Consider the following 72,089-nt stretch of genomic DNA (forward strand, 5'->3'; position numbering starts at 1 on the left):
GTATGGACAACCAATTAAGTTCTTTCAAACTTACTTGTGTTTTATTATGAATTGCAAGTAAAAAGGGCAATTCAAATATTCAAGGAGGGACTAAGTGAAAATTTTTCGTTCCCAGGACTTACTTCTCAGTTGTAATATGCATACAGTGTGGCGACCTAGTGGCTGAGCCTTAAGGTCAAAGTTGAATTGTAATTAAGTATTGTCACAAAATATTATTTCCATGACTAATTAAATATGTTTTATAGCTTAAATTAAGGGTATATATAATTGTATTAAATTCATTGGCGAAGTAAATTAGCTAACGGTTTTATAAATAATATTTTTCATAAGCTATTTTGATATGTGGAAAGTATTAATGGATGTTTAGTTCAATTCATACATGAAGTGTAGCACCCTGTAGTCTAGCTCTGATGATTGGGTTGGGTATAGGGTGCAACACCCCTAACTCGTATCCTTTGCCAGAATAGGGTTACAGGACATTACCGAAGTTTACATTTCAAAACTATCAAAAATTTTAAAACATGTAATTCACAACATGAATCATAGCAAAGTGAATCAATAACATACATATTGTCCCTTATACGAGCCCTCGAGGCCCTAAAAACACATTAGAAACGAATCGAGACTAAATCAGAAACATATGGAATTTTTATGAAAAAGATGAAAATTTTCAAACTGCAGGGGTCACATGGCCGTGTGGACATTCAAAGTAAGGCATATGGCTATGTCCCAACTCGTGTTTGTGCCTATGTAACTCTCTGACTTGGCTCACACTACCAAGCCACCTGCCCCTGTGCCAATCCGTGTACCCTTAAAAATGGTCTCACACGCCCGTGTCCTAGGCCATGTAACTGCATGACTTGCAACCCTTTGTAAGCTATAGGGGACAGACGGTCGTGTCACATGGCCGTGTGTCACACACGGTTGAGACACATGCCCGTGTCTCTAGCCGTGTGGATGAAAAATAGGTCATTTCCAAGCCATTTTTGTCACCCAAGCAAGCACACACCTACAACCAATTTACCATATATGAAAAAGCATTTCAAATTGTACCAAACCATGCAACAACAAGTTATCCAAATAAATATTTAATCATACAACCAATATGCCCAAAAGGCACCTCAATTACAAAACTTTAACATGTATTAAACAAGTGCATAGTAAGCCAAAATTCACAACCAACATGTAGCAAAGTTTATACCAAAACTTACCACTTAATTCACATATCAAAATTACATTCATTATACTAAATTTACCATTTCATATCTGTCAACAAAAACATTAGCACAAATAGTCTCATATGTCAATTACATTCCCTATACCAAATTGACCACATTCAAGCATATTAAAGAACATATCATAATATGCATTTATATTAACCATTCTAAGCTCTCATCATTCAAGCACCATATACCAAAATATCAACCCTTATAAGGTCACATAAACTTGCCAATATAACAACGAATCCATCACTCAAAACACCATAATTACAAGCTAAAACATAATGGCTATATTAACAACCAAAACACCTATACATGTGCATATTTAACCAATTATCACTTAACTTGTTTTCATGGCAAAACATAACATAACTGATACATAACAACCATACCAATTTTGGTCATTTCAAAACATACTCCAATTTGACCATATTAACCATAACTAACAAGTTATCAATAGTACCTTAAGTACCTCAAATCCAAAACAACATTTCATTCCATAATCATCAACCAAAATGACATATATATAAAACTCATCAATTACACATTATACATAGTCCACTTATACATGCCATTATAACCGTGACCAAAGCATAGAAATCTATCGATAAAATCGATGGATAGTGTTTGGATCTTCGACTAGCTTCCAACCTGATCGAGCTTCCGATAACCTAAAAATTAAAGAAAAAACAACTGTGTAAGAAATGAATGCTTAGTAAGCTCGTATAAACTTTATTCATATCAATCCATTTCAAATATGAAATTTATACATCAAGAATAATCCTATACCAATACCGTAAGAGTCATGAAATCATTTTCAACAACTCACAAAGTGAATAAATCCACAACATCACATATAGATATCATCCCTAGCATAGTAGGATTTTATAAATCTCAAACCCTTTCAAATATTTTCATTTGCATTTCATTAGTTTCCATTGCATTCACTTTCTTTAGCTTAAATAACAATATCAATTCAACTCATCTTTCCCCTTTTTATCATTTTACACTTTAAGTATGAACTTACTATTTCATTACCTTTCCACACCTGTTTCATATGCATAACACACAAGACATAAGCATTTCATCAACCATAGCCACAAGCTAATGCATTTAAACATACCTCTTTTGGAATTAACCACATGATAAACCATTTCATAAGAAATTACATATTTTAAACCTTACTATTCTTTCATGAACACAAGCATATTTCCATTTGGGCACTTACCATTTCAATGCATAACTAATAGGTAAACATAATACAATCCAACCAATAGCTTGGCACATGCCTAAGCATCAAACAACCTCACATGTTAGGATACTTGAACATATTTCACATGAATTCAACATGGATAACCATTATACTTGAATATGATTCAATTGGATATAACATCCTTCATAACATAACATGTTTACCATGTATCTCATCATTTCAATATATTTCATGTATACTTGTATTTGCTCATATTGAAGATTTACAGTTTCCTTTCCAATTCAAGCCCATTGAACCGAATAGAATATCGTTGGATACCTAGCATAGCTCACACAAAGTGTGCTAACTCATATAATTGTAATCTGTCAATTCATGAACAAATATGCTCACACGAGCTGTGGATAAGTGTGCTCACACGGCTGTGGGTCAAAACATAGCTACACGATGCTGCTCACAGGAGCTGTGGAGTATCCGCAACAAATGCTGGACCTTAGCCATCGGTAGGAGATTCAAGACTAGCACCTGAATCATGTAAACCCTAATGACATGTCATTCGTATCCTAAGAATTCCTAAGGTTCAAACGGGGCTTGCTAGTCGTCGTACGTCGTTGAATTTCTATCGTATCATGACATAATAAATTGCACAATAACATATATATATCAATTCATGTACAATAGAATAACACATTAAATAGTTATTTTAACTCACATTTAACTGTTTATAGTTCATACGAACTTACCTGACTAAATTGTATAAATGTCAACGTACAAGGGCATTTTAGTAAGTTTCTATTCCCCTTAATTTTCCAACCGATCTTTATCTAAATTAATTATTTACTTCAACATATTAATTTAGACAGTATAAAATGTATTTTATGCAATTTAGTCATTTTTTATATTTTTACAAAATTACCCTACAGTTTAACTTTTATTCAATTTAGTCATTGCGCCTAAAACATGCAAATTAACCCTTTTTTTCAAATTTAAGCTTAGTCAAATGTTCGTGGAACCCAAAATAGCCCAATTTCGTAATTATTTTACATTAAATCCTTGTACTTTTATCATTTTAATAATTTAGTCCCTAATCAAAAAATTCATCAAAAATCACTTAATAAAATATTTTTAAATAACAACTAATATCTCAAATTCATCATTTAACATCTAAAACACCAAGGTTCATGAATGGAAACATTTAAAATCTTTAACAGTTTCAAAATCGAAGGTACAAGCTAGCTGGACCTAGTTGCAACGATATAAAAAACATAAAAAATATTAAAAATAGGGCCAAAATCACTTACCATGCTAGCCTCAAAGCTTGCCGAAAATTAAAGGTATAAAAATGGCTTCCTTCTTTTAACCATTCGTTGAAGAAGACAATGTAAAAGATGAATAAGCATTTTAGTTTTATTTATTTTAATTAATTATCAAATTACCATTTTACCCTTAGTTAATAAATAAATAAAACACGAAAGTCATGTCCATATTTATCCACTAACCTCTTGAATGGTCTAATTACCATTTAAGTCCCTTTTCCTTTATTCATTTAACCATTTAACCACTCAAATCTTGTACTTAGCGGTTAAGTGTCGCACATGAAGCTCTATTCCGAAATCATTCAAGGGGAGTGTTGATAGAGCTACTCTGACGATGGGTTCATTCTCCCTCTGTATCTGCTAGAGTAAGGTTTTCATCTTCCATAAATATCCTTATTTTGTGCAGTGCTGAATGATTATGGAATTGCATCAGGGCAACTTGCAGGCCTCTCATGGTAGACATTGGTAGCTTACTTCAGAGATTACAGCATTCGAGAGAAGCCACCCCTTATTGCTGTTTTCTAGTAGACATATTAGCTGAAAATCATAACCTAAAGGGCCTCAGCTGGAATGGTTCATTTTAGTTCCCACATGGGTCGTGAGCCCAATGTCAAGAATTGGGCTTCCAATCTCCACCTAAACCATCATAAATACATCCAGGTAAGGAGAAATCTCGAAGGTGATTTCGAATTCTCCCCAAGTGATCCATCCCCCGAGAAACCACTTGTCTTTAATGACAAGTATTTGATTCTAAAATTGCCACGGAGCAATATAAATGGTTGAAATTGTGTCATACACTGGAGCTAGAGAAGCTTCTAGTAGTTAGGAACTTATTTCGATATTATTTAGAAGGGAAAAATCCTAATGGCTGTCAGGCAACTGACTTGATATTTGGAACGGATCCTAAAAGAGTACTAGAATGACGAAAATGTGCAAGTGTACACAATCGTTATCAAGCAATAAAGTGACAAGTTATTGTCGAGTTATCATACCCACATGGACTGTGAAACAAAAATATTTATAAAATGTAAATCAAACACTTTGGTGATGAGAAAAATATTTTGGTTTGAAGAAGTGATGTAAAAACTAAAAATTAACTAAGTAATATAAATAAAAAGTAAAAATTCCAAAGCACGATTTCAAAAAGAGGAGTTTTAATCAATATGACATAATTGTGTTAGCTCGATTACATTCCTTAACTAAGAATTACAAAACCTATGTTCATGTTGTTACGAATATTTTCACGGTAACTTGGTAATTTGTTAATTATCGCAAATACATACTAAATTAGTCAATCTCTTGAAAAATTTTCAATGCCAATTCAAACGATTAATCAATCATCATAAGCACATATAAGATCAAGTGAGGTAGCAATATATTTCTATATTGAAACAATTTAATCACAATAATCTTACAAGTTATGCAAGGATAATGTACCATTTAATACCGTCACTAATTTAACCTTCAACTACCTTAGAAGATTAAACATGCATCAATTAAATATTGTGTCAATTAATTATAATTTCAATACAATTAATAATTAATCCATTCGTTACCTTACATTTTATAATGCAAGTATAACATCAAGATGATTTTTTGAATTGAACAACTTACCAAGGCCTATAATAGCACAAACATGATTTTAATAATTCAAGTGGACATAATACAGCCAATCTAAATGAATTAATTTAAGCCATTTTAATTTGAACAAGAACAACAAAAAAAATTATTCATATTCATGATCACAACATAAAGAAGAAAATTAAAAAGAAGGGAACTAGGAAGCAAATCTAGTATTTCTCTGAAGCCAGACTAGTGCGGTCCTCTTCTTCTCTGCTTGTTTTGTTGAACCAAGGCCTCTATGAATAATTGAATGATGCTATTCCAATGTTGAAGAAGGCTATTTTTCAAGAGGGAAATCGAAAAGGGAAATGGGAAAATAAGAAAGGGAATGGAAGAGAGAAAGTGAGTGAAATAGAGAGAGATGTGTAGGAATGAATGGTGTCTTGACTGAGGTAGCAAAGGTGGCTATTTATAGGTGTGAATTGCTACTGAAAATAGAAAATAATTAGTAGCCATACACTCTTCCTTGGTTGGCCATACAACAAGCTAGTTTGAATGTTTCAAACTTTGCTAAATTTAGCTTGGGACAAATCTTCAAAGGCAGAAAAAGTGGAGGGATTTGAATGGAGTTTAAGGAAACTTTGAGGGATATTTTGCAAGAATAAAAATTAGAAAAATTCATGTGATTGAGTTAGCTTGTTGGACGGTTGGGCTGCCAATTTGCTTGTTGGATCAGTCTTTAATGCTTAGCACACTAGGCCACTTTCTCCTTCAAGCTTTATATTAATTTTTAACCAAATTAACTTTGGATAAAAATGTAATATAAATTACATAAAATAATCATAATCTGGACCGTCCTTGGTTGGAAAAATATTCAGCTTTGCTCTTAGTTCACTTGATGCAAAAATTTATCCTACGGTTTGTCGCGTGTAAATAACTAATGCAATTGTGTAAGTGTACACATCGTTCAAGTAATAAAGTGATAAGTAAGTATCGTTTCCACAGGGATCGAAAATTGATAAGAAATTTAGTAAGTTATTATAATCCTATTGACTATACTGAATAACATGAAATACTCTCAAGTTGAATAAGATGTTTGTATAATGAATTAATGAAATAAAATGCTAAAAACAAAGAATTGATATTGCAAGTAAAATGCTATGGCAAATTACAGAGAAAAGCAAGAGTATTTTTGTTATTGAATGAATCGGGCTAGAATTGTTCGGGTGAAATGTTCATATCAAAATACTGCCATGGAAAAATATTGTCTAATCAACTGCTCAGAGAGTCACTACTGTAATCTGCCTCTTTCGATAGCTAGTGATGGTACTAGAAAGAACATATGTGTTCTCCCTACTTATTGGTTAATTTGTCCCCATTTAGTTATCTTTAGCACATATTTTAACATTTTCAGTTAAGTAAATTTCATTTTATAACTTAGTGGATTTTAGTCTCTTTATCCTTAATTTTTGTCATGTTTTGGTACCGATGTCATTGCACGAGTATTGCCAGATTGCACCCAGAATTGTCGCCGCACCTGACAGTTACCCGAATAAGAAAAAAATGTGTGAGCTGTCTAGTTTGGTACAACCAACTTGTACGTACAGAGGCAGCATGATTATGATGAAAGGACACCTGTGCTATTTGGAAGAATATAAAAATATTCATGTGAAAAGGGAAAAAATAGACTTTTTGGGGGGTATTATCTTCTTCAACCTATTCAACCTATCTTTTGAAGCTTTTTGGCTATGGCAACTTAAGTCTCCTACGGGTAAACTGATGTGAAAGGGACGCAGATCAGCTCTTGACGAGGAGCCCTGAGTGTGACACAAGAGGGAATGGAGAGATTCAAGTTGAGATTGTCTACGAATAGTATTGTCCACTTGTTTCTTTTATAATTAAAGGTATAAAAATGGCTTCCTTCCCTTTTCTCTCTAGCCTTTAAGGATTTTTACTTAGTCTCCCAAGTGGAGGTAGAGTCAGTGAGCTTTTGGTTCTGGCAGAAAGTGGCCTCATGTAGTAGGCAGAACTAGATAAGTGTTTGTTCTACCGAATAAATGGTCTTATCAAATTCTACCCATTTACACTAGTGTTCATTATAGACTTCCTAGAGCGCCCAGCCAAGAAGTGGCTTATGAACACTAGAGGCGGAGGAAAAAGGGTAGAAAACAATTAGTGGCTGACAGATTTTACCCTAGAGGACAACCCAAATAAAAAAGGCAAGAAAACAGGGAGAGAAAGAGACGAAAATTTTTCTAAGCTTGGACAGAGGTCTCATGGCGGCAAGAATGGCAAGTTGAGCTGACCGTGAACTTCGGTGAAGACGAGGAAGAGGATGTTGATTTGGAGGGAGTGGAGTTTTGAAACCCAGATTTCTTCCTCTACATGTTATTCCAATTCGTCTATTCTAAACTAATATTTTAGGATATTGATGATGCAAAAACAACTTGAATTTGTGTAGCCCAACGATGAGCTAACTTAATACGACTCAGTTTGCTTTGGATGATGTTTTAACTTCAATTAATATTTATGGACTAATATGGTTCATATAACTTCTTTACCCAATGGTTGTTTTTGTTTAAATGCTTATGAGAGTGTTGATGAATGCTCAATAAGTCTTAAGGTAGCTTGACACCTACGGGATTAGGTTACTTGGACCGTAGTTGGGTAATATGAGCCTTTCCTTATACGATTTAGAGGGGTTGAGCTTCATTAGTAGTTTCTAATCCCGAGCCTATAAACATATAGTGCCCTAGGGGTGAGTAACCTTAGGTCTTAGATAAACAATATTCGTACCTAATGAATAGTAAGTTTGCCATAGTTTTGCCACGGAATTGTTCATGAGTTAGAACAGATCCCTTAGTAATCCCAGCCTTCACGACCAATATTCCAACCTTGCTAAAGTCCTTCGTACTCTTGTTTGATTTGTTGCAATGGTAATCTCTGCTAGTATACTGTACGAGTATGCCCAAAGATCAATCATGACATGGTTGTAATAACATACTTGATTTACCATGTTTATTAATATAAGGCGTTGCCATTATTATTTTAGTTTCTTTTCTGTGTGTATAAATAAACTGTTTTATAATAATGTCCTGAGAATAATATGATTATTCTTAAAAGATCATTACTCAAGTATTTTTGTTGACTAGGACAACAATAATGCATTAAGACTAACATGTAGTTGATTGATGATAAAGAGTTGTCATTGATATGGAGTGTCAAAATCAATGCATGAATATGTGTGTTAGAGAACAACATATTGGATTCACCTGCTATGAGTATGTTTCTTAGATTATTATGTAATTGTCACAATAGTATTCATAGTGATTAATATGTATATGATCCTCAGACTTGAGATCATCATTATCCTAACATCATGAGTTGTAAATTTTGATACAGTCAAACGTACTCCGTAACTGGTTGATCTATAAAGGCTGATGTTGTATATACCACAACCTATGTAGAGGGATATGGTTGATCAATATAGGATAAGTCCCTCCTATATAATGGGGGTAATATCTTAGGTCACTTGATTGAGTGAGACTGGAAATGCATGACCATGATCAAATAAGATGATATGAGATGTCATACTTATTTATATATCGTAGTCTACTCAAGATATCAAGGAACATGGGATGGACTTTGTAAGTGTGACTATACCATGACTTGTGTCCATTCCAGTGATAAAGGACTTAAGGATTAATGCATGAAAGGTTAATCACAAAAAGGTTATGTCGAATCATGACTTCTTGTAACTTAGGTAGCAATGATGCATTGCTAGATGCCAGTCATTGTTTGTAACATTAGAATCGTTCTAGTATTACTACTAACGTTACAAGAACCTACAGGGTCACACACTATGGTTGAAATGAACAGAATAAAACATATTTGGTATTGTGTTTGGTTGTCACATGAATTAAATTAATTATAGAATTAATTTAATTGGGCAATCAAATATCGAACATATTATATGTACAAGGATGTTGTACACATAATCAGAACATAATTCTATTAATATATGAATTTGGTTCGTATATAAATTTAAATAAATATAGTTTACCGAAATGCTTGTTATAATTAATGTAATTATAATTTTTGGTGAAAAAATTATTATATTTATTTATTTTTAATTATGATTCTTATGTTCGGATAAAAATATTATGAATTATGATTCATTATATATATACCAATTATAAAATGGTGATATATAAAGGGTTTTCAAAAACCCTAAAAAAAAAAACCTGAAAACTTTGCTTGTGAGGTCTTGCAGCTGTCAAGCAAAGAATTCTCCAAAAAAAAACAGCTTTGGAGATATTTTCCATTCATTGTCAAACTGGGTGGATTACGTATAGGTCAGAATCATAAAAGGTTGCGGCTTGGTTCTATAGTAGATCAGGATTCTTGTTGCCGAGGCATCGCTGTCTACTCAGATTGAAGTTTCGGTAATTTCAAAACCATTATTTCACCCTGATTCGTTCCTCATACATGGATCCATGGGTTAAATCACTGAAATTATTATTTTTATTATTTTTTGCTACGCCATGGGGGTACCGGTGATCCTACAGTGGTATTAGAGCCATTTGTGTGATACAAACTTGGCTTTAAATACTTGGGTGATGCAATTGTATAAGTTGCATGCTTTAATTTTTATTACGTTTTCGACTATTTAAATCGGCCAAGCATAACCAGATAACTGTTCCTTTTGATAATTGATTAAATGTTAATAATGGGTTGTGGCCTATTTGGTTTTATTCCATTACTGTTAACTGTTAACAAATCTGTAATGATACGACGGTGGTATTTACAATTTCCAGTAAGAGTTAACTGGTTAATGGACCAAGGGTTGTTCCAGTATGAAACTTCAAGGATTAAAATCCTGAAAACATGATTTTGTTGATAAAAGTTATCAAATCGTGAGGTTTCATTTGGTAGGGTGCGCGGTTCGTCATGGGCTCACTGCACTTTGGTTCATCTTTATGGGGCTTCGGCTATTACCCTAGTTCCGCCTGCTTCCTTTGGCTGCCTTAGATCCCAATCTTCTTACAGTATGTTTTATAATAAAAAAAACTTGGTGGGCCATAAAAGGTTAAAAGGATATTTTATAATTCACCTTAGCAAAACATTGAATTATGTATGCTATTTTTGACATGCACGGTGTTTGAAATGCATAGTTATAGCTTGATGAACCATTTGATAAAAGGTTGTAATTTTTATAAATACGACCTGTTTGTCGTGCCTTACTACTATTCTCTTGTATTTCTCTTCTCATCTTACTCCCTCGTATGTAAAACGAGTTTCTGCATATTGTAATTTGCAAGAGTTGCTGTGGGCTAGACGAGAAGGAAGATGGGCCAACTAGTGTGGACCGATAGCTTCTGAAATGGCTTACACCTTTAGGTTTCCTTTGGTTCTCCCATTGTCTTGGATTGAACCACCTTAGTTTATGGGCTATAACTATTGCATTTATTTATTGCTTTATTTATTCATGTATGAGATGCTATGGATGTCTAAAGCATGCCAATTTTATATATATTAAAATTTGATAATAATAAGCCCCATTAATTGATGAGATCAATTAAAAGACTAAAAGGACTAAAGTAGACCATAATTGGTGAGATGCAACAACCTTAATAAAATCCCTCTATGAAAATATAAAGTCAACATAGCATTCCAATTTTTCCCTCGTTAAGGCCTCAATCAATACTGTGTAGGTTCTGCCAAAGCGAAGTACTAGTATTTATCTTGGTTAAACGCGAAGAATAAAAAAGTGATATTCGCTGGTTAAAAATTGGTTAATGACTTAACTAGGTTACTCTAATAGGATTAGAAACCTAGAGGCAAGTAATTTGTATAAATCATAAGATGATTAGAACAAGAGTTCTTCACCACATATGATGTAATTAGAAAGTGTTGCTTACCTAAATAACATAATCTTGAGAGTAAGCCAAAGCTTACTTAAGAGGAGGTGAAATATGGATCCTTAACCCGCTAGAAATTAATATACGAGGGTTGTTAATTTTGAAATAAAATAGTGGGAACATCTTTTAATAAAGTCCTATTAATGATTGATATAAAATTTGTAAATTTACTCAGACACCTATTTTATAGTTATAGATATATTATGGTTGCAAACACTAATACATTCTCATTGCGATCAGTCCTTGAGAAGGACAAATTGAATGGTTTGAACTTCCTTGACTGGTTCCGTAACCTGAGGATTGTCTTCAAACAAGAACGAAAATTATATGTCATTGAACAACCACTTCCTAATGAACCACCCGCTAATGCCTCGAGGGATGATAGAGATGTTTACAGGAAGCATCTCGATGACATGGTAGACGTTAGATGTCTTATGCTTGCCACAATGAAACCTGAGCTTCAGAAGCAACATGAGGACATGGTTGCTTATGATATGATCAAGCACCTGAAAGAACTTTATTAGGGGCAAGCACGGCATGAGAGGTTCAATACCTCTAAGGCCCTATTCCAATGTAAACTGCCTGAAGGAAGCACAGTAGGACCTCATGTCCTTAAGATGATTGGCTATAATGAAAGCATGTCTAAGCTTGGGTTTCCATTGAGCCAAGAGTTGGCCACTGATGTTATTCTGCAATCGTTGCAGGATAGCTATAGCCAGTTTGTCCTCAATTTTAATATGAATAAAATTGACTAGACTCTGCCACAGTTGCTCAGTATGTTACGAACTGCTGAAGGCAACATGAAAAAGGTTGGACCTAAGCCCATACTGATGGTCCGTAACAACAAGGCAAGGAAAAGGCCAAAGTTCAGACAAAGCCCAAGGGAAAAGGTATGCCCAAGCATGGAAAAGGAAAGGCTGCACTGAAACCTAAAGGTGGGGTGTCTAAGGAAGGAAACTGCTTTCATTAAGGTGTGACTGCACATTGGAAGCAGAACTGCCCTATCTATCTTGAGGAAGTCAAGAAGGCCAAAACAAGCGGAACATCTACTTCAGGTATTTATGTTATTGATATTAATTTATCAACTACTACTTCTTGGGTATTAGATACTAGTTGTGGTTCTCATATTTGTACTTCTGTACAAAGACTGCAAAGGAGTAGGACTTTGGCTAGAGGAGATGTGGACCTGCGAGTTGGAAATGGAGCAAAAGTTGTTGCATTAGCTGTGGGAACATGTAATTTATCTTTGCCTAGTGGAATTGATTTATGTTTAGAGGATTGTTATTTTGTGCCCAGTTTGACTAAAATCATTATTTCAATTTCTTGTTTAGACAAAATTGGTTTTGAGATAATTATTAAAAATAATTGTTGTTCCTTTTATCTCAATAATGTTTTCTATGGTTTAACACAATTGATTAATGGCCTCTATATTTTAGATCAAATGAATCCCATTTACAACATAAATACTAAAAGATCTAAAATAAATTACTCAAATCAAAGTTATCTATGGCATTGTCATGTGGGCCACATAACTGAGAAACGCATATCCAAACTCCATAAAGATGGTCTCTTGGATTCATTTGTTTTTGAACAATTTGAAGTATGTGAATCTTGCTTATTGGGAAAAATGACTAAATCTCGTTTTACTGGTAAAAATGAACAAGCTAGTGATTTATTGGGCCTAATACATTTTGATGTATGTGGACCAATAAATACACAGGCTAGAGGTGGATTTCACTACTTCATTATTTTCACTGATGATTTCAGTAGATATGGGTATGTTTATCTCATGCGCCATAAGTCTGAGTCCCTTAAAAAGTTCAAGGAATTCAAAAATGAAGTACAAAATCAACTAGGCAAAACTATCAAGACACTTCGATCTGATCGAGGTGGAGAGTATTTAAGCCTAGAGTTTGATGATCTTTTGAAGGAATGTGGGATTGTCTCACAACTTACTCCTCCTGGTACTCCTCAATGGAATGGAGTTTCTGGGAGAAGAAATCAAACTTTGTTAGACATGGTTCAATCCATAATGAGTCATGATGATCTACTGACTTCATTTTAGGGACATGCACTTGAGACAACTGCTATAGAAACACAACCACCGCGCAGATCATTAAGAGAATGCCATGCACTTGAGAGATAATGGATTTCTCATTACAACGCATGGTGACATTCTTCTTATAGATCAAGATGAGCCTAGGACTTATCAAGAAGCGGTGACGAGCCCAAACTCTGAGAAATGGCTTGAGGCCATGAGATCTAAGATGGATTCTATGTATAAAAACAAGGTATGGACTTTGATTGACCCACCCGAAGGGGTTAAACCTATACGGTGCAAGTGGGTTTCAAAAAGAAAACCGACATGGATTGTAATGTACAAACATACAAGGGGCGATTAGTCGCTAAAGGTTTTTGCCAAATTTATGATGTTGGCTATGATGAAACCTTTTCCCCTGTAGCTATGTTTAAATCCATCAGGATCTTGCTCACTATAGCTGCATTTCATGACTATGAAATTTGGCAGATGGACGTCAAAATAGCTTTTCTTAACGAGAAACTTGAAGAGGATGTGTATATGACACAACCTGAAGGTTTTATCAATCCAAAGGATGCTAGAAAGATATGTAAGCTACAAAGATTCATTTATGGATTAAAGCAAGCTTCTCGAAGTTGGAATCTTTGTTTTAGCGATGCAATCAAAGAGTTTAGTTTTATCAAAAATGAAGCTGAGCCATGTGTTTACAAGAAAGTTAGTGGGAGCACTATGACATTCTTGGTATTGTATGTGGATGACATACTTATCATGGGAAATGACATACCTACCTTGCAGTCTATTAAGACTTGGTTAGGAAGTTGTTTTTCTATGAAGGAATTGGGTGAAGCCATTTACATCTTAGGAGTCAAGATCTATAGAGATAGATCAAGACGACTACTAGGTCTAAGCCAAAGTACATACATAGATAAAGTACTAAAAAGGTTCAGTATGGAAGAATCTAATAGAGAATTCCTACCTATGAGACATGGTATTTCACTCTCGAAGGAAATGTGTCCTTCAACTCCACAAGAGAGAGAACGCATGAGTAAAATTCCATATGCTTCCGCTGTTATGTACCCATCCAGATGTCTCATATTCCTTAAGTATGACGAGTAGGTACCAAGTAGATCCCGGTGAAGGTCACTGGACCACAGTCAAGAATATCCTTAAGTACTTAAGAAGAACTAAGGATACGTTCCTAATATATGGAGGTGAGGAAGAGTTAAGTGTAAAAGGTTACACTGATGCCAGCTTCCAAACTGACAAGGACGATTCTCGATAAAATCAGGTTTTGTGTTTTGCCTTAATGGTGGTACTGTGAGCTAGAAGAGTTCAAAGTAAAGTACAATAGTCGATTCTACAATAGAGGCCGAGTATATTGCAACCAGTGAGGTAGCAAAGGAAGCGTTTTGGAACAAGAATTTCATTATTGAACTAAGGGTTGTGCCTAGCATATTAGATGCTATAGAACTCTGATGTGATAATAATGGAACCATTGCACAAGCTAAAGAACCCAGATCTCACCAGCGATCCAAACATATACTTAGGCGCTACCATCTTATTCGAGAGATTCTCAATCAAGGGGATGTAGCGATATGCAGAGTACCTGCAGATGATAACATTGCTGATCCCCTGACCAAGCCTCTGACACAGCAGAAGCATGATCGTCACACTAAGTCGCTTGGTATTATATATATGAGTGATTGGTCTTAGTGCTAGTGGGAGATTGTAAGAGTATGCCCAAAGATCAATCATGAGATGGTTGTAATAACATATTTGATTTACCATGTTTATTAATATAAGGCATTGCTATTATTATATCAGTTTCTTTTTGTGTGTATAAATAAACTATTTTATAATAATGTCCTGAGAATAATATGATTATTCTTAAAAGATCCTTAGTCAAGTATTATTGTTAACTAGGACAATAATAATGCATTAAGACTAACATGTAGTTGATTGATGATAAAGAGTTGCCATTGATATGGAGTGCAAAAATCAATGGATGAATATATGTGTTAGAGAACAACATATTAGACTAACCCACTATGAGTATGTTTCTTGGATTATTATGTAATTGTCACAACATTACTCATACTTATTAATATGTATATGATCCTTAGACTTGAGATCATCATTATCCCAACATCGTGAGTTATATATTTTGATACAGTCAAACGTACATCGTAACTGGTTGTTTTATAAAGGCCGATGTTGTATATACCACAACCTATGTAGAGGGATATGGTTAATCAATATAAGATAAGTCCCTCCCACATAATGGGAGTATTATCTTAGACCACTTGATTGAGTGAGACTAGAAATGCATGGCCATGCTCAAATAAGTTGATATGAGATGTCATACTTATTTATATATCATAGTCTACTCAAGATATCAAGGAACATGGGATGGACTATGCAAGTGTGACTATTCCATGACTTGTGTCTATTCCAGTGATAAAGGACTTAAGGATTAATGCATGAAAGGTTAATCGCAAAAAGATTTTGTCGAATCATGACTTCTTGTAACTTAGGTAGCAATGATGCATTGCTAGATGCCAGTCATTGTTTGTAACATTAAAATCGTTCTAGTATTACTGCTAACATTACAAGAACCTACAAGGTCACACACTATGGTTGAAATGAACAGAATAAAACATAGTTGGTATTGTGTTTGGGTGTCACATGAATTAAATTAATTATAGAATTAATTTAATTGGGAAATCAAATATCGAACATATTATATGCACAAGGATGTTGTACACATAATGAGAACATAGTTCTATTAATATATGAATTTGATTAGTATATAAATTTAAACAAATATAGTTTACCAAATCCTTGTTATAATTAATGTAATTATAATTTTTGGTTAAAAACTTTAATATATTTATTTATTTCTAATTATGATTATTATGTTCGATAAAAATTTTATGAATTATGATTCATTATATATATACCAATTATAAAAGAGTGATATATAGAGTTTTCAAAAACCCTAAAAAAAAAGAAAACCTGAAAACTTTGCCTGTGAGGTATAGCAGCCGTCAAGCAAAGAATTCTCTAAAAAAATAGTTTTGGAGATTTCTTCCATTCATTGTCAAACTGGGTGGATTACGTACAGGTTAGAATCATAAAAGGTTGCGGCTTGGTTTGCCGAGGAGTTGCTGTCTACTCAGATTGAAGTTTTGATAATTTCGAAACCATTATTTCACCCCAATTCGTTCCTCGCACATGGATCCATGGGTTGGATCACCAGAATTAATTTTTTATTAATTTTTGCTGCGGCATAGGGGTACTGGCGATCCTACATATGCTCCATTACTCTCACTTCTAATGCGTTAATCCCATTTTAATTTCACTAAACATCATTTGATACATTTATCTTTTCTATTCAACTGTGATAACTTTGACAAAGAGCACTCATCCAATCCTCGTGGGAACGACACTCACTCATCACTTTATTACTTGATTCGACGTGTACACTTGCACAATTCGCACATCATATTCACATGCGACAAGTTTTTTGTGACATTGCTGGGCATTGGAAATTGGTAATTTTAGTTTTTGTTATTGCAATTTTATAGTTTTAGTTCCTAATTTGTTTGTTTTGTGATCTCGACAAGTCTGTTACTAACCATATGCGTAGAGGCATTCTTGTTGAAGAACTCTATCCCTTAGATCCAGAAATTGAAAGGACCTTGCTAGGAAGGAGAAGAGAACAAAGAGCAAGGAATCAAGATAGTAACAATCCACCTGCTTGAATGAAAAACTTAATGTGAGAGCTCCGAATGTTAATCCTCCTATTGCTCAAATGTATGATGATCGGGATGGGCCAATTTGAGAGCATGTAGTGCCTATCATAGAGAACTTTAATCCTGGAATAGTCAGGCAACAAATTCAAGCTCCTCGTTTTAAATTGAAACCTATAATGTTTCAGATACTTCAATCAATTGGTCAGTTTGGTGGTTTGCCAACTAACGATCCCAGATTGTACTTGAGACATTTCTTGGAGGTTTGTGATTCTTTCAGCTAGTAGGGTATCCTTGAAGAAGCCTTAAAACTCAAATTGCTTCCCTATCCATTAAGAGATCGTGCTAGAACATGGCTCAACACTTTACCATCTGGAACAGTAGAATCATGGAATGATCTCTGTCATATATTTCTACTGTGATATAACCCACAAAATATGAATTCCAAACTAAGAAATGATATAACATCCTCCAAGAAACTAGAGGATGAAACACTGTATGAAGCATGGGAAAGGTTCAAAGACTTGCTTAGGAAAGTCCTATGCATGGATTTCAACATTGGACCCAAATAGAGATGTTCTACAATGGCTTAAATGCACTGACACGAATGGTGGTTGATGCTTCAACTAATGGAACTTTGTTAGATAATTCTTACAATGAAGCCTATAAGATTTTGGAGGGAAATGCCAATAATGATTAACAATACCCCACAACAAGAGTTGGAACTAGTAGGAGAGTGGCTGCATCATTGGAACTTGATACTACTACCTCACTTACTACTCAGGTACCTTCTTTAGCCAACATGATAAAGACCATGCAGAAGCCTAGTGATGTGAAAGAGTTGAAAACAACAATGGTATCTTGTGTTTATTGTGGTGAGGATCACGTGTTTGAAGAGTGTCCCTCAAACCCAACATCTATCTACTATATGGGCAACTGTAATAAGAACAACAATCCTTATTCCAAAATGTATAACCCTGGTTGGAAACAACACCCAAATTTTGGACGGAACAATCAATGAGTTGGAAATTGTAACACGGCTATTAGACCAAATACCATAAATGTTCCACCTGGTTTCAATCAGTATATACTACCTCAAGAGTGAGTTCAACAAGGACAATTATCATCTCCTTCCCCATCTATTGAGTCTCTACTAAATGAGTATATGTCCAGGAAAGATGATGTGATTTAGAGCAAAGAATCATCATTACGAGCTTTAGATAATCAAGTAGGAAAGATAGCTAATGCTTTGAACTCAAGAACACAAGGAACTTTGCCTAGTGATACCGAGAATGCAAGACCACATGGGAAAAAAATTGTAAAGCAATCACTCTTAGAAGTGGCACACAACTAGATAGAGTTTTCAAGAATGTTGTTCCTGAATTAGTGAATATAGAAAAAATTACAAGAAAAACACTTCAACAACCCAAGAAGAGCACCACAACTGAGAAAACTGGACCAATATATGCTGAAGCAAACTTAGATAACACTGCTGAACATAATGCCCAAGCAAAATCATCATTACAACCTAAAGTTTGCCCACCTGCCAATTTTCCTAACATTTTCAAAATCACAAACAAGACCAACATTTTCGGCAATTCTTGGATGTCCTTAAGCAACTTCATATCAATATACCTTTGGTCGAAGCCTTGGAGCAAATGCCTAACTATGTCAAGTTTATGAAAGACATACTTCCAAAGAAAAGATAATTGGGAGAATTTGAAATAGTCTCACTCAATAAATGGTGCACTACATGTTGACAAATAAATTGCCTCCAAAGGTGAAGGACCCAAGAAGCTTCACAATACCTTGCTCAATTGGAAACCAATATGTTGGGAAGGCCTTGAGTGATTTAGGAGCGAGCATAAATCTTATGCCGATGTCTGTGTTCAAAAAGGTGGGAATTGGTGAAGTAAGACCTACCACTATAACCTTACAATTGGTAGATCGATCATATGCACACCTAGAAGGTAAAATCAAGGATTTCCTGGTAAGGTTAGATAAACTCATTTTTCCTGATGATTTCATTGTGTTAGACGTAAAGCTAACAAAGATGTGCCTATTGTTTTGGGTAAAACTTTCCTTGCAACAGGTAGGACTGTGATTGATGTTCAAAAGGGATAATTAACTATGAGGGTGAACAATAAACATATCATTTTTAATGTTTTCAAGGCTATAAAATGTGTTGATTATATCAAAGAGTGCCATGTTGTCAGTTTGTTAGATTCTTTTGTGGAAGTGGAATTTGAGAAAGAATACCATGAAAAAGAGCATAGTGAATCAGATTCAGTTGATATTGATGATGAAGAGCCATTAGGAGACCACAACGAGTTGCTAGAACCCAAACTAATTGTTGATAGACTTGTAAAGAGGTTTGACACATTAGATTTATCTGCTCAAACTTTCAGCCTTTCTAAATTGTCCATAGAAGAACCACCTACCTTAGCATTAAAACGTCTACCTTCACAGTTAAAGTACGCATATTTAGGAAAGGATAACATGTAACGCCCCAAAAATCTAAGTCTTTAATTTTTGCATGTTTTGACACAAATTGCTTGTTTGCTTTAATGGCTAAGTGATTTGAGTGTGTATGGGAGTGTTTGAGAAGCCTGGGTTCAAGTCTTTGCCTTGGCAGAATTTTTAGTTTTTCTTTTAAACAAATTTGGGCATAGACATATAGGCCTTATAAATATTAGTGTGGGTTTTATGTCACAAAAAGAGCTTGTGGTCAAGTGGCAAGGTGGCATGTTGTCTAACTAAGAGGTCTGAGGTTCAAGTCCTGGGTTGTCCAGTAGAATATTTATTTTGCTGCTTGAGCTATGTAGGTAGTGAAGTTGGATTGAAACACAGCTAAGGGGAGTTTGAATGAAGTTTGAATAGAGTTGTTGGGGGAGTTTCGAGAGAAATTGGTGGAGTGATTCAAGGAGGGATAAGGGGAGAGATTTTAGGAGAAAATCAATGAGTTGTTTGTGAGGAGAGTTGTGCTGTTTTGGGAAAACTCTAGCTATAGGTTTCGGTTGGGGGTTTTCTTGTGCCGAATTTGGTTAGTAGGTACTGAGGTAATCAGTTTTTGAAGTTGTTTTCTTTCTGTCAGATTTGGGTTCGGTCAGTTTCGCGTTCTTGTCTTTTTGCTTTTGGGTGCCAATTTTTGCTAAGACTTTGTGTTTCTCTTGGGTGTCTTTGATATCTTTTTCTACTCATCTCTTTTTCTTTTTCTGTGGTGGCCGAATAATTGTGGTTGCCCTTTGTCAAATACACTTTCCTCTTCCCTCTTCTCTTGTTGCTGAATTTCCCTTCTCTTTTCTCCTCATCTATTCTCTGTGGGCCGAATCTCTTTCTCTTCCCCTTTTCTTCCTTGAGCGAATAACCTTTTCTTTTTGTCTTTGATTTCTACTTCCTATTATTTTCTTTTTGATCGAGAGCTATCCCCCTTTATTATCTGTGGTTCAACTGTATATACTCTTCTCTGTCGATTCGAACTCCTCGAGGATTGAGAGAGTATCAAGTATTATCAAGTCGTTGAAACCATTCTCTCTTCTCCCGATCTAAGGCAGGTATGTGGGCTAGCATTCTAGGGGTAGTCCGAATACTAGCTGTATTTCTGTAAGTTTTCATGAAGTGGATTTAAACCACATGATTAAACAATCTTGTCTAATAAATTCGTTTGCAATGCAGATATCCGTCAAGAAGATTCTAGTCAACCTTCGTCAGTGGTATAGGTGGGCTAAGCCACTTTTGACAGGCAAGGCAAATATTAATTTAGTTTTGGTTAAGATGTAAAGAAGGAGTTTAACACTATTTTTTAGCGACTAATGGAGAACTTGTATGAATGTAGATTTTGGGTGCTCGTGGATCTTAGTGCGTTTTCACAATCAGGTGTGTAATCGTCCCACTGCAACCGTAGATCGGTGAAAAGCCAAAATGCCGTAGATACGACTTTTGAGACCACACGGGCGTACGATCGCTTGAGTGGTAAGCCCAACTTGCGATTCATGGGTAAAATGACAAAAATACCCCCGAAGGGTAAAATGACCAAAATACCCCCGAAGGGTAAAATGATAGAAATATCCTTGAAGGGTAAAATGATTGAAATACCCTAGAGGGTAAAATGACTAAAATACCCCTAAAGGGTAAAATGACCGAAATTCCCTTGGAGGTTTAAATGACCGAAATACCCCCGAAGGGTAAAATTACTAAAATACCTTTAAAGGATAAAATGATTGAAATTACCTCGGAGGGTAAAATGACTGAAATACCCCTGAAAGGTAAAATGACTAAAATACCCCCATAAGGTAAAATGACTGTTATACCCTTAGGAGATCAAATGATCGTTATAACCTTATGATATGTATGGATGATTTGTTTTATGATATAAATATGACTATTACTGAGTATGACGTTCTGCATTCACGTATGATTTATGACATGACATATTGCATGGGGTTGGAATACTGATATGGGGAAAGTATACTGTACTGGTGGCTTTGCCACATATACTATTACTGGCAGCTTCATTGCGATTCTATTAGTGGCAGCTTTGCTACAATGGTGTGTTGGTGGTACGGAGTGGTGTGTTGACTGGATTGGGATGGGTTACTTTTTTGCAGTGTTACTGTATTGGGCTAAGACCTGCACTGTTACTATTTTGGGCTAAGGCCCACACTATACTGTTACTGTATAGGGCTCAGGCCCAGATTGATACTGCATGATTACTGATTGACTATTAGGGGATTACATGCTGAGTTTCGTAAACTCACCCTTTCCTTTTAACTGTACAGGTAATCCTCAGCCTTAGGCGATTCAGTGCTGCGAGATAATTAGAGGTGGCCACACGACTGCTACAGTTCACGCTTGCTTTTATTTTAATTTAAATTATAAGTTGGGTTTTGTTTTAGTAATAAGGCCTTTGAGTTGGTTTAAATTTTTAATTGGGCTTTTACTTACATATTTTAAATTGGTAGATAGGAGAAGAGGACTTTTTAAAATAATTACTAATATCAAAGAAACGAGTTTTAAACAATAGAATTTAACAAGCTTTCGCGATTTTAAACCAACTTATTAAAACAATATCAGATAACAAGACAAATGTTTTGTCTAGTTGTTAAATAAATAATAAAGGGGTTTATCTTAAGCTTAGAAACAAACTTTTACCAACGAGTTAAATTTTTGAAAGACACTTCAATGTGACATGTCATATTCGACCATAACGTCTAGGCCAGGTTTGGGGTGTTACATAACACGCTACCTGTGGTTGTGTCTAATGAGCTGACTGATGAGCAAGAGGTTAAGTTGTTAGTTGTTCTTAAGAAATTCAAAAAGACATTAGGTGGGACAATCACAGATATTAAATGAATCATCCCCACACTTTACATGCATACAACTCTGTTGGAAGACTACCATGGCAATTCTATTGAGTAGTAAAGGATGTTGAACCCCATTATGAAAAAGGTGGTAAAGAAGGAGATAATCAAATGGTTGGATGTTGGCATTATCTACACAATCTCTGACAGACCTTCGTTGAGTCAAGTCCAATGTGTACGAAGAAGAGAGGTGTCACCCTGGTTAGTAACGACAATAATGAGCTTATACCTACACAAACTGTCTCGAGATGGCGAGTCTACATGGACTATCACAAGCTCCACAAAGCCATAAGGAAGGATCATTTTCCATTGCCCTTCATTGATGAAATGTTAAATCGATTAGTTGGAAAGGACCTCTACTATTTATTAGATGGAAACTCTGGTACTATCAGATTGCATTTGCCTAGAGGATCAATAAAAGACAACATTCACATGTCCGTATGGTACATTTGCCTTTAGAAGAATGCCCTTAGGTCTGTGTAATGTGCCAGTAATATTCCAACAGTGCATGATTTCCATATTCTCGGATATGGTTAAGAATTTTCTCAAAGTGTTTATTGATATTTCTTGGTATTTGGGAATGATTTTGAAGGTTGTTTGCAGAAATTAGAATTGGTACTTGAACAGTGTAAGGAGACTAACCTCATCTTAAACTAAGAGGAGTGGCATTTCATGGTAAGAGAAGGCATTGTCCTACGGCATAAGGTTTCCCATAAAAGAATCAAAGTTGACAAGGCAAAAAGAGAAGTGATTAAGAACCTACCACCTCCAATGAGTGTTAAGGGAATTAGGAGTTTTTTAAGGCATGATGGATTCTATAGGAGATTTATTAAAGACTTTTCCAAGATCTATAAGCCCTTGTGTGCCTTCTTGGAACAAAATAAACCTTTCCCCTTTGATGAACCTTGTCTGCTAGCTTTCGAGGAGTTAAAAAAATGACTGGTGGCTACACCGATTGGAATAGCTCCTGAGTGGACATTGCCATTTGAGCTTACGTGTGATTCCAGTGATTATGCCATGGGACCAGTACTAGGGCAAAGGAAAGAAAAAATATTTCGTGCGATCTATTATGCCAGTCAAACTCTAACTGATGCGTAGCTTAATTATACCACCACTGAAAATGAATTATTAGTTTTGGTATTTGCATTGATAAATTTCAGTTATATTTACTTGGTACCAAACTCACAGTTTACACAAGCCATTCTACCATTAAGTATTTACTGACTGATTCGGTGGATAGTCTTGCTGTAAAAGTTTGATTTGGAGACTCAAGACAGAAAGGGAATTGAAAATCAAGTGGCAGATCATCTATCAAGACTAGAAGCTAGAAAAGAAGACAGTAATATCAAGCTTATTAAGGACGGTTTCTCGGACGAGCAGTTGTTAATTGCCACAGCATTGCCTTGGTATGTTGATATTTTAAAGTTCTTAGTTAGTGGACTATTGCCACCTGATTTGAATTTCCATGACAAACCAAAATTCTTGAATGATGCAAGATTTTACTATTGGGATGAGCCTTATCTATATAAGCAATGTGCTGATCAAATAATTCGAAGATGTATTCCTGATGAAGAAATGAACAGTGTATTACAACATTGTCATTCAACCCCGAATGGAGGACATTTTGGAGGAGTAAGAACTGCAACAAAGGTACTCCAATCTGGGTTCTATTGGCCAAATTTGTTCACAGACGCCCACAAATTGTAAAAGACATGCGATCGTTGTCGAGAACAAGCAACCTATCATGGAGACACGAAATGTCACTGCAAAATATTCTGGAAATTGAGTTGTTCGATGTTTGGGGGATAGATTTTATTGGTCCATTTCCACCCTTGTTCGGGAATTTATACATACTTGTGGTAGTAGATTATGTCTCCAAATGGGTAGAAGCATAGCTTTACCTTCTAATAATGTTAGGTTAATGAAAAAGTTCCTACACAAGAACATCTTTACTAGATTTAGTATGCCTCGAGCCATTATTAGTGATGAGCGATCTCACTTTGATTGCAAGCTAGTTGCCAAGGCCCTGCAAAGGTACGAAGCAAAACAAAAGATTGCCACAGCATATCATCCGCAAACGAACAGGCAAGCTAAAATTTCCAGTAGGGAAATTAACTAGATTTTGGAGAAAGTTGTTAATCCAAACCGTAAGGATTGGTCCTTAAGATTGGACGAATCTTTATGGGCATATCGCACTACTTATAAAACCCTGTTAGGAATGTCACCATTCAAGCTCTTCTACGGAAAACCATCCCATTTGTTGGTTGAGTTAGACCACAGGGCATACTGGGCTATAAAGCAATTGAACATGGATTTGAAAGCTACTGGCAATATAATATTGCTTGAATTAAATGAAATGGAATAATTCAGGGCACAAGCATAAAAGAATGCTATACTTTATAATGAGAAGACCAAGCACTGGCATGATAAGAGATTTATGCCGCGACAATTTGAACTAGGACAATAGGTGTTGTTATTCAACTCAAGGTTGAAAATGTTCTTTGGCAAACTGAAATCCTGTTGGTCAGGTCCCTTTGAAGTAGTCAAAGTATACCCAAATGGAGTAATGGACATCAAGGATATGTAGACGAAGGTCACATTTAAAGTCAATGGACAACATTTAAAGCAGTACTGAGGTGCTCAAGTAAATCAAGACAAACAATCTATTGACTTTAAAGATGTTTAAGCTCAACAACTCTTTCTTGTTTATTTGTTTTACTTTAATTTTGTTTTTACGGTTTTCATCTTTAATTCCATGATGTTATTTTCAATTAAGGTTATATTTTTTATTAGTGTATAGATTTTGAGGGAATTACTGAGAAAGAATGAAGGTTCAAGCACGATAGATGTAGTACCAATTGGTGTTTGCCCTGGCCATCCAGAAGTAAATTATGTCACAGAAAAGTTGGTAAGTGGGAATTGAAGCGGGAGAAAAAGTCCAAGGAAAAGATTTTGGACAGTTGGACCCTATCTTGATTGGGAAGCCCATGAAAAGATTGCCAAATTTTTTTACTTCCAGATCATTGTAGGGTTCCCTCCAAATTGTTTTTACTTTTCACTCTTCCCTCTTTTTCACACTACTTACCCTGTAAGTTTCTAGAAACCGCCCAACCCATTACCCCCATTTACGTCTCTTCAACTGCTAACACTTTTTCATCTACCCACAATTACACAATGTAATAGGAATGGATTCTACTGTTGCATTTGATCATCATGGGTAGGAAACTCAACATTGGTAAGGTTATTTTTTATGAGGTGCATTGGTGTCCAGAAAAGAATATGGGTAGTCTAAATTTCCCTTTCCTAATCACTACTTTCTGCAGAATGGCTAAAGTCCTTTTGAATGCCAATTAGAATGCTACCCTAAGCAAGGGAGGAATGTTTCAATCTATATGTGCAAAAATCCAAGGAGTAGAAACACCGAAATAACACCAGCAAAGTAAGGCACCTACATCTTCTGCCAGGCACTTTGCCTCTGCAGAAGCCTTAACCTCTCGGAGTTCATTTGAAAAATAAGAGTTGTAGTCCTTAGAGCAACTGGAGCAAAGAATGCCACTATTCGAGATTCAGCAATATCAAATTGTTGAATAAATGACAAAGACTCAAGAATAGTAGGCACTTTATTGGTCCTATGTGAAGGATCAAAATATTTCTTTGAAAATATCCCTACAGAAGAACTTCACTAAGAAAATGCATGAATTTCTTGATTTCCTCAAAGATTTTCTAGCACTTCCCAAGGCTAGACGTGCTGAGGAGGAACTAGTTGAAGTGTCATTTGACAAGGTAGAGCCTACAACTGTGAGAGAAAATCCTGAAAAAAGGGAATGCAGTCGAAGAGGAACCAAAGAAAACAAAGTCTTTGAATACTGATGGTAAGGAATAAGAACAAAATGAAACCACCCCTACACCTGTGCCACAGAGGATACCTGTCCCACCTCTGCCAACAGAAGCCATGTCTGAAAAAGACAGTGAAATCCATCGAATCATTGACAAGATCACAAATTCTGACAAGGAAGATGAGGAACCACCCATTTAGTCACTTAAAAGAAAGCTAAGATACAAGCGTATAGCAGGAAAATCAATGCGCAAGCAGTGAAGTACCATCACCATAAGTCGTTAGTGAGTTTCTTTTACCCTCTATTAAATATAAATAAACAAATCACACTACATTTTGTTAATTTTAAGTCTCATGCATTGAGGACAATGCATCCCTTAGGTTTGGGGGTGTAGCAGGCATTTTAGACTTTAGTTTAACATTGCATCATTCGTTGTTATATGTTATCCTTATTGACATACTTAATCGCCATAGAATTTCATGCATTCTAGTAAGTAATAAAGAATTGTTTGTTATAGCATTATTGAGTTGATTGCATGATAGCTAATTTAGTAAATTCCAATGATAAAAATAGTCTTTAAATTTTTTTGCGAGATATAGAAAGGAAATTAATAGAACTGACTCCTAAGGTTAGCATTCTTTATTATATCTATGACACTTAGATTGTATTCATTCAATCCATAATGACCTTAGGAATTTTTGGACTAAAACTCACAATTTTTTATAGAAGTCATTGAGCTTAAATGCACAAATGCAGCAAATGAAAGGCTAAATTTAAACTCCGAGAACCATAAATTGTTAACCTAGGTTTTGTAGTAAAGGCTCCAATTTCTGTCTCATTGAGTAGCCCAAGAGTTTGGTGTTTGCTCCATCTTTACTTTTAGGTAGAAAAAGGTTGCATATACGAATACCTTAAAGTAATTTTGGGACACTCCACTATGGAAGACTGCTAAGTAGTTTGGGAGTTTGGTGTTTTCTCTATCTTCACTTTGAAGTATAAAGGAAGTTGGAAACATGAGTGAAGAAAATAACTTTAAATCATGACAGTGCTAAGCAGCTTGGGAGTTTGGTGTTTGCTCTATCTTCACTTCCAAGTAGAAAGGCATGTGTGATGAGATGAATTCCCGAAAAAAAAGGGAAGCAATGCATGAGAGAAGTATTAGCTAAAGTCAAGTTAAAAGTGATAATAAGTGAGTTCAACCAGGTATTCCTAAGTTCTTTAATAATTGACTAAATACAATCGAATACACACAACAACATTTAAGGAAATTCTGATTTTAGGGAAAGGTTTTTAGATTTCTGGATTTGATGAGATATTATTAGATAGATTGCACATATTCTTGATTGTAAAGTATTCTGAAGATTGAAAATTAGTAATGTTTAATCAACTCGATAATGTAAGTACAGGAAATGAAGTGCATTAGAGCATGCACTAGTTGTTAGGTTGCATTACATTACTTGATGACAAGCAATAATTCAGGTTTGGGGGTGTGATAACTCTTGAAAGAGTTATAATTCATACTTTTAGACTTAATTAATTACTTTTACTTAAGTAAAATTAGATTCATTTTAGGTAATTGTAGGAGCATTTCTAGTCAATCGAGCAGTGCATATAAGAAATTGAGATGGTGATTACTTTATTACATCTTTACCTTTAATTGCTTGTGAAAAGGTCTTATTGTGGCTAAATGGCAGGTTTAATGGAGAATGATAGTAGAGGATGAAGGTTTCCTGAGGCATTATGAGAGGTTGCCATAGCAATGCTGGTGAAGAAAATGACAGACACCTAGTCAGCAATGAATCACTCAGCATTTGGTCCCTCACATGCATGTGTAATGGAGAATATTCACCTCAAAATTAGGGAATTGGTTGGTGACTTTTACCCTAGAGGACAACCCAAGTATAAAACGCAATAAAAAGGGGAGAGAAAGACACGACAATTTTTCTGCGCTTGGACAGAGGTCTCATGGTGGTAGCAAGGGAAGTTGAACTGACTGTGAACATTGGTGAAGACGAGCAACAAGACGCCGAGTTGGGGGAATTGGAGTTTTGAAACCCAGATTTCTTCCTCTGCATTTTGTTTCAATTATTATGTTCTAAACTGATATTTTGGGATATTGATGATACGAAAACAACTTGAATTTCTGCAGCCTAGGCAGGAGCTAACTTAATATGGCTAGGGTTTGCTTTGGATGTTTTAACTTCGATTAATATTTATGGATTAATATGGTTTATTTTAATTCTTTACCACATGGTTTTTTTTGTTTAAATTCTTAAGAGAATGTTGTTGAATGCTCAATAAGTCTTAAGGTAGCTTATACTATTTAAAGGGTTGAGCTTTAGTAGTAGTTGCTAATCCCGAGCCTATAGACATATAGTGCATTAGGGGTGACTAACCTTAGGTCTTGCTTTCAATAGAGGTAAACCACATTAGCACCCAATCAAACAGTAAGTTCGCCATAGTTTTGCCATGGCATTATTCCCGGGTTAGAATAAATCCCTTAGTAATCCCAAAACCGTCCAAAAAGCTGACCTAATCAGTTAAAATTTTCTAATTTTTATGCTTGCAAAATAGCCCTCAAAGTGTCCTTAAACTCCATTCAAACCCCTCCACTTTTTGTGCCTTTAAAGATTTGTCCCAAGCTAAATTTAGCAAAGTTTGAAACATTCAAACTTCCTTGTTGTATGGTTGGCCAAAGAAGTGTAACAGCCCGATTTTAGGCCTAATCAGACCAGTGGTTTTGGGACCACAAATTCGACGAGAAAAAATTTTTTTTTATTATATTTTTATGGTCTAAAATTTCACGGAATGATTTCATAAAAATTTCGTTAAAAAATTTCGACGTTTGGGCACTCAATTTAGCCAAAAGGACTAAATTGTAAAAAGTTCAAAAATTGAGTTCTACATGTTACAAGTGTCCAATTGTTATGAAATTTTAAATTGGAGGTCCTTAAATGGTAATTAGACCATTGGTTAACTTGTTGGACAAAAATGGGCAAGCGATAAGTGAAATAGGATATTTTTAAGTTGGGGGCATTTTGGTCATTTAGTAATTAAAATAATTAAAAAGGCCAAAATAGCCAAAAAATTGCCATCTTCTCCATGATGAACGAAAATAGCAAGGGGGAAGCCATGGTTAGGGTTTCAAGCTTCCAAGCTCCACAGTAAGTGATTCCAAGCCCCGTTTTTAATGTTCTTTACGTTTTTAAAGTCCCGGTAGCTTAATTTAGCTTATTCTAGCAATATTTTAACCTAGGGTTTATATTTGGAAAAATACCCATAGGTGAAATGTGTTTATTTTGATGTTTTATGGTAGAATATGAAGCTCGAAATTGTGTTAAACAATTTTGCTAAGCGTTTTTTAGTGAAAACAAGGGAAACGGCATAATCGATAAAAATTATTATTGTTCATAAGTGCATGTTAGAGCAAGAATTTGATGTTGCTATAGAAGGGAAAAATTTTCAGCATGTCGTAAAACATAAGAAAAAGGAATTAAGTTTAATTTCCGAGCTTAGGGGATAAATCGTAATTTTGTGAAACTTTAGGGGCAAAATTGTAATTTTTCCAAAATTTGATTTTTGGACTGGATTCATTAATTTTAATGTTATATAAGCTAAATATGTTATTATAAATCGAGAAATATGAGAAATTGACATTGATTGGTAAAAAAAAGTTAGAAAAAGTGAAAATTCCCAATTGAACCTTCGGAATGAAAGAGATACGAGTGAAGTTGCTAGGTCACATGTGTAGTACTATGTGCAGGCTACTACGTGTACCAGAATGATAGGTCACATGTGTAGTACTATGTGCAGGCTACTATGTGAACCAACTATCATTTTTTATAAGGTGGTTGCTATGTGTTGATTCCACCGTGTATCTGTTAGTATTCTGAAGTGTTCATTAGGAAATTAACTAAGTGTAATTGAGTGATGAATATATATGTGGAATTGTATTGAAGATTGAATTGAAATTGGAATTGAGAAATTGGATTGCTTTGAATATAGTGATAAATTGAATGAATTATTTATGAATTGAAATGGACTATTGGAATGAGATGTGAAAAATTCAATGGAATTGAGATAGTGAAAAAGTGAAATTATGAAAGAATACATTTTACAACAAAACAGTTTAGACAGCAACAGTTGTGTGACTTTGAAAAATCACCAAAAATGGTGAAAATTGAATTAGAGAGTGAATAAGATATGAAATGAAATCTTAATGAGCTTATTTTTACATAAAAGAAACAGAGCGAACAAAAGAGTTATATATCTTCAGATATTTAAATTTTAGTGAGGCAGAGTCGGATTGATTTCAGGATCCCCTATTCTGACTTTGGAGAATTATTAACAATTGTACAAAAATAAGTATGAGTTATAATATATATGCTTCAAATTCTTAATGAGTCTATTTTCAAAGGAAATAAATGGAAATATCATCCAAATTTTGTACAATGAGATAATTCATTTTTAGTTAAGAGAGGTCAGAGATGTTGAGCAATGAAACAGGGGTGACTTTAAAGAATAAACTGTACTAATTGGCCAAGTAAAAAATTCTCAAAATTTTATGGTAAGAATATATGTGAGTCTAGTTTTGGGTAAAATTAACGAATCTTCATTTAGAGCTCTTTAGCTCTAGATAAAAATGATTTAGTGACTCTGAATCAAATAGACAACTTTGAATTTGAATATAAGTGAATAGTGAAATTATGTATAATGCTATTTGAACATGTTCTATACATAAAGGATGTGGGATGGAGAGGAGGAGGAGGACAATAAAGTATATGAATGAATTGTGTATAATTGGTTATATGCCTGATTATAATTGATAAACATTGAAATAGGAGTGATGTTTATATTGGTGCATTACTGGTCATGGTAAGCTCATGAGAGAAAATAAAGTTTCATAGCATATGTGTGTGGTATATTTTGCATGAAGTGATGTCATGAGTGACTTATGAATTAACTCATGTTGGTAAGTTGATGCATAATTATAGTATTCAAATATATACATATTTGTAATATTTTGCTATGTGATTCGGAAAAAAAAGTAATAAATATCAGAATGAAAATTCGGCCATGGTGCTAGTTTATGTTAAAGGAGTGTTTTATGGCATATATTAAGTAATGGGATGTTATAAATTTTGAGGTTAATTTGCTAGTCAAATAAATGACAAATGAATTGATTGCGTATTCGTAATTTTGACATATGCTTGGTATATGAAACATAATAATATATGCTTGAATAAACTTTAAGTATTCGAATGACATGGATTTGATGGTGATAAGAATTGAATATTGAATTCATGAAGCACAGGTGATGTATTATTGTTGTGTGATAGCTTGGTTATAGAAATTGATTAGGTAAATGGTAAGTGGAAGCATTTATGGATTTAGAAGAAAATTTGGAATGAACATGAAATTTAGCTCAATTAAATGACTTCATCAATTAAACTTTGTGTATAACAGAATATGTTAGTGAATTACATATTCGTAAATTAACATTCAAGTTCGGTAAGTGATATATGAGATTAACATGAAAATATTTATGATTGCTAATAATATTGATTCTGACATAAAGTGGATTCTTCAATATTCGATTGATTTAACGAATATATTGTGCATATGAATGGGTATGTATTGGGCCTCGTATACCCTAATTAGTGACTCGAAGATAATAATTTAAAAGTTTTGAATTAGATGAAATTTTATAACTCAATTTAATATGTTTATAAGTGTATTTATTCTGGTAATGCATCGTACCCTATTCCAGCGTTGAATACGGGTAAAAGGTGTTACAATGTGACATCACCAGATTTGGCCCTAATGTTTAGGCCGGGTTTGGGGTGTTACAGGATGAGTGTATGGCTGCTAATTATTTTCTACTTTTAGCATCCATTCACACCTATAAATACCCAACTTTGCTACCTCATTCAAGACACCATTCATTCCCACACATCTCTCTCTCTATCACTCACTTTCTCTCTTCCATTCCCTTTCTTATTTTCCCATTTCCCTTGTCGATTTTGCTCTTGAAAAAGAGCCTTCTTCCACCTTGGAATAGCATCATTGAATTGTTTGTAGAGGCCTCGGTTCAACACAATGAGCAGATAAGAAGAAGAGTGCAGTAGTCTGGCTTTAAAGAAATACTGGATTTCCTTCCTAGTTCCCTTCTCTTCAATTTTCTTGTTTATGTTGTAATCATGAATATGAATAATATTTTTAGTTGTTCTTGTTATAATTAAAATGACTTAAATTAATTTGGGTTAGATTTATTGCATTCTGTCCACTTGAATTATTAAAATCATGTTTGTGTTGTTATAGGCCTTGGTGAGTTGTTCAATTGAATAAAATGATGCTTATGTTATACTTGCATTATAAAATGTAAGGTAACGAATGAAATAATTATTAAATGTATTAAAATTATAATAAATTGACACAATATTTAATTGGTGCATGTTTAATCTTCTAAGGTAGTGAAGGTTAAATTAGCGATTGTATTAAACGATACATTAGCCTTGCATAACTTGCAATATTATTGTGATTAAATTGTTTCAATATAGAAATATATGGTTACCTCACTTAATCTTATATGTGCTTATGAAGATTGATTAATTTTCTGTATTGGCATTGAAAAATTTCAAGAGATTGGTTAATTTAGTATGTATTTGCAGTAGTTAACAAATTACCAAGTTGCCATGAAAATTCTTCTAGCAACATGAACATGGGTTTAGTAATTCTAAGTTAAGGAATGTAATCGATCTAGCACGATTATGTCATATTGATTAAAACTCCTCTTTTTGAAATTGTGCTTTGTAATTTTTAGTTTTTATTTATTAAAATTTAACTTTTAAATCACTTATTCAAAACAAATAATTTTCCCATCACCAAAGTGTTTGATTTACATTTCATAAATATTTTTCTTTCACAGTCCTTGTTGGTACAATAACTGGATATTTACTTGTCACTTTATTACTTGATAATGATTGTGTACAGTTGCACATTTCTGTCGTTCCAAGTTTTTGGCGTCGTTATCGGGGATTGATTTTAAAAGACATTATTTGTGAAATTGTTAATTTTTCATTTTAGTTTTTTTTCTTGTTAAATTCTAATTCCAATATTTTTTTGTGTTTGTTTTAGGTGTTTATAAGTACTGATCAAATTATGACTTACTCCCCGTAGACCCTAAAATTGCAAGGACATTCAAACAAAAGAGAAGACAAGCGAACCGAAGAAAGACCGAATAGATGAATTTTGACAATCAAAATCAAAATCAAGAAGGAGCATTCGCTTATAATACTCACAATCCGATCGTTGTTGCCGATGATAGAAATTGTATCATTTGACAATATGCCATTCCTTTCTTCAACGAGCTCAATCCGAGTATTGTGAGACCAAAAATTGAGGCATCGCAATTCGAACTAAAGTCAGTCATGTTCCAAATGTTGCAAAATATAAGTCAATTTAGTAGGATTCCTACTAAAGATCCACATTTTCATCTTTGGCTATTTGTGGAAGTGAGTAACTCATTTAAACTAGTCGGGGTGACCAAGGACACCTTAAGACTGAGACTATGTCCATACTCCTTAAGAGATAGAGCATGAGCGTGGTTGAACTTCCTACCGTCAAGTTCCATAACTAAATGCAAGAGTTGGTTGAATGTTTCTTAATGAAATACTTTCCTCCATCTTTGACCGCCAAGCTCTGAAATGAAATTACAAAATTTCAGCAACTTGACGAAGACTTTTATATGAGGCATGGGAGCGATCAAGGAGTTATTATGAAAGTGCCTTCATCATTGCATTCCTTATTGTGTTCAAATGGAGACTTTCTATATTGGTCTCAATATTCATACTAGAATGATGGCAGATGCTTCAGCAAATGGAGCCCTTGTTTTTCTATCTTTTAATGATGCTTACGAGATTATTGAAAGAATTGCCAGCAATAACTATTAGTGGCCAACCAACCAAGCCATCTCAGAAAGATAAGTAGTAGGAGTACATGAAGCAGACACACTTGTTTCTTTGGCAGCCCAGGTCTCCTCTATGTCTTCTACGCTTAAGAACATAATTGTTAATGGCGTCAATGGTAATCTGATAGGTCAGTTGCTGAACCAGTTCAAGAATATTTCTGGTGAATACTGTGGAGATGGCCATTTCTTTAAAAATTTCCCATCAAATCAAGAGTCAAAATATTACATGGGAAATCAAAATTGGAATGGTACGCAATCAAATTCTTATAACTCTTCATGGTAGAATCATCCAATTTCTCCATTGAGTAATCAATGGGCAGACCATAGCTACTCTTCTATGCCATCTTGACTAAATTATCCATCAAAATATTCTCAACAAGTGCAACAACCCCCGTCTACTGATTCTTCAAGTAATCTTAAGAATTTTTTGAAGGCATACATAGCAAAGAATGATGAACTAATCCAAAACCAAGTAGCAACATTGAAGAATTTAGGAAACCAAGTGGGACAGCTAGCCAATGAGCTCAGAAGCAAACCCCAGGGTATTTGGCTGAGGGGCATAGAAAATCTAAGAATTTTGGGAAAAAAATTGTAAAGCGGTCACTTTTCCAAGTGGAAAGACATTAGAGTCCAAGGTGGTTGAGGTTCAAGATGAGCCTGTTGTCACTCAAGACAAATAGGAAGTTCAACCGAGTGTTGAAACTCCTGTTTCACAAAAGTCAGATTCAGTGATCCTTGATTAGGTAAACTCTAAACCAGTTAGTTTTGATTACCTAACACCCTTGTCAGATGCAGAAATATTTCCATAGAAGAGTTGTCCGATTAAACCTAAGATTCCACCACTGCCATATCCTCAACGATTCTAGAAGTAGCAAAAGGATACTCATTTGAAAGAAATCTTTGATGACAAGGTGACTTTTAATGACACCGATGCTACTAAATAACCAAATGTTGTTGAAGACTGCTCTGCTATTTCCAAGATGGAATCACTGGCTTCTACACAATTAGAGCTCAATTCTTTAGACGATCCATTAGAACAATTGTTCTGGTGGATTCACCAAGTGATGATGAATACAAAAAATGTTTGGCTTTGTTAGAAGCTAATTCGAAGGAATTCACTCAAGGAATTCCACTGGAATCATTAGAGTTATCATCTCAGGAGTATATGCAACCAAAGTTATTGATTGAAAAGCCAACTAAATTGGAACTGAAGATTTTTCTCCTCAATTGAAATTTAACTATTTGGTATTTCTTTTCCTTTACCTGTAATTATGTCAATTAAGTCCACCAAAGATCAAGAAGAAGAGGCACTTGTGGTTTTTGAAAGGCACAAGAAGGGTACTGGATGGATTATTTCATATATTCTAGTCACGGTTGGAGGATTTGTAGGAATTACAGGAAGTTAAACAGGGCCACTAGGAAAGATCATTCCAGGTTTTCTTTCCATTATAAGATGTTGGATAAATTTGATGGGAAAGAATGTGATTACTTCCTAGATGGGTATTGTTGGTATGACAATTGGTCATTTGACACAACCATGGTCAATGACGATGCTGAATAAAATAGAGGGACTTCCCTTCACTTTCTCTATCGTTATTTTATATTTTTAGTTTTTTTTCTCATTTGAATAAAATGATAGACATAGATAATTTGTTTGGTTCATTACATTGATTAAAATTATGTATAGGAGATTGGGACTTAAATGAGACCATCTGTGACCCCTCTAGTCTTTCTTGAGAGTTTAATTTAATGTAATTTTTCAAAAAATATTTTTCTAAGTAGTTCGAAGAATTTATTTAATTGTTCTGTTAAAAAATGGTTAATTTTTTACCCCAATCACTAATTTCTTTGAGTTTTTTTTTAGTTTATTTTCAGAATAGTAACTTAGGATCCAAAAATGAGCTGCCATTGGGCTTAAGACATTGCTAGGAAGGGAAATATTCAACCCTTTTCCGCACAAACCTATAGCCCTAACCTTACTCTACTACCACTCCCAAGTAGCTTAATAGTGTATATTCCTCAACCTTTAATGTCACATCCCTTAACTCCCTAAATCGCCACCTTGAACACCTTCATTCGAAGCCACAAACCATCCAGCTAAACTACCTTAAAATCACCACCCCCTCAAACTCTAAACCTTACCCTCAGCTACTCACCCACCTACCTAAAACTGAAACCACCCTTAACATATTTTCTAAGTCTGACGTCGAGAGTCCCTTCATCTAGCACCATTTCATGAAGTGAACAGTTTGATATAATGGCTATGCTGCAACACATGCAGTTGCAGCAACAAGCTTACTGGAGATACTCAAAAATATTGGATGACTCAATCAGAGATGCATTTAAAAATATATATATTTCATAACCTATATTTTTTGTGCTTGAATTTCCAGATTTTATACTCAAACCATGGACTCCAATGTCGATGAAGGAACGAGGCAATTGTATTCAGATGGGACTACAAATAAATAAAAAGGGGGATCTTGTCTTTACTTTATTTTACTTTTTAGGATATTTTGAGCATTTAGTTTTAAGCTCTTTTAGGAATTTATTTCTCGCATAATAAAATAAGAGGTGGGAATCATCAATAAAATTTAATAAATTGCAAAATAAGAAGTGTGGCAATAGATATGTACATGTCTAGGACTAGATTTGATTTGGAAAAGCTTGGTGTTTAAGTAGTCAAACTTTACTCACCTCATTTTACTTCGGCCCTGCCTGGTGTACAATATCTATTCACTTCTATATTTGCATTCTTTCTATTGTTTTTTAACAATTGGGACATTGTTCATCTTACGTTGGGGGACAAAAAATTGAAATTTTTTTTAAGATACATTATTCTTATAGTTATGATTAAGTTATATTTTGTTCAAAATTTGAATTTTTGTTAATTATGCTAACTTCTAAGTATAAATAAAGTTCTATTATGTTAATACTTGCTATGTTTGTTGAATTATGACATAATGTTACTCTTAATAAAGTTTGCAAATCATACCATAAAATTTTTAATTCTTTAAGAGAGTTAGACATACATGAAAGTTTAAATTTCTAGAATTGACTTAGTAATTTCTTGAGGCAAAATCCTAGAATGCATAGAATTTTGAAAATAACTTAGGAAAACTTTTGTTTGGACAGTTTTAGCCTTTCAAGCCAACCTTAACGAATATTTATCCCTTGAAACCCAACTTTGAGACTATATAGCCTAATTTTATTTGAACCTTTGCAATATTTAGCCATCACTTCTCTCATAATTATCTTTAAATTGTCCCAAACACTAGACTCAGTCTATCCAGAATATTCTTTGAAAATAAGTTTGGGGCAGTTGAAAAGAAGTATCAAATGCTCAAAAAAATTATAGTACATACACTAAAAGGCTCGTATTGAAAAAAAAAGAGAAGAATAAGAGGAAAGAGCATATGTACTTGAAAGAAATAGATGTACAAATGAGCATGTGAAAGAAAAATGAGTTGGTGTACTGAAGGCACTTATTCTGAAGGTCCGATGCAAGCTGAGTCTAGGGTTTTTAGCTTAAATTTATCTATCTTTTACCTACCCCTAACCTAGTTACATTACAACCTATTTAAAAGACCTTTCAATTTAGATTTTTGTGCTGCCTACATTAGTGGAGAGAAATTGCTAAGTTTAACATATGAAGACATAAGTTAACTTAGTGATTGTAAATTAGTCTTAAATAAGGGAATAAAAGTTAAGTGGTAAGAATTACTATGTTTTTATTAAGAAAACAATTAGTCTATTCTTGCTAGTATAATAAAAATTGAGAATAACTGGAATAATATGTATGCTTGGATTGCATAATTTCAAAATTCTTATTCTTGAGCTTAATTACACTAAACTCATAATTGTGGGGGAAATGTATTCTAAAGGCATTTATCAATCATGATTTCAAGCACTTCCTCTTTAAAATTTGTGCATTACTCAGGAAGAGCAATGAATTAAGTTTGCGGATGTGGAAACACAAAAAATATATAAACTTTTTCAGCACCCTTTGAGCTCTAATTCATGCAGTTTCGTAGTAAATTTTATCGAAATTCACACTTTAATTATAAAATAATTAATTTTCGCTTAAATTAGTAACATATTAAATTTTAATTATTTCTATAATAAATTTTAACAAATTTGGTTTATTTTCGACAGTTTTGCACAAAAGGTAAAAATTGGCTCAACAGACACCTCGAAAGGCCTAATCTGTGATAACTCTTGAAAAGAGTTATATTTTAGGCCTCTATATGAAATTAATTTTTTATAATTAAGTAAATATATATACATTTTAGGATAATTTTAGAACATTACATAACAACGCTTGGATTGTGCTATAATGGTCATCATTTACTACTTTCATTACTTGGGGAAGGAAAAGCTGTTGTTGTGGTTGAACACAGGTGCAGGTAGAAGAAGAGGATGTAGAAGCAAAATAGGGAAAGAGAAACATTTTCGTGGTAAATGATGAGATTGATTGTCAACACAATTGCCATGGAAATTTTAGGAAGATGACTCAACATTATATCCAAGTCATTCTCAGCTAGCTGGACGTGTACCAGAAAAACCACCTTGAAAAAGAGGAGAAAGAAATGAGTGTTGAGAGGGATAGAGCTAACCAATAAAAGAATGAGAGAGAAGAAGAAAGAAGAGGAAAAGAATTTTTGTGAGAAGAAAATTGGTGACAACAATTTTTCTCTTTATTGAACTAAATCTTTTCTAGGTTGGAGTTATTTGGGTGAATGTTTTATCATCTTTAATGCTCGTGATTTGAGATTGTCTATGTCACTGTTTCATTCATTTTATGCTTATTTTAAATACATGCATGTAAGCTCTAGACATAATTATTGTGTGTTGTGTTCTTAGATGTATTTTTAATTTTGAAAAGGTTAAATATACTTGATCTTGAATCGTTTGATGCAAATGGATACTCGATAGAATATTCGTAGCACTCTAGACATAGATGTTGCGAGTTGTATAAAGAAGAATATTCATTGTAGTTATTAATCCAGACTTCTGTAGACATACAGTAACTTAGATTTCTTACTTAAGATCTAACTATCGAAAGAGGTAGGTTACAGTAGTGACTCTTTGAGCAGTTGATTAGACAATATTTTTCCATAGCATTATTTTGATATGAGCATTTCACCTGAATAATGCGAGCCCGATTCATTCAAAAATAGAAATACTCTTACTTTTCTCTGTAATTTGCCACATCATTTTAATTTTCATATCATTTCTTTACTTTTAGGATTTGATTTCATTAATTCATTATGCAAATATCTTATTCAACTTGAGAGTATTTCATACTATTCAGTATAGTCAATAGGATTATAATAACTTACTCAATTTCTTGCCAATTTCTGATCCCTATAGAGATGATACTTATCACTTTATTACTTGAAAGGCATGTACACTTGTAAAATTGTATTAGCTATTTACATGCAACAAGTTTTTGGTGTCGTTGCTGGGGATCGACAATATTGGTGAAAACTTGATTTGTTATTATTCCTGTTATTTTTGTTAGAGCATTTAATTAGTATTTTATTTTATTTTTCAGGTTTGTATTAGAGAATGAGAAGAAGAATTGAATAGGATACATAACATTGTTTTGATCCTGAAATTAAAAGGATATTAAGGTGCAGAAGAAAAGAGTTAAGAGAAATAGAGAGAATTAGAAATGATCTAATCAGAGAAGATCTAGTACTTTAAAATTAAAGGAATGCTGATATTCCTCGAATCATAGATGAAAGAGATAGACCCATCAAAGAACATGTAGTTCCTATTTTGGATGATCTAAATCCAAGAATTGTTAGGCCACATATTCAAGCTCAACACTTTAAATTAAAACCAGAAATGTTTTAGATGCTGCAAACGGTAGGGCAGTTTAGTGGCTTACCTACTAAATAGCCAAGATTGCACTTCAGACTTTTTTTTTAAGTTTGTAACTCATTCAGGCAGTAGGGTGTCCGTGAAGATGCGCTTAGATTAAAATTATTCCCTTATTCACTACGTGATCCTGCCAGATCATGGTTGAATGTGTTACCATCAGGTACAGTGGCATCTTGGAATGAACTGTGTCAAATATTTCTACTTAGGTTTAATCCTCCCTACATGAATGCCAAGCTTAGGAACGACATTACATCGTTTAGGCAATCGAAAGATGAAACATCATATGAAGCATGGGAGCATTTCAAGGAACTAATTAGAAAATGCCCGATGCATGGTTTTTAGCATTGGACATAGATGAAAATGTTCTACAATAGATTAAATGCTCATACGCAAATGGTGGTGGATGCATCTGTGAATGGGACATTTCTTGACAACTTCTACAATGAAGCATATGAAGTTCTAGAAAGAATAGCAAATAATGATTATCAATATCGTACTACCAGAGTTGGTATTGGTAGAAGATTTGCTAAAGCAATGGAACTTGAAGCAATTACATGTTTAACAACTCAGGTATCATCTTTAACAAATATGACTAAAACTCTGAAAAGACCCTCTACAGTGCAGGAGATTAAGGTTGCAGAACTAACATGCGTATATTGTGGAAAAGATCATGTTTTTCATGAATGCCCATCCAATCCAGCCCCTATGTATTACATGGGGAAATTTAATCGTATTAACAACAATCCCTACTCCAACACATACAATCTAGGATGGAAGCAACTTCCAAATTTCAGCTAGAGTAATCAGGGAATGGAAAATGTCAGCAATGTTAATCGACAGAATGTGGCAGGGTGTACCACCTTGATAGAGTCAACCAATGCCGCGACAAAATGTGGAACAAAGTTCGTCATCTTCAACAACAACTATGGAAGCTCTATTAAAGGAGTATTTGTTTAAGAATGATGCAATTATTTAGGGCCAAACGGCTTCCTTAAGAGCTCTAGAGAATCAAGTGGGAAAATTTTTCATTGAATTAAGTTCCAGACAAAAAAGAGCATTGCCTAATGACACAGAAAGTTCTTAATCTCAAGGAAAGGAAAATGTAAGGCCATAATACTCCGTAGTGGCATTCAGCTGCCAGGAGTTGTGAATGATGCCTTTACTGAGGAGGAAAGTTTAGATGTTCCTGAAAGCACAACTCTCAAATCAGTAGTGGAACAAACTATAAAAGATTAGAGTAAATAGAAGCATACTGAAGCAAATTCAGCTTGTAAAGCCAATACAAATGCCATGGCAAAACAACCTCAACAAACAGAAGGAAGGCCACCGCCACCTTTTCCCCAGCATTTCCAAAAGTCGAAACAAGATGCTTATTTCAAGAAATTTCTGGAGGTCTTGAAGCAATTACACATCAATATACCTTCGGTGGAAGCATTAGAAAAAATGTCTAACTATGTGAAATTCATGAAAGATGTCCTATCTAAGAAGAGAAGGTTAGGGGAGTTCGAAACAGTAGCACTTACATAAGGTGCATAGTAATACTGAAGAACAAACTCCCACCAAAATTAAAAGATCCAGCGAGCTCTATTGGAAACCATTATGTAGGCAAAACATTATGCGATTTAGGTACAAGTATCAATCTAATGCCTATGTTTGTTTTTAGGAAACTTGGGATAGGAAAGGCAAGGCCTACTACAGTCACACAACAACTAGTTGATAGATCATATATCCATCCAGAAGGTAAAATTGAAAATGTACTGGTAAGAGTTGACAAGTTCACTTTTCCAGCATATTTTATTATTCTGGAATGTGAAGCAGATAAAGAGGTACCCATAATACTTGGATGACCTTTCTTAGCAACTGGTAGAACATTGATTGATGTATAGAAAGGTGAATTAACCATGAGAATTAATGATTAGTAGTTTACATTTAACATGTTTGATGCTTTAAAATGTGCAGACCCAAATGAAGAATGCCATGTTGTTGAATTTGTTGACATTGTAATTCAGGAAGAATTTGTAGGACATATGCATAATAATTCTAATGCAAACTCTGTTGAATTAAAGAAATAGAATTGATTGAAGAATCTGGATAACTAATTGAAATTCAGCAATCTGGAAATGGATCCAGGAGGAGCTTTGAATCATTAAACTTATTAGGTCGATCGTTCAACCCTCCTCGACTGTTAATAGAAGATCCACCTGTGCTGGATTTGAAGCCATTTCCAGTGCATTTGAACTACGTTTATTTGGGAGATAATAATACACTGCCTATAGTTGTCTTTGCCAAGCTTACAACAGACTAGGAGATGCGATTGTTGGAAGTCTTAAAAAAATCCAAGAAAGCTTTAAGATGGTCAATTAGGGATATCAAAGGAATTAGCCTAGCAATCTACATGCACAAAATAATACTTGAAGATTGCCATGGAAAATCTATTGAACAGCAAAGGACACTAAATCCTGTCATGAAGGAAATAGTTAAAAATGAGATTATCAAATGGTTGGATGTTGGAATTATATACCCAATTTCTGATAGCTCTTGGGTGATCCCTGTTCAGTGTGTACCCAAGAAAGGAGGGGTCATCATAGTCAGCAATGATAACAACGAACTCATTCCTACACGTATTGTCATATGTTGAAGAGTTTGTATGGATTATCAAAATCTCAACAAAGTAACAAAGAAGGACTATTTCCCTCTGCCTTTTATAGATCATATGTTGGACAAACTAGTAGGGAAATCCTTCTATTGTTTTTTAGATGGCTACTCAGGGTCCAACCAAATTGTCATATCTCCTACTGATCAAGAAAAGACTATATTCACCTATCCTTATGGAAATTTACTTTAAAAAAAGAATGCCATTTGGGTTATGTAATGCCTTTGCAATATTCCAACGTTGCATGATGGGAATATTTTTTGACATGATGGAGAAATTCCTTGAAGTATTCATGGATCATTTCTCGGTGTTTTGCGACACTTTTGAAAACTGTTTGAAAATTTTGGAGCTAATACTTTACCGATGTCAAGAAACAAATCTTGTGCTGAATTGAGAAAAATGACACTTAATGGTTTGTGAATGTATTGTTTTGGGACACAAGATTTCAAAGCAAGGAATTTTCGTCAACAAAACAAAAATAGAAGTCATTGAAAAGTTGCCAGCACCCACTTTACTGAAAGGAATCAGAAGCTTCCTTGGTCATGCTAGATATTACCGTCGCTTTATCAAAGAGTTTTCTAAGATATCCAAACCTCTATATCAGTTGCGGGAACAAGACAGACCATTTCATTTTGACGAGTTATGCTCAAAAGCGTTCAAAGAGTTAAAAGAGCAATTAATTACAACACCTATAATCACTGCACTAGACTAGACTTTACCATTCAAACTGATCTGTGATGCAAGTGACTTTGTTGTAGGAGCAGTTCAGGGACAAAGAAAAGCCAAGATGTTTCATGCTATATATTATGCCAATCGTACATTGACAGATTCATTGCTCAATTATAACATCATAGAGAAATAATTGTTAGCGGTGGCATTTGCCTTTGACAAATTCAAAGCTTATTTAGTGGGCACCAAAGTCACAGTTTATACAGATCATTCTTCCATTAAATACTTGGTGACAAAAAAAGTGGCCAAGCCCAAACTCATTAGATGGACATTGTTGCTGCATGAATTTGATCTGGAGATCATAGATAGCAAAAGCACTAAAAATCAAGTGGCTGGTCACTTCTCACGACTAGAAGCAAGAAAAAATTATGGTGATAGTCAAATGATTAAAGACGAATTCCTTGATGAGCAGTTATTGTTGGCTATGACATTGCCATGGTATGCTGATATTGTTAACTTTCTAGTCAGTGGGTTGCTGCCACTTGCACTCAATCATCAAGGACAAAGGAAATTCCTTCACAAGGTCAAGTAATATTACAGGGACAAGCCATTTCTATTCAAGCAGTGTGCATATAAAGTAATTCAAAGGTGTATTTCAGATGATGAAATTGAATGTATCATGCATAACTGTCATTTTGCAACTAATGGCGAACATTTTGGAAGCATGCGAACTGCTACAAAGGTTCTCCAATCTGGTTTTTATTGGCCCACCATGTTTAAAGATTCTTATCAGTTCTGTCAAAGCTATGACCGCTGTCAAAGAACTGATAACTTATCAAGGAGACACAAAATGCCGCTCCAAAATATTTTAGAAGTGGAATTATTTGATGTATGGGCAATATCTACATTCTTGTCATTGTGGATTATGTCTCCAAATGGATTGAAGTTGTGGCTTTACTTGCAAATGATGCCAATTTAGTTCTGAGATTCCTACATACAAATATTTTTATCAGGTTTGGTACCCCTCATACCTTAATTAGTGATGAAGTTTCACATTTTAACTGCAGATTAGTTGCTAATGCTCTAAACAAATATGGGGTTAAACATAAAATTGCCACAGTGTAATAGCCCATTTTCACTAATATCAGAACAGTGGTTTTGAGACCACAAATTCGACATGAACATAATTATTTTATTATTATTTTAATGTCTACAGTATGTTAGTAAAGTCGTTTAAAAATTTTGTTAAGAAATTTTGACATTTGCATGCTTAATTAGTAAAAAGGACTAAATCATAAAACATTCAAAAGTAGAGTTCTATTAGTTAAAGGTGTCAAATTGCTATGAATCTTTAATATGAGTGGACTTATATGGTAATTAGACCACTATAATAAATAGTGGACATTCATGGACATGAATTACGTGTTTTTGATAGTATAAACTAAGGTTGAGTTTGTAATTTAATAAATAATATAATGTAAATTAAAGAAAAAGAAAAGACATCATCTTTTGGTATCTCTTCCACCGAAATTCAAAAGAAACAAACCTCCATCGAAGCATGTTAGGTTCGACCAAACCTTCTTTGTGCATGTGAGTGATTTTTTATTCCATTTTTAATATTTTAATGTTTTTGAAGTTGTTGTAGCTTAATCTAGCTAGCCTAGGGGCTAATTAGCAAAACTGTTAAAGTTTTAGGGTTTTTTCATCAATGATCTTGTATGATTTATGAAGGTTACAACGGCATGTATAGGTGAACTTATGTTCAAGGTTTAGTTGTTATGGTTGGCATGTATATATGGTATAATACTTGGTGTGCTTTTGGCATTTTGATACCTTGTTGGTTGATGTCAATATGGCTTGGTTGATGCATGTTTTAAATGACCAATTTGGTATGTGATGATGTAGTTTCAATGTGACCAATTATGATGAGTTTTTGCTATGGAAATAGGTTAAATATGAATGATTGATATATGGACAATTATGCACATGTTTAGATAGATTTGATGAATTGTGATTGACGTGTCTTTTGGCATATTGCTTGTATGGATATTTGGTATAGAGATTTGGTCATTTTACGCACTATTTAGTTCTGTTTAAGGTCTTGAATATATGAGCAATTTTCTTGTAGGTTCATGTTTGAATGTGTGAAAGAAATGGCTTAATTTAGGCCATTTTCTTGTCCACACGACCGTGTGTCTCAGCCATGTGTGACACACGGCCAAGCGACGCGACTGTGTGTCCCCTGTAAGTTTTAAAGGTTACTTGTCAAAAGTTACATAGCCTAGCACGCAGCGTGGTACACGGGCATGTAAGGCCATTTCGATTGTTACAAGGCCTGACACACGGGCATGTGACCCAAGTCAAAGAGTTACACGGGCACAGACACAGGCTAGGACATGGTCTTTTGTCCCTATTTTGAATGTTACACAGCCTGAGACACGGGCGCATGTCTTAGCCGTGTGACCCCTATATCTCAATCTTTTTAACTTTTTCCTCAAAGTTTCACATGTTCCCTATTTAGTCCTAAATTGTTTCTAAAGTGTTTCTAAGGCTGTGAGGGCTCTATTAAGGGACGATATGCATGTGTATGAATGAATTATACTATGATTAATGAAATGTTTGGAAATGAGTGATTTTAAGTTAGTTTTTATGGTAATGCTCTATAAACCTATTCTGGCGACGGATATGGGTGAGGGGTGTTATATTTAGTTGTCTCAAAGCTACGGTTTAGTCGATTCTCAGATTGAGCGTAGCATGTATGAGTCTAGAAATACATGTCATTATATAACTTGTGATAGTGTGATATCGTTTTGAACTATGCTTTCATATAGAAAATATTATCCAACCGAGCCAATTTCGATGAGGCTGAAAGTAACGTGCAAGCCTTCGTTAATGAGGCTAAAGAAGTCTTCTTCCAAATGATGAATAAGTGGTTTACCAAGTTCGTACAAACAAACCCGATGGCTCAACAACCTTCACCCCCACCTGTTCCCTAACTGGCTCCCATAGTTATTCAAGTTTTGGAACCAATGCGAGTTAGCAAGCCGCCAATTGATAAAATCAGTAAATATGGGGCTAAAGAGTTTAGAGCTACGTCTAAAGATGGTCCAGAGAGAGATAAGTTCTTGTTAGAAAACACGATTAGGGTTTTTGATTAATTATCTTGTACTCTAGCTGAATGCGTGAAATGTACTGTTTCCTTACTAAAAGCCTCAGCCTATCAGTGGTGGAATACATTGGTTTTAGTTGTGCTAAGAGAGCGAGTAGACTAGGAATTCTTTCAAGCTGAGTTTCGTAAGAAATATATAAGTCATAGGTTTCTTAATAAGAAACACAGAGTTTCTCGAGCTTAAACAGGGCTAGATGAATGTATCAGAGTACGAGAGGGAATTTGTTTGACTGAGCAAGTATGCCTAAGAATGTATGCCGATCAAGATTGACATGTTTAAACGATTTGAAGATGGCCTGAATATTGACATAAAGTTGTTAGTCGGGATACTTGAATTGAAAGAATTTGTTGTTCTAGTCGATCGAGCACATAAAGCTAAAGAATTGAGAAATGACAAAAAAAATTTTGATTTTAAGGCTTGTGATTCGAGGAAGAGGTCAGCGGGAAAATCTTATCATTCACCGTCAAAGAAGTCAAAAGAATATCATAACCGTTCATCAGATTGAGTGGATTATTCCAATGAAGATCGTGGAAAACAACATGCTAGTTTAAAACCTTAAGCTACGTCTGTAGCGAGCGTAGGCTATGTTAAGAATAACAAGCCTGAATGTCAACAATGCGGACGTCGACACTTTAGTGAATGCAAGATGAAAGAAGAGGCATGTTTAAAATGTAGTTCGTATGAACATTTTATCCGAGATTGCCCATAGAGGTTCGACAAAGAAAAGGTTCAGACTGTTCGACCGAGCAATACATCTGCGAGGGGCAGACCACCACGGAACCCTTGAAATTTGGGTAATAGCCGCAGTGGGACAAAGGAATCTATTGTGAGGTCCGGAGCACGAGCACCGGTTAAAGCTTATGCGATTCGTGCACGAAAGGAAGCGTTAGGGCCAGATGTTGTTACTGGTACATTTTCCATATTTTATACTGATGTTACTATTTTAATTGATCTGGGATCAACAAATTCGTATGTATGCACAAATCTAGTGTCAAGTTAGAAATTGGCTTTCGAGTATATTAAATTTGTGGTTAAAGTAACGAACCCCCTAGGTCATTATGTGTTAGTTAATAATGTTTGTGAAAATTGTCCTTTGATGATTCGGGGTTGCAACTTTCCAATCGATTTGATGAGTTTGATGTTATTTTTGGTTTGGATTGGTTGACTCTGCATGATGCTATTGTGAACTATAAACGAAAGCTTATTGTGTTAAAGTGTCAGCACAGAAGTATGTTTTGAAAAGGCTGTGAAACATATCTTGCTTATATATTTGATTCTAGAGTTTCTGAGTTAAAGCTAGAATCGGTTCCAGTGGTATGTTAGTATCCAAATGTGTTTCCAAAGGAGTTACCCGGGTTACCGCCGATCAGAGAGGTTGAGTTTGTTATAGGGTTAGTGCTGGGAACATCTCCGATATTGATAGCTCCTTACAGATTGGCACCTACAGAGTTGAAAGAGCAGTTGCAAGAGTTGACAGATAGGGCATTTGCTCGACCTAGATTTTCTCCTTCGGGTGCACATGTCCTATTTGTTAAGAAAAAAAATAGATCCATGCGATTATGTATTGACTATTGATAGCTCAACAAAGTCACGATAAAAAACAAGTATCCATTGTCGTGTATTAACGATCTGTTTGATCAATTGAAAGGTGGGACAGTGTTTTCAAAGATTGATCTTCGTTCTGGTTATTATGAGTTAAAGACTCGGATGTGCCGAAAACTGCGTTCAAGACAAGGTTCAAACATTATGAATTTCTTGTGATGTCATTTGGTTGAACTAATGCATCTACAACATTTATGGATTTGATGAATAGAATTTTTAGATCGTATTTAGACAGATTTGTGGTGGTATTTATTGATGATATTTTGATTTATTCACGAGATGAGGCAGAACATGCCGAGCATTTGAGAATTATTTTGCAAACTTTGCGGAAAAAGAAATTATTCGCTATATTTAGGAAATGTGAATTCTAGCTTTGAGAAGTCAGATTTTTGGGACATGTTGTGTCAACTGAAGGCATTAGAGTTGATCCGAGTAAGATTTTAGTCGTAGAAGTTTGGAAGCCTCCGAGAAATGTATCTAAGGTTAGAAATTTTCTAGGTTTAGCCAGATATTATAGAAGATTCGTCAAGAGATTCTCGATGATAGCTACACTGTTGACGAGACTATTCCAGAAAGATGTTAAGTTTGAGTGATCTGAGAAATGTCAGCAAAGCTTTAATCAATTAAAAGCATCATTAACCGAAGCACCGGTGTTATTTCATCCATAGTCGGGTAAAGAATTTGTAATCTATAACGATGCTTTTCTAAATGGTTTGGTTTGTGTATTGATGCAAGAGGGCAAAGTGATAGCATATGCTTCTAGACAATTGAAATTGCAGGAAAAGAATTATCTGACGCATGATTTAGAGCTTGTGTTTGCTTTGAAGATTTGGCAACACCATTTGTACAGAGAAAAATGTCATATCTTCATAGATAATAAAAGTCTGAAATACTTGATGTCACAGAAAGATTTGAACTTGAAACAGCGTAGATGGCTTGAATTATTGAAAGATTATGATTTAATCATTGATTATCATCGGAGAAAGATAAATGTAGTAGCTGATGCTTTGAGTAGAAAATATTTATTTGCTTTGCGAGCGTTGAACACGTGGTTACGTTGATGATGGTTCGATTTTATCTGAGTTGAAAGCTAAACCGACATTTTTGCAATAGATTTGGGAAGCTTAGGAATGTGATGATGTGTTGACGGCTAAACAGAAATGGATTAAGTCAACTCCTGATTCAAATTTTTAGATTGGATCCGATGATAGTTTTTATTTTAAAGGCAGAATTTACGTTCCAAGAAATTCAGATCTCATTCAAAAGATTTTACAGGAAGCTCATAGTAATAGCTTATTTATTCATCCTAGTATCAATAAAATGTACGGTGATTTGAAACAAATGTACTAATGGTCAGGTATGAAATGAGAGATTTATGAATTTGTATCGAGATGTTTAGTGTGTCAGCAAGTTAAACCCAAACATCTGGTACCTTTTAGTTTTTTACAACCAGTGATGATTCCAGAATGGAAATGGGAGCGCGTTACAATGGATTTTGTATCGGGATTGCCTTTATCTCCGAGAAAGAAAGATGCAATTTAGATAATTTTTGATCATTTGATGAAATCTGTGCATTCCATTCCAGTGCATACAGATTATTCACTCGGGAAATTAGCAGAGTTATATGTTGCTGAAATCGTCAAATTACACAGGGTGCCAATTTCTATTATTTTCGATAGGGATCCGCAATTTACATCTTGATTTTGGAGCAAGTTACATGAGGCTCTAGGTACTCGTTTGCATTTTAGCACCGCGTTTCATCCTCAGACCAATGGTCAGTCCAAGTGAGTGGTTCAGATACTAGAAGATAAGCTTCGATGTTGTGTTCTAGAGTTCGAATGTAATTGGGAGAAATTTCTACCACTATTTCAATTCGCATACAACAATAGTTATCAATCGGGTATAAAGATGGTACCGTACAAATCTTTGTATTGTTAGAAATCTCAAACTTCATCGTATTGGACTGAGCTCAGTGAGAAAAAGCTTCACGAGGTTTATTTGATACGTGAAGTCGAATAAAAAGTTAAAGTAATTCGAGAAATTTTGAAAGCAACTTCAGATCGACAGAAATCTTATGCGAATTTGAAAAGAAAAGACATTAAATTTCAAGTCAGCGACAAAGTGTTTTTAAAAGTATTGCCCTAGAAGAAAGTTCTTTGATTCTATTGTAAAGGAAAGCTAAGTCCACGATTTATTGAGCCGTATAAGATTACTAAAAGAATCAGGCCAGTAGCTTACAGATTAGCTTTGTTGTCAAAGTTAGAAAAGATTCATAACGTATTTCACGTATCTATGTTATGACGATATCGATCAGACCATTCACCTGTGATTTCAACAATTGACATCGAGATTCAGCCTGATATGACGTACTGTGAAGAACCGATCACAATTTCATCTCGAGAGGTTAAAGAATTAAGAAATAAAAGCATAGCTTTAGTGAAAGTCCTTTGGGAATGACACGGTATTGAATAGGCTACCTGGGAACCGGAAAAATCTATGAAAGTGCAATACTCGAACCTCTTTTCTAGTAGATTATCGGGGACGAAGATTCTTTTAGGGGGAGAGTTGTAACAACCCATTTCCAGTGATATTGGAATAGTGGTTTTGGGACCACAAATATAACATGAAAATAATTACTTTATTATTATTTTAATATCTACAATATGTTAGTGGAGTCATAAAAGTTTTGTTAAGAAATTTTGACGTTTGCATACATAATTAATAAAAAGGACTAAATCATAAAAAATGCAAAAGTAGAGTTCTATTAGTTAAAGGTGTCAAATTGCTATGAATATTTAATATGAGTGAACTTATATGGTAATTAGACCATTACAATAAATAGTGGACATTCTTTAACATGAATTAAGTGATTTTGATATTATAAACTAAGGTTAAGGTTGTAATTTAATAAATAATATACTGTAAATTAAAGAAAAACAAAAGACATCATCTTTTGTTATCTCTTCCACCGAAATTCAAAAGAACAAACCTCCGTGGAAGCTTGCTAGGTTCGGCCAAACCTTCTTTGTGCCTGTGAGTGATTTTTTATTCTGTTTCTAATGATTTTTATGTTTATTAAGTCATTGTAACTTAATCTAGCTAGCCCAGGGACTAATTTGCAAAACTATTAAAGTTTAGGGTTTTCCATGAATGCTCTTGTGTGATTGATGAAGTTTGATGGTAGATTATGAGTCCTTATTGTAAAATAAAAAACTTTTGTGAAGTGATTTTTGATGAAATTATCATTTACGGACTTATTTGTAAAAATAGTAAAATATCATGATAAATTTGTAAATTGGTGAGTTGTGTAGGTTGATATGAGTCCCTAGGTAAACCGGCTAGCATGATATGTGGATGAAATTGCATGAATTTTAATTTATGAGCTTAAGGACTAAATTGTAAAGAAGTTAAAATATTAAGGGAAAAGTCTAATTTTACAAAATTATGGATTTTGGATTGAATTGAATAGAATAAATATTTAATAGATTGAATTTTCCTATTTAGATTAAGTTAATCCTCATAGGAGTCTAGATCAACGAAAAGATAAAGTCTACGACTAGTGATTCTATTACGACATCTTTAAAGTCGAGGTAAGTTCATATGTTTAAATAATATTTTAATGGTATTTGATGTATGAGCTATTATGCTATTTATCATATCATATTACGACAGAAATCCAATAATGTTACGACAACTATCGAGCCCCATTTGAACCTTAGGAATATATAGGATACAAATGACATGTCATTTGTTGCGAATACTCATCAGCTTGTGTGAGCAGCATCGTGTAACTATATTTTAACTGTTAGCTTGTGTGAACAGACCCATTTATAGCTAAAGTGCGCATCGATGTAAAGGAAAACGAAAAGGAATGGTTTCGACCATGTGTTAGCACACTTTGTGTGAGCTTCCCATGTATCCAATGTTATTCTAAGTGGTTCAACGGGCACGAAAAGGGAAGGAACGGTACATGATCCAATGGCTAAATTATGAACTTATAGAAAGGTATGAATTGGTATTGATCAAAGTTTGTCTAACCATGTTTATGGAAAGCATGGATTCAAATGTGCTATGTTAATGTATTATGTCTTACCATGTGATGATATTGTTGAGTTATGTTTTAAAGCAGTAATTATTGTTGTTGATGATGCTTAGCCTTCTGCCAAGCATGTGTTGGATTGATTCATGTCTATTTTATAAGATTTTGCATTGAAATGGTAAGATATGTTCATGATTTACGAACTTACTCAGCAATATATGCTTACGTTGTTTTCTTTCCTATGTTTTATAGACTATCGGAAGCTCAATCGATTTGGAAGCTCATCAGAGACCAATCACACTATCCAGTGATATTTTCAGTAGATTTTGATGCTTTGGGTCAAGGTTACAATGGCATGTATAGGTGAACTTATGTTCAAGGTTTAGTTGTTATGGTTGGCTTGTATATATGGTATAATACTTGGTGTGCTTTTGGCATTTTGATACCTTATTGGTTGATGTCAATATGGCTTGGTTGATGCATGTTTTAAATGACCAATTTGGTATGTGATGATGTAGTTTCAATGTGACCAATTATGATGAGTTTTTGCTATGCAAATAGGTTAAATATGAATGCTTGATATATGGATAATTATGCACATGTTTAGATAGATTTGATGAATTGTGATTGAGGTGTCTTTTGGCGTATTGGTTGTATGGATATTTGGTATAGAGATTTGGTCATTTTATGCACTATTTAGTTATGTTTAAGGTCTTGAATATATGTGCAAGTTTCTTGTAGGTTCATGTTTGAATGTGTGAAAGAAATGGCTTAATTTTGGCCATTTTCTTGTCCACACGGCCGTGTGCCTCAGCCATGTGTGACACACGGCCATGCGACACGACTGTGTGTCCCCTGTAGGTTTTAAAGGTGTCTTGTCGAAAGTTACACAGCCTAGCACACGGCCTGGCACACAAGCGTGTGAGGCCATTTTGAGTGTTACACGGCCTTGCACTTAGCGCGTGGCTTGGTCGTGTGACCCAAGTCAGAGAGTTACACAAGCACGGACACTGGCTGGGACAGGGCCGTGTGTCCCTATTTTGAATGTTACACAGCCTGAGACACGGGCGTGTGTCTCAGCCTTGTAAGGCCCATGGCTTGGCCACACAGCCGTGTGACCCCTGTAGCCCAATCTTTCTAGATTTTTCCTCAAAGTTTCTCATGTTCCCGATTTAGTCCTGAATTGTTTCTAAAGTGGTTCTAAGACCGTGAGGGCTCGATTAAGGGATGATATGCATGTGTATGAATGAACTATACTATGATTAATGAAATGTTTGGAAATGAATGATTTTAGGTTACGTTTTTATGGTGATGCTCTATAACCCTATTCTGGCGATGGATACGGGTTAGAGGTGTTACATTTAGTTGTATAAGAGCTACGGTTTAGTCGATTCTCGGATTGAAAGTTACATGACCTGGTACAAAGGCGCGTGAGGCAATTTCGAGTGTTACACGGCCTGACACATGGGCGTATGACTTGGCCATGTGACCCAAGTCAGAGAGTTACACGGGCACAGACATAGGCTGGGACACGACCGTGTGTCCTTATTTTGAATGTTACACGGCCTGAGGCACGAGCATGTTTCTCAGCCGTGTGCCGTGTGACCCCTGTAGCCCAATTTTTCTAACTCTTTCCTCAAAGTTTCACATGTTCGCAATAGATTCCTTAATCGTTTCTAATGTGTTTCTAAGGTCGCGAGGGCTCGATTAAGGAATGATCGCATATGTATGAATGAATTATACTATGTTAACGAAATGTGTGGAAATGAATGATTTTAAGTTATGTTTTTACGATAATGCTCCGTAACACTATTTCGGCGACGAATGTGGGTTAGGGGTGTTACACACGGCATACCACCCACATACAAATAGATAAGCTGAAATTTCCAATAGAGAAATAAAGCAAATTCTGGAGAAAGTTGTCAATCCCAACCGTAAGGATTTGTCAGCAAGGTTGGATGAAGCCTTGTGGGCTTATCGCACAGCTTTCAAGAGACTGTTGGGAATTTCACCTTTCAAGCTTACCTATGGTAAACCATGTCATTTTCCAGTTGAGCTAGCATACAAAGCATTTTGGGCAATCAAGAAACTAAACATGGCCTAGGGTGCTGCTGAAACTCATCCCTTACTGGAGCATAATGAGATGGATGAATTTCGAGCTCAAGTTTGTGAGAATGCCAAACTGTACAAAGAAAAGACAAAGGAATGGCATGACAAGAAAATTTTGCCACGGTAATTTGTACCTGGACAACAAGTCTTGCTTTTCAATTCCAAAATTAAATTATTTCCTGGAAAATTAAAGTTGAGATGGGCTGGACTAGTCGAAGTTGAGCGTATTTACCCTCATGGAGCTGTTGACGTTAAAGATGGAAAAACATGCCCAACTTTCAATGTCAATGGTCAACGTCTGAAACATTATTTTGGAGCTCCTATAACGCGCAACAAAATTTTTATTTCTCTTCGAAATACTTAATATTGTTTTCTTGCAGAAATTTTCTTCGTTTATTTTATTTTTACTTTTATTATTTGTGACCTAAGAAATTTATTTAATTGTTTATTTTCTTTTGTACAAGTTTTTTTTTGGGGCCAGAGTGCATACAAATTGAAGCCATTAGCCCAATTCTTTTAATTTTCACAAATTTATGCTAAATACATTTTCATTTCCCGCTAAATGCCAATTGTTTTGCCTTGTCAGACCATGATTAAGGCCAATCTTATCACACATGTCACAATTTCTTTTCTCCGAAGTTTTAACCTAGTTGATCTAGTTTCTTCCCACATTTTCATCCCGTCTTGTTTTCTTCTTTTACTCTATGTTTCATTCATAACCACAATAAAATTTAGCCTTTTCCATTTTCAAGCTTTCTAAATTTTCTTCAATGGCTTCCCAAACAACTTCTACTTCAACATCTGCCTCTCCACGCACTTTCTTTAGTAAACTTGCTGAAGATAAATGCCATGAAAATATTTCCAAACAACCATTCTACATGGAAAAAGGATTCCTTTTTCAGGATGCTCCTGTAACGCCCCGAATTTTGGGCCTAGAAGAAATAGGTTTTGAACAAGGGAACAGTTAGGAGACTGCACATAAATATTTAGTTGAGCAAGGAAGTGACATAAATGAATGTTTGCTTCAGTAGTTAAGTGATTTAGTAGTGTTTGGGAGTGTCTGAGAAGTCTTGGGTTCAAGCCTTGGCTTATACAAAATTTTTATTTTAAGTAAATAAAATCCTTGGATCTAGATAGTAGGTTCTTTAATTATTGTGGTTAAAATATGATACAAAGGAGTTGTTGGTCTAGTGGTAAGAGGCTTGTAAAGTGTACATGGGGTCTAAGGTTCGAGTGGTGGCGCATCAAAAAGGGAGTATTTATTTTGCTGCCTAATTCGTGTGGGTGGTAGTGTTGGATTGAAATACTGCTGAATGGAGTTTGAAATGGTCATAGAGAGAATTGAAGAGGGATATTTGGAGAGATTTGAGGAGAGAATATTGGGATTTGGGGAGGTTGTTGTTGTGGAGAGATATATATCATCTCATTTGTTCCATGTTCTCGATGGGAGATCGGCAATGTTTTCAAGGTTTTCGTCGCTTTCTCCAACCTGGATTGCTTCCATTCCTAACTGATGGTGGTCGAGGTAGATTGGCACATTGCCTGGGAATCAAGCGTGTGATGATCATTGATTTTCGGAATAAGAGTGTTCGGAATGAAGAGAATCTACAAATCGCATCAGGTGTGTAGACAACCTGCTAAAACTTTTAGACGGCAAAAGCCGAAAAGCCGAAAATACGACGTTTGAGACCACATGAGCGTGTGATCGCTCGTGTGGTAAGCAAAACCCACGAACAATGGGCAATAGACTATAGAGGCCTCCAAGAGAATTTTCATGGGCTTAGGTCGTAATAGGCCACGTTGGGCCAAAATGGGCCGTGTGGGCTCAATGGGCTTGTGGGCCCCACACGAATGAAATCCACGATTGGTGGCAAATACTGGACTGGGCTAAGTAGATCTCATAACCGTGGCAAAATTTGGGCTGAACGGGCCGCACGAGCGTGTAGGCCCACTTGGGCCGAGTAATGGGCCTTGGGCCCATTTTCATTGTATGACCATTTAGGTTACCTGAGTCGTTCGAGGCGACTGTGGACCTTTCGAGAGGTCGATATCTGCACCGAGACCCCAAACTAGGTAAAATGACCAAAATACCTCCATAGGGTAAAATGACCGAAATACCCCTATAGGTAAAATGATCGAAATACCCCCATAGGGTAAAATGACTGAAATACTTTCATAGGGTAAAATGACCAAAATGCCCTCATTGAGTAAAATGACTGAAATACCCCTATAGGGTAAAATGAATGGAATACCCCATAGGTAAAAATGACCGAAATACCCTCATAGGGTAAAATGATCAAAATACCCCCATAAGATAGAATGACCGAAATGCCCCCATAGGGTAGAATAACCGAAATACCCCCACAGGGTAAAATGACTATTATACCATTAGGAGATCAAATGACTGTTATGGCTTTATGTTATGTATGACTAATTTGCTCTATAATGTGTATGACTATGATTGAACATGACATTTTGCATAAACGTATGATATTTTGCCACGATATATTGCATGGGGATGGGTTTTTATATTTGGAGGAAGTGTACCGTACTGATAAGGTTGCACGGGCCGCCCAAGACGACTGTGGACCTACTGATGGCTCTATGTCATTTATTTTACTGGCAGCTTTGCTGCAATATTGCTTAGTGCCGCAACGGGTGCTAATCTTGGTGTGTCTAGCTGGGTGGGTCGATTTTATCCCCACATGGTGTGTTTTGCGGGACAAAGTGGTGTATAGAGGCTGGATTGGGTAGGATTTCTAACTACATACCTGCACTGATTAATGATTTTGTACTATTACTGCATCGATTAATGATATTACATATTGTTCACTGCATAACTGATATCTGTTACTGTTATGGGCCAAGGCCCCACTGATAATATTACTAAAATTGGGCATAGGCCCTACTGATTACTGGCATTGTGATGGGCTCAAGCCCAATCATTTACTAGTACAGGAAATGGCTTAGGCCTACACTGAATTGGACTGTTACTGTAACGGGCTCAAGCCCAAACTGCATTTATGTACTTTTTAATTGACTGTTTGCTTATTAGGGGATTACGTACTAAGTTTTCATAAACTCACCCCTCTGTTTAACTGTACAGGTAATCCTTAGTTGTAGGCGGGTCGGTGCTACGAGGACTCGGAGGTGGCCATACAACTGCAGCTATGCTACACTTGCTTTTATTTAAAATTAAAGTTTGTGTTGGGTTTTGTTTATGTAATAAGGCCATTTATGTTTGTTTAAATTTTTAATTGGGCTTTTGCTTACTTATTTTAAACTACTAGTTTAGCAAAAGAAGAATTTTCAAAATAATTACTGTTTTCAAAGACATGAAATTTAAACATTAGAGTTTTCTAAAGCTTTCGCGATTTTAGATCAACCTTTTATAACAATAGCAGATAACAAGGTAAACGTTTTTGACGAGATGATTTGTTAAATAATAATAAATGAGTTTTTAAACCTAGAAACAAATTTTTACCAACAAGTTCAATTTTCGCTAAACACCTCAATGTGACACCGTCAGATTCAGCCATAACTCCTAGGCAAGGTTTGGGGTGTTACAGCTCCTTTCATGGGGTATACAAGGGTCATCTCATAAGTTGTCAAAAGGCATGGATGGGGAGTCTTCTATCTCTATCTTGACGATGTCTCCCTAAAGGTAGTGAAAGATTTTTATGTCCAATTACTTCTCTTGACAATGCATTTATATATGTGCGTAGCGCATAGTTCTATTTGATGAGGACTCCATCAATGTCCAATATGGATTGTCTGAAGGTCCTGACGAGCATGCTGACTTTATGAAAACAATGTCCGCAAAAGGGCTTAACCCAAGTTCTCATTGATGTTTGTGTAGAAGGTACACAATGGTCAATTTCAAGAAATGACTGTTACACCGTCGATAGAGTCTTATTGAAGCCTCATTCTAAGATTTGGTAAAATTTCTTGAAAACCTATCTCATTCCTTCTACATATAATGCTACAATATCAAAGGATCAATTATTTCTTCTCCACTCCATAATAGTGGGCCAAAAGATTAATGTTGGAAACGTTATCGTTGGTGAGATTTATCGTTGTGCCCAAAAGAATGCTGGCACCTTAAATTGCCCCTCACTAATCACTGCACTCTACCAATGAGTCAAGGTTCCCCGGTCACCAAATGAAGACAACCTTTCGAAAAAAGGCGCTATTCCTAAGGGCATTACACAAAAAATGGCTAGCGAGAAAATGCCAAGCCAAACTGGTATACCTCCATATTCTCCTCGTAAAACTAATTCTACAGTCTCCTCGACTTCTCACATTGATTTTGAGCGACGTGTAACGCCCCGAATTTTGGGCCTAAAAGTATTGGGCCTTGAGCTTGGAAGCGGATAAGAGGCTGCTCTTAGATATTTTAGTTGTGCAAGTGAGTAACACCAATTGCATGTTTGGTTCAGTGGCTAAGTGATTTGAGCGTATTTTGGAGTGCTTGAGAAGCTTGGGCTCAAGTCTGGGCTTTGGCAAAATTTTAATTTTTGGGCTCTTTAAGGGAACTTGGATGATAGCTTACATGATTTATAATTATTTGTGGTTGTTTTATGACACAAAGAGAGGGGATGGTCTAGTGGCAAGGTGGCATGCTGTTTCTAGTAGGGGACTGGAGTTCGAGTCTCACTGTATGCAAATGGGATTATATTTTTTTTTCATGAAGAGGCAAGAGTTAGTGTTGGATTTGAACTCTGTTGTTGGAGAGTTTGAATTGGTCTTGTGAGTTGGTTGTGGAGGATATCAAGGAAGGATAAAGGGAGAAAATCAAGGAGAGGGGGTGGAGATTTTCAAGGATTTTGAAGGCTTGAAAAGTTGTGCCGAAATAGGTATATCCGAAGTGCCGGAGTGGTTTTCTTGGCTTGCACTTTTGTATGCCGTTTGGTCTTCTCCGCTTGAAACTTCCTACTCATCTCTTCTTTAATCATTTTCTACTATAGCCGACCCTCTCTTTTACTTTCATCTCTACTTCTTTTCCAATTCTGTTATTCCTTTCTCTGTAAGGTCGAATTCCCATACTCTCTCCCTCTCAAATCTCTTTGTTCTTCTTGTTTCTGGCCAAATCTTCCTGACTGACTATTACTGAAATACGTTTGTTTTTATGGTAAGGGGGTGTTACAACCATTTTATTATTTGTTCTTAGTTAAATTTCTTTTAGCTCTACTAACAAGCATCGGTTTTCCCTTTTCTTTCCCTTAGGGGCCGAATGTATGGTTGTTTTCTAATAACTTTTGATCTGCCAAATCATGTTAGCACAGGGGATTCGCCCTTGATCAGTAGTGAGGCGCTAGTATCTGTTAGATCTAGCAATGTGAGTGCTTGAGAAACTTGTGCTCAAGTCTGGGCTTTGGCAAAATTTTAATTTTTGGGCTCTTAAGGGAACTTGGATGATAGCTTACAGGATTTATAATTATTTGTGGTTGTTTTATGACACAAAGAGAGGGGGTGGTCTAGTCGCAAGGTGGCATGCTGTTTCTGGTAGGGGACTGAAGTTCGAGTCTCACTGTATGCAAATGGGATTATGTTTATTAATTCATGAGGAGGCAAGAGTTGGTGTTGGATTTGAACTCTGTTGTTGGAGAGTTTGAATTGGTCTTGTGAGTTGGTTGTGGAGGATATCAAGGAAGGATAAAGGGAGAAAATCAAGGAGAGGGGGTGGAGATTTTCAAGGATTTTGAAGGCTTGAAAAGTTGTGCCAAAATAGGTATATCCGAAGTGCCGGAGTGGTTTCCTTGGCTTGCACTTTTGTATGTTGCCGTTTGGTCTTCTCTACTTGAAACTTCCTACTCATCTCTTCTTTAATCATTTTCTGCTATAGCCGACCCTCTCTTTTACTTTCATCTCTACTTCTTTTCCAATTCTGTTATTCCTTTCTCTGTAAGGTCGAATTCCCATACTCTCTCCCTCTCAAATCTCTTTGTTCTTCTTGTTTCTGGCCAAATCTTCCTGACTGATTACTACTGAAATACGTTTCTTTTTATGGTAACGGGGTGTTACAACCATTTTATTATTTCGTTCTTAGTTAAATTTCTTTTAGCTCTACTAACAAGCATCGGTTTTCCCTTTTCTTTCCCTTGGGGGCCGAATGTATGGTTGTTTTCTAATAACTTTTGATCTGCCGAATCATGTTAGCACGGGGGATTCGCCCTTGATCAGCAGTGAGGCGCTAGTATCTGTTAGATCTAGCAATGTGAGTGCTTGAGAAACTTGTGCTCAAGTCTGGGCTTTGGCAAAATTTTAATTTTTGGGCTCTTAAAGGAACTTGGATGATAGCTTACAGGATTTATAATTATTTGTGGTTGTTTTATGACACAAAGAGAGGGGATGGTCTAGTGGCAAGTCGGCATGTTTGTTTCGGTAGAAATGGAGTTCGAGTCTCACCGTATGCAAATGGGATTATGTTTTTTTTTTCATGAGGAGGCAAGAGTTGGTGTTGGATTTGAACTCTGTTGTTGGAGAGTTTGAATTGGTCTTGTGAGTTGGTTGTGGAGGATATCAAGGAAGGATAAGGGGAGAAAATCAAGGACAGAGGGTGGAGATTTTCAAGGATTTTGAAGGTTTGAAAACTTGTGCCGAAATAGGTATATCCGAAGTGCCGTAGTGGTTTTCTTGGCTTGCACTTTTGTATGTTGCCGTTTGGTCTTCTCTGCTTGAAATTTCGTACTCATCTCTTCTTTAATCATTTTCTGCTATAGCCGACCCTCTCTTTACTTTCATCTCTACTTCTTTTCCAATTCCATTATTCCTTTCTCTGTTAGGTCGAATTCTCATACTCCCTCCCTCTCAAATCTCTTTGTTCTTCTTGTTTCAGGCCGAATCTTCCTAACTCACTATTACTGAAATACGTTTGTTTTTATGGTAAGGGGGTGTTACAACGATTTTATTATTTCATTCTTAGTTAACTTTCTTTTTTCTCTAGTAACAAGCTTCTGTTTTTCCCTTTTCTTTCTCCTGGGGGCCGAATGTATGGTTGTTTTCTAACAACTTTTGATATGCCGAATCATGTTAGCACAGGGGATTTGCCCTTGATCAGCAGTGAGGTGCTAGTATCTGTTAGATCTAGCTAGGTGAGTGCTTGAGAAGCTTGGGCTCAAGTCTGGGCTTTGGCAAAATGTTAATTTTGGGGCTCTTAAGGGAACTTGGATGTTAGCTTACAGGATTTATAATTATTTGTGGTTGTTTTATGATACAAAGAGAGGGGATGGTCTAGTGGCAAGGTGGCATGCTGTTTCTGGTAGGGGACTCGAGTTCGAGTCTCACTGTATGCAAATGGGATTTTCTTTTCATAAGGAGGCAAGAGTTGGTGTTGGATTTGAACTCTGTTGTTGGAGAGTTTGAATTGGTCTTGTGAGTAGGTTGTGGAGGATATCAAGGAAGGATAAGGGTAGAAAATCAAGGATAGAGGGTGGAGATTTTCAGGGAGTTTGAAGGTTTGAAAACTTGTGCCGAAATAGGTATATCCGAAGTGCCGGAGTGGTTTTCTTGGCTTGCACTTTTGTATGTTGCCGTTTGGTCTTCTCTGCTTGAAATTTCGTACTCATCTCTTCTTTAATCATTTTCTGCTATAGCCGACCTCTCTTTACTTTCATCTCTACTTCTTTTCCAATTCTGTTATTCCTTTCTCTGTAAGGTCTAATTCCCACACTCTCTCCCTCTCAAATCTCTTTGTTCTTCTTGTTTCTGGCCAAATCTTCCTGACTGATTACTACTGAAATACGTTTCTTTTTATGGTAACGGGGTGTTACAACCATTTTATTATTTCGTTCTTAGTTAAATTTCTTTTAGCTCTACTAACAAGCATCGGTTTTCACTTTTCTTTCCCTTGGGGGCCGAATGTATGGTTGTTTTCTAATAACTTTTGATCTGCCGAATCATGTTAGCACGGGGGATTCGCCCTTAATCAGCAGTGAGGCACTAGTATCTGTTAGATCTAGCAATGTGAGTGCTTGAGAAACTTGCGCTCTAGTCTGGGCTTTGGCAAAATTTTAATTTTTGGGCTCTTAAGGGAACTTGGATGATAGCTTACAGGATTTATAATTATTTGTGGTTGTTTTATGACACAAAGAGAGGGGATGGTTTAGTGGCAAGGTGGCATGCTGTTTCTGGTAGGGGACTGGAGTTCGAGTCACACTGTATGCAAATGGGATTATGTTTTTTTTTCATGAGGAGGCAAGAGTTGGTGTTGGATTTGAACTCTGTTGTTGGAGAGTTTGAATTGGTCTTGTGAGTTGGTTGTAGAGGATATCAAGAAAGGATAAGGGGAGAAAATCAAGGATAGAGGGTGGAGATTTTCAAGGATTTTAAAGGTTTGAAAAATTGTGCCGAAATAGGTATATCCGAAGTGCCGGAGTGGTTTTCTTGGCTTGCACTTTTGTATGTTGCCGTTTGGTCTTCTCTGCTTGAAATTTCGTACTCATCTCTTCTTTAATCATTTTCTGCTATAGCCGACCCTCTCTTTACTTTCATCTCTACTTCTTTTCCAATTCCATTATTCCTTTATCTGTTAGGTCGAATTCTCATAATCTCTCCCTCTCAAATCTCTTTGTTCTTTTTGTTTCAGGCCGAATCTTCCTAACTCACTATTACTGAAATACGTTTGTTTTTATGGTAAGGGGGTGTTACAACCAATTTATTATTTCATTCTTAGTTAACTTTCTTTTTGCTCTAGTAACAAGCTTCTGTTTTCCCTTTTCTTTCTCTTGGGGGCCGAATGTACGGTTGTTTTCTCACAACTTTTGATATGCCGAATCATGTTAGCACAAGGGATTTGCCTTTGATCAGCAGTGAGGCGCTAGTATCTGTTAGATCTAGCTAGGTGAGTGCTTGAGAAGCTTGGGCTCAAGTCTGGGCTTTGGCAAAATTTTAATTTTTGGGCTCTTAAGGGAACTTAGATGTTAGCTTACAGGATTTATAATTATTTGTGGTTGTTTTACGATACAGAGAGAGGGGATGGTCTAGTGGCAAGGTGGCATGCTGTTTCTGGTAGGGGACTCGAGTTCGAGTCTCACTGTATGCAAATGGGATTTTTTTTTCATGAGGAGGCAAGAGTTGGTGTTGGATTTGGACTCTGTTGTTGGAGAGTTTGAATTGGTCTTGTGAGTTGGTTGTGGAGGATATCAAGGAAGGATTAGGGGAGAAAATCAAGGAGAGGGGGTGAAGATTTTCAAGGATTTTGAAGGCTTGAAAAGTTGTGCCGAAATAGGTATATCCGAAGTGCCGGAGTGGTTTTATTGGCTTGCACTTTTGTATGTTGCCGTTTGGTCTTCTCTGCTTGAAATTTCGTACTCATCTCTTCTTTAATCATTTTCTGCTATAGCCGACCCTCTCTTTACTTTCATCTCTACTTCTTTTCCAATTCCATTATTCCTTTATCTGTTAGGTCGAATTCTCATACTACCTCCCTCTCAAATCTCTTTGTTCTTCTTGTTTCTGGCCGAATCTTCCTAACTGACTATTACTGAAATACGTTTGTTTTTATGGTAAGGGGGTGTTACAACCATTTTATTATTTCATTCTTAGTTAACTTTCTTTTTGCTCTAGTAACAAGCTTCTGTTTTCGCTTTTCTTTCTCTTGGGGGCCGAATGTATGGTTGTTTTCTAACAACTTTTGATATGCCGAATCATGTTAGCACTGGGGATTTGCCCTTGATCAGCAGTGAGGCGCTAGTATCTGTTAGATCTAGCTAGGTGAGTGCTTGAGAAGCTTGGGCTCAAGTCTGGGCTTTGGCAAAATTTTAATTTTTGGGCTTTTAAGGGAACTTGGATGTTAGCTTACAGGATTTATAATTATTTGTGGTTGTTTTATGATACAGAGAGAGGGATGGTCTAGTGGCAAGGTGGCATGCTGTTTCTGGTAGGGGACTCGAGTTCGAGTCTCACTGTATGCAAATGGGATTTTTTTTTTCATGAGGAGGCAAGAGTTGGTGTTGGATTTGGACTTTGTTGTTGGAGAGTTTGAATTGGTCTTGTGAGTTGGTTGTGGTGGATATCAAGGAAGGATTAGGGGAGAAAATCAAGGAGAGGGGGTGGAGATTTTCAAGGATTTTGAAGGCTTGAAAAGTTGTGCCGAAATAGATATATCCGATGTGCCGGTGTGGTTTTATTGGCTTGCACTTTTGTATGTTGCCGTTTGGTCTTCTCTGCTTAAAACTTCTTACTCATCTCTTCTTTAATCATCTTCTGCTATAGCCGACACTCTCTTTTACTTTCATCTCTACTTCTTTTCCAATTCCGTTATTCATTTCTCTGTGAGGTCGAATTCTCATACTCTCTCCCTCTCAAATCTCTTTGTTCTTCTTGTTTCTGCCCGAGTCTTCCTGACTGACTATTACTGAAATACGTTTATTTTTATCGTAAGGAGGTGTTACAACCATTTTATTATTTCATTCTTAGTTAAATTTGTTTTAGCTCTACTAATAAGCTTCTGTTTTCCCTTTTCTTTCTCTTGGGGCCAAATGTATGGTTGTTTTCTAACAACTATTGATCTGCCGAATCATGTTAGCACGGGGGATTCGCCCTTGATCAGCAGTGAGGTGCTAGTATCTGTTAGATCTAGCAAGGTGAGTGTTTGTGGTTTAGTAAATAAAGTTTATGGATTAAGAGTATGCGTTAATCTTGTGTTGTGTTGGTTATAGGTTTTGTGCTCCAGATTATTCGCACTCTTCGTTGTTGCAATCAGGTGTGTATTTGTATGCGGTATTCGATAATCAGCTGAAAAGCTGAAAGTATGTGTTTTTACACTACTATGACTTTAGATTGACAAAATGCTGAAAAGTCAGATATATGGCTATGATGTCACACTAGTGTGCGATCGTGCGTGTGGTGATCCAAGCCCACGAACATAGGCGTTAGTCCGTAGAGGCCACCACGAGCGCTCTCGTGGTCTTGGGTTGCTCTGGGCCTCGTTGGGCTGAAATGGGCTATGTGGGCCCAGTTGGCTTGTGGGCCATACGGATAAAATGTATGTGATGTGGTAAGTGTTGTTGGACTGTAACGTTTGCATAGCTAGGGCAGTTATGGGCCTCGATGGGTCAAAATGGGCTACGTGGGCCCAATGGGCTTGTGGGCCCACACGAGTAAAATCCTCGGTAAGTGATCATTGATAGGTTGGTTTATGAGGCTCGTGATGCCATATGTGAATCTAGAATAAATGGGCCACACGAGCGTGTGGGCCCACTTGGGCCCAATAATAGGTTTTGGGCCCATATACACTGTTATGGCCATGTAGGTTATTTGAGTCGCTCGAAGGGATGATAGACCTTTTAAGAGGTCATAATAAGTACCGAGACCCAAATATTTGTAAAATATCCATAATACCCCTGTAAGGTAAAATGATCGAAAAACCCTATAAGGTAAAATGACAGTAGTGCCCCTATAGGGTAAAATGACCGTACTACCCCTGTAGGGTAAAATGACCAAAAAACCGCCATAAGGTAAAATGATCGTAATGCCCCCGTAGGGTAAAATGGCCGTAATGCCCCTATAAGGTAAAATGATTGTAATACCCTTATAGGGTAAAATGACCGAAAAACTCCCATAGGGTAAAATGACCATAATGCCCCTGTAAGGTAAAATGACCGTAATACCTCCATAGGGTTAAATGACCGAAATATCTCTATAAGGTAAAATGACCGTAATGCCTCTAGAGGGTAAATGAATATTTTGCCCCTCAAGTGTAAATGATTGATTTGTCTGTGATGTAAATGGCTGATTTGTTTGTGATTTAAATGACTGATTTGTTTGTGATTGGTATGATTGATTTGTCTGTGATTTGTATGATTGATTCTGAGCATGGCATTCTGCATGGGGTTGGGATACTGTTATGGAGGAAGTATCGATCGGTGGCTCGCCACAATCATCGCATCGTGGCTTGGCCACATATACTATTACGGGCAGCTTTGCTGCGATGCTACTGATGGCTTTGTGCCAATCATATTACCGTTACTGATGGCTTTGTGCCGATCATATTACCGTTACTGATGACTTTGTGCTGATCATATTACCATTATTGATGGTTGTGTGTCGGTCATACCACTGCTACTGATGGCTTTGTGCCAATCATATTACTGTACTTATGGTTTGTAGCCATTTTGTTTATAGCTTATAGCTATCCTGTTTACGTCTCTTAGCCATTCTGGTTACTGGCAGCTTTACTGCGATACTGATTAGTGCTGCCACCAGTGCTGATATTGGTGTGTTGGCTGGGTAGGTCGATTTTATCCCTACATGGTGTGTTGGTTGGTACGGGTAGTGTGTTGGCTGGATTGGGATGGGTTGCATGATTGCATTGTTGCATTTCTATTACTGATTCTGTCACTGTATTGGGCTGAGGCCCACATGTATTATGTTTCTGATTCAGATACTGTAATGGGCTAAGGCCCATACTACACTTTTACTGTTTTGGGCCAAAGCCACATTGTTATGTTACTGAAAAGGGCTTAGGCCCAGACTGCTACTTCTTATATTACTGAATGAATGATAGGGGTTTACACGCTGAGTTTTTGTAAACTCACCCTATTTTAACCTTTCAGGTAATCCCCAGCGTTAGATGGTTCAGAGCTACGAGGGACTTGGAGAAGGCCACACAACTGCACAAGTTTTATTCTGTTTTGCTCATTTGCTAAAGCACTTTGATTTTGATTCGGATTGCAATAAGGCCTCAAAATTTTTGGATTTTAAATTCTGGATTTTATTGATTGTGATTCTTATTTGCTAGAAGGAGAACCTAGTTTTTGAAAACAATAACTATTTTCAAACGCTACGTTTCTGCAACTCAATTTTTAAATAACACGTTTTCGCAAATCATTTATTTTAAATTAAGCTTTCGCAACAATAAGGTTTTGAAGGTAACAACATTTCTTTAATAAACCTCAATTGAAAATAAGCAAACGCAAACTGAGGTTTTGTACAAGTTTTCAATGGCAAGAAGTTTAAAATTTCAATAAGGGTTTTCAATGAAAACATGGTTTTCGAAAAACACTTCAATGTGACACACCAGATTCGGTAATAACTTCTAGGTCGGGTTTGCGGTGTTACACGGTGAATGATTGAAGCTGTAGAAGGTTTGAAACAATAATTTTGTGTGTTGGAAAAGAAATTCTCACACCCAATGCCACTATTTCCTATTTTTCCTAAAGAACTACTATTGAATCCTGAAGCAGAAGATGAAGAACCTACTACTGTGCCCACACACAACTAAGAACTAGAGAGAGATGAGGACATGATAGAATCTATCCACATTGAATCTAATGATGATGGAATGGATCCACTCAGACTACTGCACCTGCACCACAATCCAAGACCCCTATGACTTCCCAATAATGTGAAGTTCATCAAGTGATTGATGCACTCACAAAGTCAAATACTAACGATGATGACGAAGAGGTGCCCATCAACCAGCTGAAAAGAAAAAGATTCAATAAGGCTGCTGATAAAACTATTCAAGATGATAGTGGTGACCAGGACAGGATGTAACGTTAAAAACGAGCTGCAAGGAAATCTACACAACCAAAGTAAAGTAACATTATTCCCATCTAAGCTTTTATTTTGATAATTTTCATTCATTTTAATTCATATTTGTTAATTGCATTCATGTAGCTTTTATTTATTTAATTCTTTCATGTTCATGCATTGAGGACAATGCATCCCTTAGGTTTTGGGGGTGTGATAACTCTTGAAAAGAGTTATATTTTAGGCCTCTAAATGGAATTAATTATTTGTAATTAAGTAAATACATCTACATTTTTAGAATAATTATAGAACACTGCATAACAAAGCTTAGATTGCACTATAATGGTCATCATTTACTACTTTTATTACATGGGGAAGGAAAAGTTATGGTTGTGGTTGGACACATATACAAGTAAAGGAAAATAAGGGAAGTGAAACATTACCGTGAGAAATGGTGAGATTGATTGCCAACACAATTGCCATAGCAATTCTAGGAAGATAATTCAGCACTCTATCCACATCATTCTCAGCCAGCTGGACATGTACCAAAAAAACCACCCTAAATAATAGGAGAAACAAATATGTGCTACGAGGGACAGATCTACCCAATAAAAAATGAGAGAGAAGAAGAAAGAAGAGGAAGAGAATTTGTGTGAGAAGAAAATTAGTGATAGCGATTTTTCTCTTTATTAGAGAATTCTAGAGAAAGAAAGGGTAGCAGCTTAAGAGAGCAGAATATATATGTGAAGAAGGAGGAGAGATAGCTATCCTAGATTCACATACAATCTGAAGATCAAACAAAAGTTGGAGTGTGGCAAGAATTCATGCATTTCTGCCTTTATTTTCCTAATTTCTGTGATTTGAGCTTATTTGAGAATGTTGATGAATGATTTTATTTTGATGTTAAATTTTCCACCCATGACCTAAATATTTTCTAGGTTGGAGTTATTTGGGTGAATGTTTTATTATCTTTAATGCCTATGATTTGAGATTGTCTATGTCACTGTTTCATTCAATTTATGCTTATTTTAAATACATGCATGCAAGCTTTAGACATAGTTGATTGAGTGTTGTGTTCTTAGATGTATTTTTAATTCTAGAAAGGTTAAATATACTAGATCTTGAATCGTTTGATTTAAGCGAATACCCGACAGAATATTTGTAGCACTTTAGACATAGATGTTGCTAGTTGTATAGAGAAGAATGTTCATTGTATTTATTAATCCAGAGTTTTGTAGACATACAGTAACTTAGATTTCTAGCTTAAGATTAGTTGATTGGTTGTTTAATGTCATAGCAATAATGTGCAAGCGTACACTGTCGATGGAAGTATAGTAGATAGATATGAGTCTGTCAGATGTCGATCCCACGAGGATGGTTGTCTTTTGTCTATCAATGTCAGTGAAATAAATAGATAGAAACGAGATAAATTGTGAGAGTAGTTGTCGAAGCAATAACTTGAAAACAATAAGATAAAATATGATAATGATAAACTAGGATCCCCAACGTGAATATTCAACAAAATACTATGTGCTCACAAGGTATAAAAGGACAGGTGATTGTCGTTGCATTAAATTGCAATGAATATCTTACCAAGCTTAACTTCTATATTTAATCTAAGATTTAAACATGCACATTAGTCATACCTTCTGATGATGGCAATGAAACACTATTAAGAACAAGTGGATTAAATTCCTCTAATCCTCAAGCAACTTCCATTGTATGATTGTTAGCTTGAACTGTCGCTGCACTTTCCAGTGTCAGTGACCGCAATAACACTTCCATACTAAAAACATTCAAACCCAAATATTAAAAAGTAAAGGCAAGATTGAAAAAAATAACATTTAACCCAGAAATCATGTGTACTTCCATACAAGCATGAAATTGAAAGTAATCACCATCGTTTAGAAAAGAAAATCACCATCGTTTAGAAAAGAAATATAAAAGAAACAAGTGGAGAATACTATTCCTAGACAATCTCAACTTGAATCTCTCTATTCCCTCTTGTGTCGCACTAAGGGCTCCTCGTCAAGAGCTGATCTGTGTCCCTTTCACATTGGTTCACCTGTAGGAGACTTAAGCCCCCATAGCCAAAAAGCTTCAAAAGATAGGGTGAAGAAGATAATACCCCCCAAAAAAGTTTATTTTTTTCCCTTTTCACATGAATATTTTTATATTCTTCCAAATAGTACAAGTGTCCTTTCATCAGAATCATGCTGCCTATGTACATACAAGTTGGTTGTACCAAACTGGACAGCTCACATATTTTTGTTCTTATTTGGGCAGCGGTCAAGTGCGATGACAATTCTGGGCCCAATCTGGTAATACTCATGTAGCGACATCGGTACCAAAACATGACAAAAATTAAGGATAAATAGGCTAAGATCCACTGAGTTATAAAATGCAATTTACTGAATTAAAAATGCTAAAATATGTGCTAAAGATAACTAAATGGGGATAAATTAACCAATAAGTAGGGAGAAAACATATGTCCTTTCTAGTACTATCACTAGCTATCGAAAGAGGCAGATTACAGTAGTGACTCTCTAAGCAGTTGATTAGACAATATTTTTCCATGGCATTATTTTGATATGAACATTTCACCCGATAATTCCAACTCGATTCATTCAACAACAAAAATACTCTTGCTTTTCTCTGTAATTTGCAACAGCATTTTATTTGCCATATCAATTCTTTGTTTTTACCATTTGATTTCATTAATTCATTATCTTATTCAACTTAAGAGTATTTCATGTTATTCAGTTTAGTCAATAGGATTATAATAACTTACTCAATTTCTTATCAATTTTTTATCCCTGTGGAGACGATACTTACTTATCACTTTATTACTTGACTGATGTGTACACTTGCACAATTGCATTAGTTATTTACACGCGACAAATCATTGGAGAAATTTTTGCATCAAGTGAACTAAGAGCAAAGCTGAATATTTTTATAGCCAAGGACGGTCCAAATTATGATTATTTTATGGAATTTATATTCAATTTTTATCCAAAGTTAATTGGGTTAAAAATTAATATAAAGCTTGAAGGAGAAAGTGGCCCAGTGTGCTAAGCATTGAAGATTAATCCAACAAGCAAATTGGTAGTCCAACCGTCCAACCAGCTGACCCAATCACCTGAATTTTTCTAATTTTTATTCTTGCAAAATAGCCCTCAAGGATTCCTTAAACTCCATTCAAATCCCTCCACTTTTTGTGCCTTTGAAGATTTGTCCCAAACTAAATTTAGCAAAGTTTGAAACATTCAAACTAGCTTGTTGTATGGCCAACCAAGGAAGAGTGTATGGTTGCTAATTATTTGCTATTTTTAGCAAAAAATCACACCTATAAATACCCACCTTTGCTACCTCAGTCAAGACACCATTCATTCCAACACATCTCTCTCTGTTTCACTCACTTTCTCTCTTCCATTCCCTTTATTATTTTCCCATTTCCCTTGTCGATTTCCCTCTTGAAAAATAGCCTTCTTCCACCTTGGAATAGCATCATTCAATTGTTCGTAAAGGCCTCAGTTCAACACAACGAGCAGAGAAGAAGAGGAGCGCACTAGTCTGGCTTCAAAGAAATACTAGATTTGCTTCCTAGTTCCCTTCTCTTTAATTTTCTTCTTTATGTTGTGATCATGAATATGAATAATTGTTCTTTTCTTGTTCTTGTTCTAATTAAATTGGCTTAAATTAATTTGTTTAGATTGATTGCATTCTATCCACTTGAATTATTAAAATCATGTTTGTGTTGTTATAGGCCTTGGTAAGTTGTTCAATTAAAAAAACCATACTGATGTTATACTTGCATTATAAAATGTAAGGTAACTAATAGATTAATTATTAAATGTATTGAAATTATAATTAATTGACACAATATTTAATTGAAGCATGTTTAATCTTCTAAGGTAGTTAAAGGTTAAATTAGTAACGGTATTAAATGGTACATTAGCCTTGCATAACTTGCAAGATTATTGTGATTAAACTATTTCAATATAGAAATATATTGTTACCTCACTTGATCTTATATGTGCTTATGAATATTGATTAATTTTTGAAGTGGCATTGAAAAATTTTCAAGAGATTGATTAATTTAGTATGTATTTATAGTAATTAACAAATTACCAAGTTACCGTGAAAATATTCGTAACAACATGAACATGGGTTTAGTAATTCTAAGTTAAGGAATGTAATCAAGCTAACACAATTATGTCATATTGATTAAAACTCCTCTTTTGAAATCATGCTTTGGAATTTTTACTTTTTATTTTTATTACTTAGTTAATTTTAG

General features: G+C 35.5%; 3 non-coding genes across 3 annotated transcripts; all 3 read right to left on the reverse strand.

Annotated features, from left to right (window-relative positions):
- Window positions 1-17,466: 17,466 nt before the first annotated feature.
- LOC128032290 (small nucleolar RNA R71) lies at window positions 17,467-17,572 on the reverse strand. Its single transcript, XR_008188418.1, has one exon. It is a non-coding gene; the product is annotated as a small nucleolar RNA R71 (small nucleolar RNA).
- Window positions 17,573-33,912: 16,340 nt separating this feature from the next.
- On the reverse strand, window positions 33,913-34,017 carry LOC128032157 (small nucleolar RNA R71). The gene has a single exon (XR_008188286.1). It is a non-coding gene; the product is annotated as a small nucleolar RNA R71 (small nucleolar RNA).
- Window positions 34,018-40,305: 6,288 nt separating this feature from the next.
- On the reverse strand, window positions 40,306-40,412 carry LOC128032289 (small nucleolar RNA R71). Its single transcript, XR_008188417.1, has one exon. It is a non-coding gene; the product is annotated as a small nucleolar RNA R71 (small nucleolar RNA).
- Window positions 40,413-72,089: the final 31,677 nt, after the last annotated feature.

This window comes from Gossypium raimondii, chromosome 8 (assembly GCF_025698545.1).
Source record: "Gossypium raimondii isolate GPD5lz chromosome 8, ASM2569854v1, whole genome shotgun sequence".
NCBI lineage: Eukaryota > Viridiplantae > Streptophyta > Magnoliopsida > Malvales > Malvaceae > Gossypium > Gossypium raimondii.